The 67,938-nt window shown below is 53.6% G+C and overlaps 3 protein-coding genes and 1 long non-coding RNA gene across 10 annotated transcripts; 2 read left to right on the top strand and 2 right to left on the bottom strand.

Annotated features, from left to right (window-relative positions):
- Positions 1-8,497: 8,497 nt before the first annotated feature.
- On the bottom strand, positions 8,498-19,750 carry LOC103785921 (uncharacterized). 5 transcript variants are annotated; one of them, XR_010110562.1, is made up of 7 exons: positions 16,943-18,643; positions 14,899-14,969; positions 13,540-13,685; positions 10,393-10,472; positions 9,532-9,697; positions 9,325-9,387; positions 8,498-9,196 (listed from the first exon to the last, which is right to left on the bottom strand). It is a non-coding gene; the product is annotated as an uncharacterized LOC103785921 (long non-coding RNA). The 5 variants fall into 5 exon arrangements; XR_010110564.1 differs by lacking the exon at positions 16,943-18,643 and adding an exon at positions 19,694-19,750 and having other exon boundaries at positions 9,532-10,472; XR_010110563.1 differs by having other exon boundaries at positions 9,532-10,472; positions 16,943-18,647.
- Positions 19,751-22,569: 2,819 nt separating this feature from the next.
- Positions 22,570-39,058, top strand: COL1A1 (collagen type I alpha 1 chain). Of its 2 annotated transcripts, XM_003817459.5 has the most exons (51): positions 22,570-22,888; positions 24,351-24,545; positions 24,694-24,728; positions 24,831-24,866; positions 24,957-25,058; positions 25,781-25,852; positions 26,080-26,124; positions 26,283-26,336; positions 26,500-26,553; positions 27,052-27,105; positions 27,222-27,275; positions 27,615-27,668; positions 27,757-27,801; positions 27,918-27,971; positions 28,086-28,130; positions 28,309-28,362; positions 28,620-28,718; positions 28,807-28,851; positions 28,955-29,053; positions 29,185-29,238; positions 29,457-29,564; positions 29,659-29,712; positions 29,835-29,933; positions 30,099-30,152; positions 30,241-30,339; positions 31,248-31,301; positions 31,445-31,498; positions 31,602-31,655; positions 31,767-31,820; positions 32,271-32,315; positions 32,409-32,507; positions 32,805-32,912; positions 33,368-33,475; positions 33,696-33,749; positions 33,912-33,965; positions 34,184-34,291; positions 34,379-34,432; positions 34,559-34,612; positions 34,753-34,914; positions 35,016-35,123; positions 35,281-35,388; positions 35,496-35,549; positions 35,654-35,761; positions 36,141-36,194; positions 36,307-36,414; positions 36,752-36,805; positions 37,167-37,274; positions 37,367-37,649; positions 37,782-37,972; positions 38,269-38,511; positions 38,641-39,058. In XM_003817459.5, exons 1-51 carry the CDS (start codon positions 22,786-22,788, stop codon positions 38,785-38,787), a joined length of 4,395 nt encoding a protein of 1,464 aa, XP_003817507.2. In that variant the 5' UTR covers positions 22,570-22,785; the 3' UTR covers positions 38,788-39,058. The 2 variants fall into 2 exon arrangements, with proteins under 2 accessions (XP_003817507.2, XP_063455318.1); XM_063599248.1 differs by having other exon boundaries at positions 22,642-22,888; positions 38,269-39,058.
- A 1,132-nt stretch (positions 39,059-40,190) lies between these two features.
- On the top strand, positions 40,191-65,969 carry LOC100991963 (putative histone H1.9). The gene is given in 6 exon segments (XM_055101030.3): positions 40,191-43,582; positions 52,109-52,586; positions 52,588-53,110; positions 54,534-54,639; positions 55,044-55,174; positions 55,697-65,969. Coding segments are annotated over 3 exon segments (684 nt in total). The 5' UTR covers positions 40,191-43,562; the 3' UTR covers positions 52,774-53,110; positions 54,534-54,639; positions 55,044-55,174; positions 55,697-65,969.
- On the bottom strand, positions 48,354-58,503 carry SGCA (sarcoglycan alpha). 2 transcript variants are annotated; one of them, XM_063599249.1, is made up of 10 exons: positions 58,203-58,503; positions 56,808-56,927; positions 56,559-56,713; positions 56,276-56,348; positions 55,723-55,921; positions 55,041-55,203; positions 53,935-54,143; positions 53,620-53,646; positions 48,911-49,029; positions 48,354-48,574 (listed from the first exon to the last, which is right to left on the bottom strand). In XM_063599249.1, exons 1-10 carry the CDS (start codon positions 58,501-58,503, stop codon positions 48,435-48,437), a joined length of 1,506 nt encoding a protein of 501 aa, XP_063455319.1. In that variant the 3' UTR covers positions 48,354-48,434. The 2 variants fall into 2 exon arrangements, with proteins under 2 accessions (XP_063455319.1, XP_003817508.4); XM_003817460.7 differs by lacking the exon at positions 48,354-48,574 and having other exon boundaries at positions 48,842-49,029.
- Positions 65,970-67,938: the final 1,969 nt, after the last annotated feature.

Here is a 67,938-nt window from a genome sequence, read left to right as displayed (position 1 = left end):
GTTGCAGCAGTTCAAACTAAGACAGCAACAAATATAATTTAAAAAAATATTTCAGGCAAAAGCCCTCAATGGATTCTAAGATTAATGGGTGCAGGCTGGGTGTGGTGGCTCATGCCTGTAATCCCAGCACTTTAGGAGGCCAAGGTGGGCAGATCACTTGAAGTCAGGAGTTTGAGACCAGCCTGGCCAACATGGTGAAACCTCATCTCTACTAAAAATACAAAAATTAGCTGGGCGTGGTGGCATGTGCCTGTAATCTCAGCTACTTTACTTGGGAGGCTGAGGCAGGAGAATCACTTGGACCCCGGAGGTGGAGATTGTAGTGAGCCAAGATCATGCCACTGCACTTCAGCCTGGGCAACAGAGTGAGACTCTGTCTTAAAAAAAAAATTAAATTAAACTAATGGGTACAGATTGGATAAGGAATGGGACTTGATATAGTTTGAGATCCTCCCCACAGAAAACAATGGGAAAAGAGTAACTTTACAGTGGATAGACCTTGTAGATGCCACCTTAATCAAGCAATCGAAGTTAACATCATCAGTAATGGGGCAAATTGAAATCATGCACCACCCGATAAGATGCAGTGAGAAGAACATGGCATCACTTCTGTGATATTCCTACCTCAAGTTCATAACTTGAATCTAATCATTAGGAAACATCAGACAAACCCAAACCAAGAGACACTCTACAAAATCATGACCTGTGATCCTCAAAATTTACAAGGTCATGAACAGCAAGGAAAGACTGAAGATAAATGCACTGTATGATACTGGATTGGGTCTTTTTGTGACAAAGGATATTTGGGACAAATGGCACAACATAAATAAATTGTAGTAAAGTGTTTATATTTTTATGGTTGCATTGTGGTTGTTTAGGTGAACATTATTGTAGGATTTACACATAAGAATATTCATGGGTGATGGAATATCGTGTCGGCAATTTACCATCAAATGCTTCAGGAAACAAAACTGCTTCGCACTATTCTTGGAACCTTTCTATAAACTTGAAATTATTTCCAAATAAAAAGAAAAAAATGGTAACAAAAAGCTTATAAAAATTATGTGTATGGGAAAAGTACGTGTGTGTATATATGCTAGCAGCCAAGGGGGAATGTTTTGGACATTGAGTGTTTCTACCTGCCTTAGCATTTGTTTCTCCTTCTTCCAGAAACAGCATCCAGATTTTATTTTGGGGAACTGCCCTTCCCCCACTCTTGGTCAATGCCTTGCTGGTGTAGGCACATGCCCAAGTCAACCAGCATATTTCATCCGCCAGCCATGGTCACTGGTTTAGAGACGGGCACATGACTTAAGTCCATCCAATACGGGCAAATCTTGAGGTTTTTTTTTTTTTTTTTTTGACAGACTCTGTGTCACCCAGGCTGGAATGCAGTGGTGCAGTCTCGGCTCACTGCAACTTCCATGTCCCGGGTTCAAGCAATTCTCCTGCCTTAGCCTCCCGAGTAGCTGGGATTACAGGCACCTGCCACCACCCCCGGCTAATTTTTGTATATTTAGTAGAGACAGGGTTTCGCCATGTTGGCCAGGCTGATTTCGAACTCCTGACGTAAGGTGATCTGCCCACCTTAGCCTCCCAAAGTGCTGGGATTACAGGCATGAGCCACCGTGCCTGGCAAATCTTGGGATTTTTTTTTCCCCTCTTGAAACTATTGTGAAAGAGTTTCTGTTTTTCTCCTGGGGTTGCTTAGCTTTTAGAAAATAAGCCTGAGGCAGCTGCGTGAGACCACCGCACAGAGCCAAGCTGTCCAAGAAGAAAAGCTATTTCACAGAAAAGCAAAAGAAGAGGTAGAGAAACTGAGTCTTCTTGATCTTATTTTAGCCGATAGATCCAATTGTACCTACCTTTTTGGTTAGATAAGCCAAATAGCTTTAATTTTCGGTTTAAGCCACTTTGAATTAGGCTGTTGGCACTTGCAACTGAAAAAATCATGACTAATATTAGGAAATTCCTAATTCAGCTGGGCTGGAGTTGAGAGTGGGAAAGGGGTGGGGAGAGCTGTGGCTGACAGTCAGACTTGGCAGGGCCTCTGGGCATCAGGATCCAGTGGGCGTTCTGCGGGCCTGAGAAGCACTTGAAAGTGCTTTTGAAGAAGTGGCAAGAGCGGGTGGCAGGGAGACAGTGACCAAGCAGAAGTCTTTGAGTGACTTTGGACAAAGCTTGGGCCCAGGCTTATTCCCAATCGGCGCCACCTAACAGTTTGCTACCCAGCCCGGAGCCTAGTGGCCACACCCTTGGCACATCCCTGACCAGAGACGCCTGCAGGCTTGGCCCTGGTCTTCCCTTCCAACCCTGTGGTTACTAGGCCCTGCATTTCTTCACCCTGCCTTGGTTGACAAAATACCCTGTCTCCAGATTATGCAATCAAGCATTGGGACAACCCTATGGGGGAGGTGAGGCTGGGATTATTCCCATTTCACAAGAGTAAAAATTAAGGCTCAGAGACGTAAAGCAACCTGTCCAAAGTCACACAGCTATGTGGCGGGCAGAACCAGGACCAGGAGATAGGGCTTTTCTCTCCAAGTCCACAGCTCTTTCCAGAACTCTCTTGAGTTTTAGAATTTCTGAGCTAGAGCTAGGAGATGGCACAGCTTCTCTGGTATGGGGGATGTGGTGGAAGACAGAATCCACCCCTTGGGTTTTGAAACCTCCCTTGAGTGAGCGGGGAGAGGTGGAGCCAGACTTTCAGAGGCTCATGAGGCCCTCAGGAGAGGGAAGTGGGCTGAAAAGGAAAGTAAACTAACAACTTTACTCGAGGAATGATAATTGATCTAATACATGCTACATGCTTACTTCCACCAGGCACTGTTCTAGCTACTTTGGGTTCTCACAATCTTATGAACAAGATCTATGATCCCCATTTTAGAGATGAGGAAACTCAGGCACGGAAAAGGGAAGTAACTTGTCCACAGTCACACCGCTGGGAAAAGGAGCGGCTGGGATTTGAACTGGAAGTCTGAGCCCGCAGGCCAAGCTCTCATTGCGCGACTGCACTGCTCCTTCTGTGCTCCAGGCACTGTGCTAGGAGCCAGGATGAACCTGACAGTTGTACCCCAGTCCTCCCAGAGAGGATCCTCAGGAGGGTGGGATGGGAGTGGGCAGCCAGGCAGAGCGGGGCGCTGGGAGAGACCCTGCAGCAGAGCGGGACGGCCAGGGACCCAAGGGAGTTTTTGAAGAGAAGTGTAGACAGAAACGCCTAGGGGAGAGCGGGGGGTGGGATGGTAGGTGGAGAGGGGCCTGTTCCAAGCAGAGCAGGGCAGGGTCTGCGCTGGGCAGGATGCCCGGGGCCTCGGGGCTCAGGAGGGGAGCGCTGGGGGACGGAGGTGGCTGGAAGGCCGGAAGGCAGTGAGAGCATCAGCCGCGATGCCCGGCCCGCACGTTAGCTAGTCCTGAGCGGCAGGGCCTGGGGGTGACTGGGGAGCTCGGGTCCTCCCCAGTGGGAGGGGACCACGGCGCAGGAGGCAGAGCGGGGAGGAAGGATGAGGCACCTGGTGGCAAGACCACTCTGGCTGCTGCCTTTCGGAGAAAGACTTGGGCTCTAGGAGGGAGGGGCAGGGAGAGGAGCTGGGAGGCTGCGGCAGGAGTTTGCAGAGACTGCAAGGCAGGAGGAAGGAGACAGCGCTCGGGGAGAATCCACAGGTGGAGAGATATTAAGGGAGAACCCCATTTGATGGCCATTTTGCAGCGGAGAGTTAAAAGCCCACACTTAGCTGCCAGACCTCAGTTTGAAGCAGAAGTCGCCACTCATTTGCAATGCGACCAAGGGCAAGTGACTTAACCTCTCTGAACCTCGGTTTCCTCATCTGTAAAGCAGAGCTAATGACCCATGTATCTCATTGTGAAGACCGTTGTAAAGATTGAGACAATGTAAGCAGGCGTCTGGACCTGAGTCCTAAGTAAACCCGAGCATTCTGGACACTGTCCTTTGGGTCGTTTTGCAGACATCCAAGTCTAGGGGAAAGAGTCTTTGGGGCAAGGAGCATAAAAAGTTTCTGGGTCCTCTCCTAGCCTCTCCCCTCCAAGCTGGGTGGCTTTGGGGAGAAGCTCTCTGAGCTTCTGGGTTCTCGTCTATAAAATGGGGATACTAGCATTTTCCTCACTGGACTTTGAGCAGAACAGCTGGGACAGAGCTGTTGGACATGGAGCAGAGCATTGCTTTTGTTTGAGCAAGAGCTAGTGACCCACCAGAAGGCTGTGACAAGGGTCAGCTCAGCTAACACAAGGGCTGTGCTGGACAAGCAGGGCTCACAGGATCCTAGGGGCCTCCCTGGATTCCCTATGGGATTTCTTTATCTGCCATGGAATGCAGCCTCGGCAGCAACGGGAGTGTTCTCACACTCAACATCAGCAGCCCTTACTGGGCATTGAGCTCATACATCAACCACCCACTTTAAACAAGTTTTAAAACAACAGTGTATTTCTAAAATCATTTTTGAAATGCAACTGTGTAAAAGTAACATGAAGGATAATTGTTACATATCAGGGAGGGTGATGATACCTTCTGAAAATTTCCGCCAGTACGTCTGCGCCCTGTGTGACAGTAGGAGCCATAAGGAGTTTTCATATCCTGTCAGTTTCTTTTCTTATTCCTTATTCGTACCAAATTAGAAAAATCCTAAACCACAATTGTAGGTCATTAGAAACGGCAGCAAATGTTTGGTGGCTCTGACAGATGGTTCTGGATTCAGACCAAACAAGAATTCAGAAATCACAGACCTCTTTCTTCCTAAAGACTGCTCTCCCCTCTCTCGGACATTAGGTCAACAGGTACAAAGCTTTCAAAAGCCAGAAGACTAAGTATTTCACCCAGGGAGAGGGGGGCGGCGGTGGTGGGGAGCAAGCAGAGTCATAATCCTTTCTTTGGTTGAATTTGACTCCGGAAAGAATTCTTTAAGTTCTGATGTAATGTTTGGATGTGGTTTTTAAATAGTCTTAATAATATGTCACCGATTCCTTTCTCCTGCTCAGAAACAAAATCACCAAGTGCTGAAAAAGAATCAAAATAAAAATGGAGCAGTCATACTGCTGTTTGGTTTTAAGAAATTCTGCTAACTTGCTCCTCAACAGTAAATATTGTAATTGGTGATGTCTGGACAATACAGATATTGAATGTATTGCCATTTGAGCAAGTCACTCAGGATCTCAGAAGTGGCCTTGAGTGGAGAAATGGGGGGGGGTTTTGGTTTTGTTTTGTTTTTTTTGAGAAAGAGTCTCACTCTGTTGCCCAGGCTGGAGAGCAGTGGCATGATCTCAGCTCACTGCAGCCTCTGCCTCCCAGGCTCAAGTGATCCTCCCACCTCAGCTCCCCACCACCCCACCCCAGTAGCTGGAACCACAGGCATGCACCACCATGTCTGGATAATTTTGTTTGTACTTTTTGTGAGACAAGGTTTTGCCATGTTGCCCTGACTGGTCTTGAACTCCTGGACTCAAACAATTTACCCGCTTTGGCCTCCCAAATGCTGGAATTTCAGGCATGAGTCACCAGACCCAGCAGCACATCATTGATTTTTAGCCAGCTTCACATGGGGCCACAAGAATGTTTGAAAAAGATGAAATGAAACCATTTCCTTAAGTCATTGACTAGGCCACTGAAGATCAGTTCTAAGATCTTAAACAGCTTGCTCAGATGACAATATATGTAATAACTGACAGTTCAAACCTCACCTTAGAGGAATAAAATGTCATTATCTTTTTTAAAATTTTGGTATTACACAAACTATCACTGGGCAAAAACTTACATTTTTCAATGAGGAGTATAAGATAGCCGGATTTATTAAAATCAAACTATTTTCTCATAATATTTGCAATTGACACCACGTGATATCCAACACTGTCATTTGATAAAGGAAATTTGCCAAAAGTTGGTTTTTCATTCTCTGTGAGAGAAATGTGTATCATTAATAACACGGCTGTGTTACAATCTTCTCAGATAGTATTACTTCGTAGCTGTGTTTTACTAAGAGGAGTGCACTTTTAAATGCTGCCTCTGTCATTTTGTTTTTCTTCCTGCCTTTACTGGGGGAAAATCCATTAATTTTGTCCTGGAAAGCTTATTTTGCTCTTGTTCTGGAAAAAAAAGAAAAGTCTCTGATGGTTTACCAGAAAGGTCACTGTGCTGTGTTTGAAAATGATGTGAAAATCTTGATGGCTTTATGCCACTATTTGACAAAGTTTCATAACACACAACTCACTGGGGATTAAAATGGAATAGATCACCAGTCCAGTAAAGTTAATTTCAGATCTTCAACATCATACTCACTATTTACACTTTTTCAGCTACTTGTGTGAAATTGTCAGACGTGTCCCAGTTCTCAGAGATTTACATATTTTTGAACTAGATGCTTGTTCACTATGTATTTACTTTTCTTCTTTCTTCCTTTTTTTTTTTTTTAGCCCAGCCATATGCTTGGACACTACGTATTTACTTTTATAACACTATTCTCAGTTGTAGTATTTGGGTTACTATTTTTCTCACTCTTCTTAGGCTTTAATTAACCACTTTTGAATCACTGGCTTATTATTTGGGTTGAGGATATTACACATCACAAAAATAATAACCAAAAACCCATAAGTGACATGAAAATATGTCTCTGGAGATGATCTGCCCAAGCTGGATCAGCCAAATTCAAATTAGAGGATGCACAATGTTGGAGAATGTGACAGTTATTAAGAACAAAATGGGGCTGGGTGCAGTGGCTCACGCCTGGAATCTCAGTGCTCTGGGAAGCTGAGGCAGGAGGATTACTTGAGCCCAAGAGTTCAAGACCAGCCTGGGCAACAATGTGAGAGCTTATCTCTAAAAAAAATTTAAGGATTAGCTGTACATGGTGGCGTGCGCCTGTAGTCCCAGCTACTCAGGAGGTTGAGGCAGGAGGGTAATTTGAGCCCAGTTCAAGACTGCAGTGAGCTATGATCACACCACTGCACTCCAGCCTGAGGGACAGAGTGAGAACTTGTCTCTGAAATAAATAGATAGATAGATAGATAGATAAATAAATGTACAAGATGGGATTGTTGCAAGAATCTTAATCAATTAATCAAATTTGCATTTCAGATTTATGAGTAGAGCAATTCCATCCTTTTTTTCCTTAGAGGTTTCCTATGGACCACTTGTATACCTTTAGGGACCCCCCCAGTGGTCCATGAACCACACTTTAGGAAAATTCTGTAGCCATTAAGTCTGTCGTCTGAACCATGAAATGTAGTTGGGTGGGGGGAATTGTCCTGTTACCCTGGTCTCTGGCCACCTAGAGCTGGAAGAGTGCATCCTTGGCCGAGTGACATGTTAAGTGGGAGGGACCTTGATAGACACATAAGGGGCATCAAGAGAGACCCAGGACATGTAATGAGCAGAAACCTGGACAGCTCAGTCTGGAGGATATTCATGGGATGATGTAGGATCTGTCAGGACTCAGCTCATGATGGGCGGCTGTGGTCCCCTGATGTCCCTTGGTTAGGTGTTCTGTTTCTACCAGGGTCCTGTAGCATATAGGGTCTGTGGGTCTTAAGGGCCAAGTGGCAGGACCATTTGCACCACACCTGGAACTGTTGAACAGCTCTTTCTTGCTCTGTGTCTCATTCAAATTTGACAGCCTTTAATGTCACCTGTAAAACATATTCCCAAAGGTAGAATATGTTTTCTCCAGAGTCTGAGGAGGCCTACCAGATGAGCTTTCTTATCTGCTGGGCAAGAATTTCTCCTTTTCTTTGGAGGGGATGTCTAGTCATGCTTCTGACTACCAAACCACTAAAGATCTCACTGATGTTAGTAAGACACTAAATCTTTGTAGGGGTTTTTTTCTTCCCATCCCCTGGAATGCATGCACTTACCAAGGCTCCTTGGCACTTTTCTGGTCCAATTAACATGATGTCACCTGAAGAGTAGACCAATGCAGCCAGGCGCCATGGCTCATGCCTGTAATCCCAGCACTTTGGGAGGCCGACTTGGGTGGATCACCTGAGGTCAGGAGTTCGAGATCAGCCTGGCCAACATGGTGAAACCCCATCTCTACTAAAAATACAAAAATTAGCTGGGTATGGTGGCACACACCTCTAATCCCAGCTACTCAGGAGGCTGAGACAGGAGAATCGCTTGAGCCTGGGAGGCGGAGTTTGCAGTGAGCTGAGATTGTGCCACCGCACTCCAGCCTGGGCAACAGAGTTAGACTCTGCCTCAAAAAACAAAACAAAACAAAAAACAAAAAAACTGTGGTGGCCCTGTCACCAGAAGTATGTAAGATCTAAGATCTAGTTTATAATTCCCTGTCTAGGGTTTTATAGCTCAAAACCAAGTACTGAACCGAGCTTGGCCTAAATTAATGGTTTTCAAACTTGGTTCCATGGTATCCTGGGGGTTTCTTATAATTCTCGGGGGGTTTCATGGAGATTCATATTCAGGGGATCATTTCTCATCACTGCTGTGACCATGGCAACTCCATTCTTGTCTGCTCACAGATTAGGACTCTGCAGAAGGTTTTGTTTGTGGAAAGGCTTTTACTGCTGAAAGCTAACAGTAGGACATTCTATGGAATACCTGACCAGTACTCCTTGAAACTTCAGTCATGAAAAACAAGGAGAGACTGAGAAACTCTCAAGAACCAGAGGAGACCAAGGAGACACAAACACCAAATGCAATGTGATATCCTGGATGGAATGCCGGAAAGGAAAAGGGACCTTAGGAGAAAAATTCATGAAATCTGAATAAAGTCTGGAGTTTAGTTCACAGCAAAGCACCAGTGTTGACATCTTCATTTTGGCAAATGTTCCATGATGATGTAGGAGGTTAACATTAAGGGAACTGGATAAGGGATATATGGGAACTTTCTGTACTTTCTTTTCAACTTTTCTATAAATCTAGAATTATTAAACCCAAATTGTAAAAGTTTATTTTTAAAAGATAGCATTCAAAAACCGTCAGACAAATGAGCTCCAAATACATCCAGAGATGAGAAGAAAGACGGTGACCTGATTCTGGAAGTTCAGATGTCCATGTTGGTGACCTGATTCAGGAAGTCTTTCAGGAGGATATCAAGCTTGGATCTTGGATAGAACTGGGATGCGAGGCACTGGTGATTGGGCAATATCCCTGCCTGTAGGATTCTTTGTGGAATGCTGGATATTCATATTCCGGTCTTTTCTTATCTCTGGTTGCCTCAGGGAAGTAAGAACCCATCTGGGAAAGAGAGGACAGGACTGAAGAGGGACTCAAGGGAGTTGAGCTTACTGGATTGGGGGTGAATGTTAAAGTTCCAGTTTGAACAGGTTTGGAGGGAGAGATGGATGGTGGGGAGGGCATCATACCTTCACCCTTGCTACATACTTCGTCTTCTTTCCAGCAGAGCCCAAGCTGGAGACCAGGAGAATCTAGAGGAAGGAGGTGACACAGGCCTGCTCCTAGTCTGATGGGAAAACCTACGTTATACCCTCAAAGAACCCCAATCTGGTATGGGAGACCCACTCCCTGACTTCAGAGAGCTCTCTGTCTGAACGAGTGGATGCAATGCCTACCTTTAAGGAGACCGTCTGCCTGATGGGAGGGACACAGCTTCTTCCTCCAATCCGAAGGGGAGATGGGACACATCACATGCACACTGGTGGTAGCTGGGCTGACCTTTAGACATTAGTATTCAGGGACAAGGATAGCCTGGGGAAGGCTTGAGGATGACCTGTGGTCCTTTGTGAAGAGAAGGCCAGTGTAAAGGGTGCTGGGATGGAGCTGATGCGCCCCCGGGGAGTGGGCCCTGCTCAGACCTAGATGTCCATATTGGTGACCAAGCTCTGATCTGTTGTCCCCACAGGGGTCTACCAGCTGAACAGCAGTGAGGAGACAGGGAAGGACAGGAGACACACAGAGCCATATATGGAAGAAGATCTGAAATGGAGTGATAAAGATAGATATGAGGCTGGGCGCGGTGGCTCATGCCTGTAATCCCAGCACTTTGGGAGGGTGAAGCCGGTGGGTCACCTGAGGTCAGGAGTTCGAGACCAGCTTGACCAACATGGTGAAGGCCTGTCTCTCCTAAAAATACAAAAAATTAGTAGGGCATGGTGGCATGCGCCTGTAGTCCCAGCTACTCTGGAGGCTGAGACAGGTGAATTGCTTAAACCTGGGAGGCAGAGGTTGCAGTGAGCTGAGATCTAGCCACTTCACTCCAACCTGGGCGACAGAGCGAGACTCCGTCTAAAAAAAAAAAAAAAAAAGGAAAAAGAATAGATACTGGTACATGATTAAAATGCAGGCAGAAGCGAAGAGAGATTCCTGCTCCCAGACCTCCCCTCACCCCCTACCCTATCCTCCACCCCTACCCTGGCCCCAGCTGGCACCCCATTTGCATCTCCCTGTGTCCATGCTCCCCAGTCAGGCGTTACCTCAGTATTTTCTTTCACTAGGGGTCAAAGGCAAACAGAGCCAATATCCACACGTGCCAGCTTGTGGGGGAGGAGGAACTCTGGAAAAGAAGGAGAGTGAGAGCAGGTACAGCCCCCATCTACCATGTGGTACACACCAGGCTGGGTCAGGAGGAGGGGGCAGGGAAGAGCAGTCCCGGGGGCCTGTGCAGAGTTGGGCACAACACAGCAGTCAGTAATAGTTGATGACTGACTGAATGAGTAGCATGCAATCAATATTAGAGAATGGGCCATAGCACAGTGGTTAAAGCCTGCGTTCAAATCTCAGCTCTGCAACTTCCTAGCTGTGTGACCTTGGGCAAATTACTTAACCTCTCTGAGCCTCAGTTTCCTCATTTGTAAAATGAGGATAAGAATATTGAAAGGAACCTACATCCTAGGATTGTTGTGGCCTTGCATCTAGCTCATGCCTACACGGAACTTACAACAGGGCCTGGCACACGGGAAACACCAAAAAGCCCTTAGCCTGTGTCGTGCAGGTACTACATGAGTGTGATTTTCCTGTCTGTGACATGCATGTGTGCTCACTGGGGATATGGTGTGTGCAGGGGGTGCTTCTGGGCTGGTGACAGTGAGGGTGGCAGGTGGTATTGGAGAGTGGGAGGAGCACTAGCTTTGTGGCCAGGCCAGGCAGACATGGGATCTAGTCACAGCTTTACCACTTCCCAGCCAGGGGGGGAGCCCCAGCAAGGGGCTTCCCCTCACAACAGAATGAGCATAAGCCCTTCCTGGGGCATTGTCAATGAGGAGGTGCAAAGTGCTTCTTCAAACACTACCGAGAGCTGTAATTTTTTTTTTTTTTAGATGGAGTTTTGCTCTTGTTGCCCAGATTGGAGTGCAGTGGTACGATCTCAGCTCACTGCAACCTCTGCCTCCTGGTTTCAAGCGATTCTTCTGCCGCAGCCTCCTGGGTAGCTGGGATTACAGGTATCTGCCATCACGCCCAGCTAATTTTTTTGTATTTTTAGTAGAGACGGGGTTTCATCATGTTGGTCAGGCTGGTCTTGAACTCCTGACCTCAGGTGATCCACCCACCTCGACCTCCCAAAGTGCAGGGATTACAGGCGTGAGCCACCGCGCCTGGCCAAGAGCTGTAATTCTTTCCAACGTTCTGCGTGGTCTGTTGTATGTGGCTGTGTGTGTCTAGAAGCCATGTAGATTTGGAAATAGGGGACGTGTGGATCAATGAGAGAAGCCTGATCTGGCTGTCAGGACACCTGGGTTCTTTCTGAGCTTGAGAAAGGGGATCTTGCACAACGCCTCGGCCCTTCTGACTCTACAGCTATAAAATAGAGATATTAAGGCTGACGTCCCAGAGCTGTTGTGAGGATTAAAGGAGATGTCGTGAGTGTTGTGGTCAGCTCACAATAGTTCTCCAGCAAAAGGGAGGGAGGCAGCTCTGTTCTGATCTTTCCAACTACTGGTGGTGCCTGTGGTCAGTTTCCAGCCACGTCATCCTGTGATCCTTTCCATGCATGCACACAGATGGAAGCCTGTTTATGCAAATAGCCACTTCTTTAGATGAAGGGGGAGGGCATCCCTTGGACCATCCCGGGTCCCTTGGACCAGCTGGGAGTAACAGATAAGCCAGGCTGCCTGGGTTTGAATTCCAGCTCAGCCACTTGCTAGCTTTGTGACTTCAGGCAACTGACTTGACTTCTCTGTGCCTCTCTTTCCTCCTTTGAAATTGGAGACAATTGGAGCACCCATCTCAGAGGGCTTTTGGAGGAGTACAAAGGTGTAAAGTGCTTACGGCAGAGCCTGGCACAATCATTTGTTGTTACTCTGAAGTTGGGCCAGGTCTGGAGGGTGTGCTCCGCTGCCCAGTTCCCATGCCTTTCCTGGCCAGCAGATATCTCATCCCCTGGAACAGTCCCTCCTGAGCTCTGACCAGTCTCCCTCAGGCGGAAGTTCCTAGAAGGGTGCAACCTGGGGCAACAGCCAGGGCAAGCTGCTAAAATGATCACACTTCAGAGGAGGCCTCCGGATGTCAGTGGGACAGATTTTGTTGGAAAGCGAATGTTCATAATGTTCAGGAAAGACAAGTGAAGGGCACCCTTTTGCAGGTCCCCAGCTGGGTAGGAAAGAACTAGCCTTTCTCAGCTCTATTCTCTCTCCTCACTCAGACTCCCTCCCACCCAAAACTCAGAAAGAGCCTTAGGGGATAGTCAGAGTGGTCTTTGGCAAGGTCAGAGGTCTGATACTCTGAAGTTCAAATCTCACTGCCCTGCCAGTGACCTCAAGAGGAGGAGAACCAGGAGTAGAAAAATGTAAAGAGGGTGGCTAAAGGGGGTGGGGTGGGGGCTGGGGGAGGTATGATTGGAATGAGAGAAGAAATGGTGGGCTGTCAGAAAGAGGGAAACAGAAATTGTGGGGATCTGCTGTACCCAAAATAGGCAGAGGGCCACATGTGCGTGTAGATGTGTGTGTAAGTGTGCATCGGTGAATGTGTGAATGAATGAACGTGTGTGAGAGCACAGGTGGGTTTGAGTGGGTATGAGTGCCTGAGTCTATCTGACCGTGCAGAGACAGGATCATAGACTCACCCATGGGTAGAGACTTTTTCTGTTCATCCCCCTTATTTTCCAGTTGAGGAAACTGAGGCTCATTGGTGGGGAGTGAAATGCCCAGACATGCTGGGAGGGGGTGGAGAGGAGCTTTTCCTAGCTTGGTCTTCCCTTCAGTGTCCCCTCCCCCGACCCCCCAGCTATTTCTTGAGATCAGAGGGAGGGGGCAGGCCAGGGCTGCTGGGGAGAGGAGGGAGAGAAGGAGGGGGGTGGCAGGCAGCCTTGCAGGGCACAGGGGCTCTGCGGGAAGGGTCCAGACACGTGGCCTCCCCCTTTTCTGCGGACGTGGACTCCCCACCCAGCAGAGACGTGTCATCCCTGGAGCGGGCAGCAGAGCCTCTCCAGCTTTTCTGCCAGATCCAGCCTCGAATGCGGGGAGGGCCCTTCAGAAGGACACTTGGGCAGGTTCCCAGTCTGACAAAGCTGAGCCCTAAAAGGGAGTGGGTGAACCTGGGCCCACCCAAGTTCAGGCCCTCCCCTCCCCGCCTCTCCTCAGTGTCCCCACCTGGGAAATGGGAGAAAGTCAGGGAATTCTATCTACCTTGGGAAGGTAGAATCTGGGTGAGGGGCGTGCAAGTCTTCGAAGCCTCCTTCCGATGGCAATCGGGGAGCAAGACCTCATCCCAGGCCTGCCTGTGGCTTCCTCCCCCACTTCAGAGCCCCCTGCCTGGGAGGGGCACCCTCTCCCTGAGTGTGGGGGAGGAGGAGTAAGAGGGTCCATGTCAGGAGAGGGAAGCCACAGTCAGAACAGACATTCCCGATGACTCACAGCCCCGGAACGCCTTGAGAGCCGCAGGGACAGCCCCCTGTTCAACAGGGGCAGCTGGAGACCCAGGACCCTGGGGGGCAGGGAGGCAAAGCGAAGGGGAGGCAGGGGTCAGAGGCAGAGCCTGGAGACAGGATTGAAGCGAAGGTCCCTGAGAGCAGCTGAGAGACGGAAGACAGTGTACCGCCCACCTCGTCCTAGCCACATACTGTGGTCCTCACACAGCAGAAGGAGGAAGACTAGATCTTACAAAGGACCCCCTCCTAGACCACCATGGAACTCTGCTTCTTGTGAATGCTTGAAAAGAGGAGGAATGTCCTGCCCCTGTCCCTTTCTGGGTCTGATCCTAGCACCCTCCTGCCCTGAGGAGGCAGGGGGATGGCTACAATGACCTGAGAGCCCCCACCTGATTCTCACCCACTCCAACCCACTTCATTGTCATGCTTCTCCCATGACCTCTGTCCCCTCCACCTTCTGGGCCTCAGGTTTGAGGAGGTTTGAGGAGGGCAAACTGAGGCCCAGCCTGGTCATGGGGGGCGCTGGAGGAACACAGCTGCTCTCCCCAGGCCAGTCTGACCCAGCAGAGCTCTGGGCTCAGGGCCTCTGTGTTCTGCTCTTCCTCCCTCCAGCGAAGATGCAGCTAAGCCTCCAGTCTACGTGGCAGGCAAGGGGGGAGCTTGCGAGAGAGGGGAGCTGGGAATGAGGTCAGCGGGTTGGATGGGCCAGGCCATGGCTGCGAAGGCATCTGGGCTGCAGCAGTCTGGAAGGTAGGGGCCTCTGGGTCAGGCCACTCCCAGCCCAAACCCGCCATCCACCCGCCCACCATGGCCTCCTTCCCGTCTCCTGCTCCTCCCCTCCCTGCAGCCCACATTCCGCCCGCCCAGGCCAGATGGTTCCCATCAAGGCTTTTCCATGTGGCAGTTCCTCCCTGCCCACCAGGTTCCCTTCCCCCTCTGGCCACATGGCTCAGCTGAGAGTTGGGGAGCCGCTCTCCTGGGCTGTCCTCCCAGGACCAACTGGGATTATGTGGGATCCCCGTGTCATGCTGTCGCCGCCATCCTCAGTGACCTCCCTGGCCCTGCGAGCTCCCCAGCCCTAACTGCCTGGGCTCTTGAAGTGTCACAGGGTTCTTACCTCTGATCCCTCAATCCTAGCTGTGTGACCTCTGGCAGCTACTTTCCTTCTCTGGGCCTCAGTTTTCTAATCTGTACAAGGAGGGAAGAAAGGAATAAACTCGAAATTTCCTTCTAGCAGAACGTCTCTTATTCTGTGATATTTCCACCTAGAGACTCTAAAGCTCCGAGATCCAGCAGAGGTCAAACCGCAACTCTGGAGGGGTTATCTGGTCTACCTCTTTACCTGCTCCCGGCCCCATTTGTTTGTTCATCTCCATATCCATGAATTCCTCCCAACTCACCTATACTTTCCTCGAATCTTCCCCTCCCTTTAAGGGCCCTGGCCTTCTAACTTGAGTCCTTCTGCTGTCACCAAGGTATAAGTCCTCTGGGTGAGTTCTCGGCAAAAGGATCACAACCATTCTCTCAAAGGCAGTCACCAACTCTCTATGGCCACCACTGAGTATAACTCCTTCCCCCAGAATCCCAGGCCTCCAGAAGTTGGCCCCAGCCTACTTTTCCAGCCTTATCTTCCTCTGCCCATGGCCTTATCTCTCTTTCTGTCTGTCTGTCTCTCACTCAATCTATGTCAAGCTTCCCAGGCTGGGCGGTGCCTTTCCTCCCACTTAAACCCTGCATTTGAACCCTGTCACCCACCCTCCCAAGCCTGGCTGGAAAGCTGCCTCCTCAGTGAAGCCTTCCTTATCTCTCATTGGCACTCTCATCATCCTTTGTGTCCAGAGGCTTCCATTTACTGAGCAAGACATAGACCAGCAAGATGGTCTCACTACTACCCCAGTTCACAGACTGGGGAAATGAAGTTCCGAGATGGAGCATTTACTCAAAATCACACAGCCAGTGCTGCCTCAAGGGAGGGGCATTTTTGTGTGTGTTTTATTCCTCTTCCTGGCTCCCCACTCTTCCAGAATAGGAGCTGTTGTCCCCAGAGCTCTCCCCAGCACACGGCTGGCCCCAGAAGGCCTGAAGTAACCACTCAGTGAAAAGGATCAACTACAGGGCCGGCAACAGGCACCAAACTCAGCATATTGTCCCCCAAGCAGGGTCCTTGCCCAGCCAGAAGCCCGGGATCATCCCTGTTCCTCACCACCCCCACCCCACATCCAATCCAACCCCAGCACCTGTAAATTTTGCTTCCCAAAGGGCTCTCAAGCCCATCCTCTTCTCTCTGTCTCCATTCCCACCTACCAGATCCAAGCCCCTCACCTGGGCAAGTATAGCAGCCTCTCAGCTGCTCCTCCACCTTTGACCACAGCCCTCCTCCCGCAGGTACCTACTCCGTGGAGTGCCCATGGCTTTCTTTTACAAATGCAGACCTGATTGTGACCCTCCCCTGCGTCAGGCCCTCTGCTGGGGCCCATAGCTGAAAGGAGGCAAACTACACCTGTGATGGGGCTTCTCTGGCCTGCCCAGTCTTTGCCTGTGGTGCTCCAGCCACACTGGCCTTCCCTGAATTCCTTGGGCATCCAGCACTCGCCATGCCCCCTCCTGCCTTTGCATATGTGGTCCCATCACTATCCACCCTGCCTCCTATCCTTTTCCCATCAGCATACCCAGGGAAGCCTTCCTAGGGCTCCAGGACTAGAGCAGACCCTCTGCCATGTCTGCCCATTCAAAGCTCTGCATTCTTCTTCTTAGTAACCTTAATGGTTGCACCTCCACGTTTATTCATGTGATTTCATTGCTGTCCGTGTCTTTACCAGACACAAACTCCATCAGGCAGACACAGGGTCTGTGCTGCTCACCATTGAATGCCCAGTACCCAGCAAAGTGCCTGGCACGTGACTATTGTTGCATGAATTTATCAGCAAATGAATGTAGCTCCTTAGCAAAATGGGGTGGGGGTGGCTTTTGGGAAGAAGGCAAGGTCATGTTATCCATACAGGATCCTTTCTGTGTCCAAGCCAGACTGTCCAAAGGGGCCCCTGCCAGGACCCCTGCCCAACACCCCGCCCTGAAACTCCAGAATCTCAAGTTTGCCAGGAGGAAGAACTCGTGGCTGGGGCAGAAGCAGAAGACAGAAGACATCGGTGGCCAAAACTTACCTGGGGTGGGGGTTGTGGGGGGTGGGTATCAAGGAAGGAGATCAAGATCTGGAAGGTACCTCTGCCCAACAGAGGCTTCTCCTCAGCACCCCCCTTCTTTTATTTAAATTCAGGATTCAAAGGAACTCTGGCGTTTATCTCCCAAACACAACACGGCAACCAGACATCTGGCTGTGATGCAAGCCCTGCACCACCCGCCCCCCTGGCCACGCCCCCTATGGCTGCTGCCCTTTCTTCCCTGGAGCAGCTCACGAAGGCTGCACGCCTGCCTACAGCATGAGGAGACCCGGCAGAGCGCCATACCCCAGGATGGGCACCAGAGAACCGGGGACTGGGGAAGAGGAGATACCGGAAGAGAATAAGAGAGGAAAAGAGGGAGGGGGAAAAAAGTATGTGGGTGGAGAAGTGGGACAACGGGTCAGAGACCGAGGAAAGAAAAGGAAAGGAAAAAAAAAACGAAGAAAAGGAAGAAAAACGCATGAAGAGAAAAATTTGAAGGGAGAGAGGTTGGGGGTGGGGGAGAGAAAAGGTAAATGAATAGAAAAAAGAAAGGAAGAAAGGAATGGAGAAAAGCAAATGGGATAAAATAGGCACAGAATTGAACCAACCCAGAAAGGTGTAAATATTCAATCAATTCATGGGGCCAACTTTCTCTTTTTTTTTCTTTTTTCTTTCTTTCTTTCTTTTTTTTTTTTTTTTTGAGAGAGAGTTTCGCTTTTTTGCCCAGGGTGGAGTGCAATGGTGTGATCTCGGTTCACTGCAACCCCCGCCTCCTGGGTTCAAGTGATTCTCCTGCCTCAGCCTCCCAAGTAGCTGGTACTACAGGCCCATGCCACCATGCCGGGCTAATTTTTGTATTTTTAGTAGAGATGGAGTTTCACCATGTTGGCTAGGCTAGGGTCTCAAACTCTCGACCTCAGGTGATCCGACTGCCTCAGCCTCCCAAAATGTTGGGATTACAGGTGTGAGCCACCGCGCCCTGCCAAGCCAACTTTTAAGAAGAACTACACTGCCTCCAGACATCAGGAGCAGGGAGGGATATGACAGAAAAGCTGCCAGCTACCCAGCTGGGAGCTCACTCCAGCAGGAAAGATGGGGCTGACCCCTCACTTCTGACTACCAGAGAGCAGCAGTGAGAACTGGGGTCCCCTAACTCAACAACATCCCCCGTCCAGTGCATTATTCTCAGCTGGGGCCTGGCTGGGACCTGGTGGGGTGGCTGGAGAGGGCCTGGGAGCTGGGGCCATGACAGACCTCGTGTCACCTGGGTCCATACCCCCAGCCCTTCTCTCTCCAGCTCCCAAGTTCTCCTCCTAGGACTGGGGTGGGGGTGGTGGAGGCAGCGGGCAGAGAATGGGGTGGGATCCGTCCAGGACTAGAAAACAAGGTTCATCTTCAAGAGCCTGGAATGAGGGCTTGTTCTAGGGGAGAATGAGGGGAGGCTGGGCCTGGCTGTGGACATTTGAGGGCTCGGGTCACCTGGAAAGAAAAGGAAAGGGGGAAGGAGAGCGAAAGAGGCAAATGAGATCCAGAAAAGGAGCTCTGGAGACAGAGGGGGATGGAGAAAGCAGCGAAGAAACTTGGAAGACAGAGGAGGGATGCAGGGGCCTGAAAGGAACGCAGGATCCGGGCTGGGAAGAAAGAGAAAGAGCAGGGGACAGATGCCTCTCTAGACTCCTGCCACAGCCAGACTCCTCCTCCCAGTCGCTGCCCTCTGACCTTGCTTCCTGGCCTCCCACACACTCCTTAGCCCACTCCAGTCCGGCTTCCTTGTCCATCTCTCCACCACAGCAGCTCACGCTACGGGGATCAGTCACCACCATTCTGCTAAGTCCAGGGAACATTTTACTCCTTACCATACTAGTTCTCTCTGCAGCATATAACTCTCCTTCCTTCTAGTACCATCTCTTTCCTCTGCACTCATGACCCCCCAATCCCTCTCACCCAGCCCTCCTTCTCTGGCCACTCTTGCCCTATCTCCTCCTCCTCCACCCAGCCCTTACACCCTGAGGGTCCCCGAGGCTCAGTGCCAGCCCCTCCACACTCCCTCCCTCCATGCTTTCTCTGAGACAACACCATCCACAACCCCAGCTTCAGTTACCATCATCCTGGGACCCACATTTGTCTCTCCTCTGAACTCCTGACCCAGGTGCCCAAGGGTTTCCTCCGTATTTCTAATTGGATGTCTCACAGGCTTCAAGCACTCAGCATGGACAAAACCTACTTCATCATCTTCCCCCTAACCCTGGAAAGGAAGGAAGGAGGGAGGAAGGGAGAGAGGGAAATCCTAGGAGGCTGGAGGACTTGGGTTTGGGCTAAGGCATAGAAGAGCAGAGCTGTACCTGGAAGCTGAGGAACCTAGCAAAGGGCTCCGACTGTGCAATGCTAAAGCGAGGGAAGAAGAAGGGCCTGCACACACCCGGGGTCTATCCCCAGACTCTGCTCCAGGCTCCCTCAACAGGAACTGTGCAGGGCTCCATGATAGAGACTCATGGAGAGCTTCATCCTGGGGTCTTCACTGCACCCCCACTCTTAGACCCCGCCCTTCTCTCTCCTCAGACCCTCTCCTAGGAACCCCCTCTTTATCATCAGTCTAGGGCTAGAGGTGGGAGCAGAGAAGCGTTCTGGAGAATTGGAGTTGGGGGAAGAGCAACAGAACCTCAACTGGGGGCTGCAGCAGCTGGAAAGGGTGACCCCGATGTGCAGGGCAGGGGTGCATGCCCCCCACCAGGTGCACAACACCTGGGCTACCTCTTCCAGGTGTGTTCTCCTCCTTTGTCCCATACCATGGAGTCCAGATGGGGCGCCTGAGGAGCTCTGAGGGTGGGGGCCTTTTCCCTCCTTCTTTGGTGTTGGAGGGGGGCACTTGGGGAAATTTGGAGAAGGAGAGAACTCAAGCTCAGCACTTTCCTCTTTCTGTTTTTCTTCTTAAGGAATTTTTTTTCCCTAACTGCTGATGACTTTACCATTTCTTGGGGGTGTGGGGAGGAGATTTTGGCTTTTGCTCCCCCCCACTTTAAGTGCCGGACAAAGTCTTACATTCCACAAGAAGCCAGAGCTTCAGAGTTTCCTAAAGATGAGGTGGCGTCTCCTCCTCTCACAGGCACAAGCTCCCTCCTCCTCCCACCCCCCATCCCCCCAGTCTGCAGCCCTCAATCCTGGCCAGGAAGGCCCAGCCAGGCTGGGAGGAGACCCCAAGCACATTCTTCCTCTCACTGTCATACTGCAGAAATTAAAGACACATCTTCAGCCTGGGCACCCGCCAAGCGTTTTAAGTCGAAGAGTGGCAGGGGAGGCCTTGAGCCTCAGCTCCATGCCACGTGTAAAGGATGCTTGGAAACTGTCTGCCTCGGCCCCTGGGAGGAAGGCCTGGAACTGGACATTGGGGTGGTGGCTGTCACACGCCAGGCACACAAAACCCCAAAGCCAGGGATCCCCAAATATCCTTCAGAACCCCCGCCCATGATGTAGCAACCCCCAATTCACACCTTGGAGGTTTCAACTCTTCTTTAAGATGGGCGTGGGAAAGCCTGGATGGGAAACATATGGGGAGGGGCGGGGAGCTGCAGGCAGGAGCCCTTCTCACTACGAAAACCCAAGAAGCAAGGAAGTGGACAGGTCACTAACCCTCATACTACCAAGCCCTGCGGCACCCTGCCCTAGACCACCACTCTAAATGTCTGTTCCCTCCAAAAACAGGACCCCTGTCCCCTATTAGGGAGGGGGGGTCTCTTGGAACTGACCCACAGTAGAGGGCAGGACTTTGGTGGGTTCAAGAACTGCCATCTCAGCACCTCAGCCCCCTAGTCCTGCCCTGCAGTCGCTGGCACTAGGCGGGGGCAGACCCTGGGCCACAAGTTGCTGCCACATGGTCGGGATAATTGATGAAGGTCCATCCCTCCATTGCTGTCTCCAGCCCTGCCTCTCTGGAAACTCTATATTTTCCCTTTAATTATAGCCCCTGCAGTCTCCCTCTGCTGCCCCACCCGCACCGCTCATCCTGGCTGCCCACGGCCAGCCGGCCAGCCGACGTGGCTCCCTCCCCTTCTGTTCCTTTTTTTCCCCCTTTGCCTTCGTTGCACAAAACCAGCTGGGGGAGGGCGTGGAGAGGGGCGGGGGGAGGCAATGGAATCTTGGATGGTTTGGGGGAGGCGGGACTCCCCGCTTCCACGTTTGCAGCTCTGGAGCACCGGGGGTGGGGAGCTGCACAGGAGGGAGAGAAATGAACAGGGCACTGCAAGGAGACCCCCAGGCCTTCTCTCAGCCCTACAGAGTTTCTCAGGACGAGGTAGATTGGGGTTGAGGCAGAGCCTTGTTGGGGGATTGGGACATGGAGGAAGAAAGGACGTGGAGTTCTAGAGGCATCTTCCTTAGATATAGCCTGCTGTCCTTCGGGTCCCCAGACCCTTTCAGAGTGTACAGATGATTCTCTCTGGTTCCTAAGGCAGAGAGCAATGACCGGGATTTTCAGGAAAGAGATGAGGCAGTGGGAAGTAGCCCCTAAAATAAAGTCAATCATCCTCTGCAGCCCATCCCACACCCCCAAAGGAAAGTTTCACCCAGACACCCAAAATATCCCATACATCCCCAACACTGAGTCCAGGTACAACTGGAGAAGGGGCTTTATGCAGCTCCCAGAAAGACACCCCTTTAGCTAAGTGCCCTCCCTCCACCCAGGTTCTCTCTGGTTTGACTGTGCTGGGAAGGAGGGTCTCTAAGCAGCCCCTGGCCACAGCCATGGCAAACAAAACTCTTCTCTAAGTCACCAATGATCACAGGCCTCCCACTAAAAATACTTCCCAACTCTGGGGTGGAAGAGTTTGGGGGATGAATTTTTAGGGGATTGCAAGCCCCAATCCCCACCTCTGTGTCCCTAGAATCCCCCACCCCTACCTTGGCTGCTCCATCACCCAACCACCAAAGCTTTCTTCTGCAGAGGCCACCTAGTCATGTTTCTCACCCTGCACCTCAGCCTCCCCACTCCATCTCTCAATCATGCCTAGGGTTTGGAGGAAGGCATTTGATTCTGTCCTGGAGCACAGCAGAAGAATTGACATCCTCAAAATTAAAACTCCCTTGCCTGCACCCCTCCCTCAGATATCTGATTCTTAATGTCTAGAAAGGAATCTGTAAATTGTTCCCCAAATATTCCTAAGCTCCATCCCCTAGCCACACCAGAAGACACCCCCAAACAGGCACATCTTTTTAATTCCCGGCTTCCCCTGTTTTGGAGAGGTCCTCAGGATGCCTCTTTATGCCCCTCCCTTAGCTCTTGCCAGGATACCAGAGGGTGACTGGGGCACAGCCAGGAGGACCCCCTCCCCAACACCCCCAACCCTTCCACCTTTGGAAGTCTCCCCACCCAGCTCCCCAGTTCCCCAGTTCCACTTCTTCTAGATTGGAGGTCCCAGGAAGAGAGCAGAGGGGCACCCCTACCCACTGGTTAGCCCACGCCATTCTGAGGACCCAGCTGCACCCCTACCACAGCACCTCTGGCCCAGGCTGGGCTGGGGGGCTGGGGAGGCAGAGCTGCGAAGGGGGGAGATGTGGGGTGGACTCCCTTCCCTCCTCCTCCCCCTCTCCATTCCAACTCCCAAATTGGGGGCCGGGCCAGGCAGCTCTGATTGGCTGGGGCACGGGCGGCCGGCTCCCCCTCTCCGAGGGGCAGGGTTCCTCCCTGCTCTCCATCAGGACAGTATAAAAGGGGCCCGGGCCAGTCGTCGGAGCAGACGGGAGTTTCTCCTCGGGGTCGGAGCAGGAGGCACGCGGAGTGTGAGGCCACGCATGAGCGGACGCTAACCCCCTCCCCAGCCGCAAAGAGTCTACATGTCTAGGGTCTAGACATGTTCAGCTTTGTGGACCTCCGGCTCCTGCTCCTCTTAGCGGCCACCGCCCTCCTGACGCACGGCCAAGAGGAAGGCCAAGTCGAGGGCCAAGACGAAGACAGTAAGTCTCAAACTTTTGGGAGTGCAAGTATACTCTATATCGCGCCTTGCGCTTGGTCCCGTGGGCCGCGGCTTAAAACGAGACGTGGATGATCCGGAGACTCGGGAATGGAAGGGAGATGATGAGGGCTCTTCCTCGGCGCCCTGAGACAGGAGGGAGCTCACCCTGGGGCGAGGTTGGAGTTGAACGCGCCCCGGGAGCGGGAGGTGAGGGTGGAGCGCGGCGTGAGTTGGTGCAAGAGAGAATCCCGAGCGCGCAACCGGGAAAGTGGGGATCTGGGTGCAGAGTGAGGAAAGCACGTCGAAGATGGGATGGGGGCGCCGAGCGGGGCATTTGAAGCCCAAGATGTAGAAGCAATCAGGAAGGCCGTGGGATGATTCATAAGGAAAGATTGCCCTCTCTGCGGGCTAGACTGTTGCTGGGGCCGTGGGGGTGCTGGGCCGCCGGGGAGGGGGTGCGGAGCGTGGGCGGGTGGAGGATGAGAAACTTTGGCGCGGACTCGGCGGGGCGGGGTCCTTGCGCCCCCTGCTGACCGATGCTGAGCACTGCGTCTCCCGGTCCAACGCTTACTGGGGCAGGAGCCGGAGCGGGAAGACCCGGGTTATTGCTGGGTGCGGACCCCCACCTCTAGATCTGGAAAGTAAAGCCGGGGATGGGGCAGCCCAAGCCTCTTAAAGAGGTAGTCGGGCCGGTGAGGTCGGCCCCGCCCCGGCCCCATTGCTTAGCGTTGCCCGACACCTAGTGGCCGTCTGGGGAGCCGCTAGCGCGGTGGGAGTGGTTAGCTAACTTCTGGACTATTTGCGGACTTTTTGATTCTTTGGCTAAAAGTGACCTGGAGGCATTGGCTGGCTTTGGGGGACTGGGGATGGCCCCGAGAGCGGGCTTTTAAGATGTCTAGGTGCTGGAGGTTAGGGTGTCTCCTAATTTTGAGGTACATTTCAAGTCTTGGGGGGGCCTCCCTTCCAATCAGCCGCTCCCATTCTCCTAGCCCCGCCCCCGCCATCCCACCTGCCCAGGGAATGGGGGCGGGATGAGGGCTGGACCTCCCTTCTCTCCTCCCTCGCCCTCCTGCTGTCTCTTCCACGCAAGCCACTCCCCACGAGCCTGCCCTCCCGATGGGGCCCCTCCTATTCTCCCCCCGCCCTCCCCCTCTCACCCTGTGGTTTTTATTTCACTTGGCTTCAGCGCCAATGGGCTGAGGTTGGAGTTGGAAGCCACCGCGGACTAAAGCTTTGTTTAAATTCCTGAGAACTGGAAAGAGTTACAGCCTCCCTGGCCAGGCGCCTCGGCGCTGTCACCCGCGCTGATGAGGAGCAGGCGAGCTTTTAAGGATTTGAGGAAAGAGGAACGGGGGGAGGGGCGGGAAGTGAAAAATCCAAGTGTGCCTCTTAGACCCGGGGGAAAGGTGGTAAGCTGGGGGTTGCAGTCACTACTGACAACGCCCCTCTTCCGCCTGTCCCAGTCCCACCAATCACCTGCGTACAGAACGGCCTCAGGTACCATGACCGAGACGTGTGGAAACCCGAGCCCTGCCGGATCTGCGTCTGCGACAACGGCAAGGTGTTGTGCGATGACGTGATCTGTGACGAGACCAAGAACTGCCCCGGCGCCGAAGTCCCCGAGGGCGAGTGCTGTCCCGTCTGCCCCGACGGCTCAGGTGCGGCTGCGCTCGGGGCCTGGGGCCTGGGGCCTGGGGCTGGGGCTGGGGGTGGTCGGCGCTCGCTGGCCCTCCGTGCTGGAGGCCTCTGCCGACGGGAGCAGCATTAGCAAACCTTGGCTCTAACGCGCGTCTCTTCGTCCGCTAGAGTCACCCACCGACCAAGAAACCACCGGCGTCGAGGTAATCTCCTGCCCTCGAATTTTGCCCCTGCGCGGCCCGTGACTCCTCACAGTCCTCCCTTCTCTAACCTGGCCTCTTGTTTCTTCTCCCCCAATCCCACAGGGACCCAAGGGAGACACTGGCCCCCGAGGCCCAAGGGTAAGCGTTGCACTCTGGGCTGTGGGGGGCTGCAGGTGGGCATGGCTCTCGGCCCCACGCTCACCCTGGCCCCGCCCTCTCCCCCTGCAGGGACCCGCAGGCCCCCCTGGCCGAGATGGCATCCCTGGACAGCCTGGACTTCCCGGACCCCCCGGACCCCCCGGACCCCCCGGACCCCCTGGCCTCGGAGGAGTAAGTGGAGAGGCCTTGTGTGTCCACTCTCCCCTGTTTTGTTTTTGTTTTTTGGCAGATGACATAATTTTATACTTTGAAATAATTTCAAACTTACAGAAAAGTTGCAAGAATCCTACAGGAAACTCTCACATACCCTTCACAGTTTGTGACATGTGCTTTATTAGTCTCTGTTTATGTATATGTATCTTTTTTTTTCTGAACTGTTTGAGCAAGTTGCTAACATCAGGCTCTTTTGCGCCTAAATACTTAGGTGTGTTTTTCCTAAAAACAAGAGCATTCTCTTAACTGACCTACACAATGATTAAATTCACTCTCTAATGTGCAGCCCGTATTCAAAGTTCACCGATGTCCCGATAATGTCCTTTATAGATTCCACCCCCCACCACCCCAATCTGGGATCCAGTCCAGGATTATGTATTGCGTTTAATCATCATGTCTCTAGTTTCCACAAATGTAGAACGTTCCTCAGACTTTCTTTGTCTTTAGTGGCACTGGGAGTTTTGATGAGTCCAGTTGTTTTGCAGACTGTCCCTCAATTTGGGATTGTCTGATTAGATTAGATGCAGGGATGCATTTTTGGCAGGAATGTCTTAAAAGCAATGTTATTCTTCTCAGCACATCACACCAGGAAGTGCATGATGTCAGTTTCTTCCATCCTCAGTGCCGTCTTCTGCCTTTCAATTCACTGTCCTCACTCTGACTTCTCTTGTTTGTTCTAGAACTTTGCTCCCCAGCTGTCTTATGGCTATGATGAGAAATCAACCGGAGGAATTTCCGTGCCTGGCCCCATGGTGAGCCAGCAGGGGGAGCATGGATGACAGAAGAGAGAATGGGTATCCAGAGGAGGTGGGCATAGGCGGCTGGTATAGACAGCTTGGGAGGTCAAGATCACCTTTGGGACCTCAGAGTCCAGAAAGGATGCAGGACGACTGGGTGGTCCCAACAGGCATGAATGACTACATCCACATGCTTTCCTACAGAGGGATCACCATGACCCCCCTTTCTTCTCCTTCTATAGGGTCCCTCTGGTCCTCGTGGTCTCCCTGGCCCCCCTGGTGCACCTGTGAGTATCCAGGACGTCTTCATATGCCTCCTTGGGCTTTGGTCTTTTGGAGGGAAGACTGGGATGAGGGCAGGAGAGATGCTCAGAGATCTCTTGGTAAGATTGGAGAAGGTTGACAGGGACTTGTCTTCTAACCCATCTTTTTCCTTCTTCTCAAGGGTCCCCAAGGCTTCCAAGGTCCCCCTGGTGAGCCTGGCGAGCCTGGAGCTTCAGTAAGCACTCTCTATACAGATTCATACTCCTTCTACAAACACACAGACTCTCCTATAGAAGAACTCCCAGGCCTGGGGTCTTCCTTACCTCTTCCCTTCAATCCCAGCCTTCCCCTTCTTTTTTTCTTATCCATAGTCTAACCACCTCTTCTATCTTTTCTAGGGTCCCATGGGTCCCCGAGGTCCCCCTGGTCCCCCTGGAAAGAACGGAGATGATGTAAGTATCCCCAGCAAGAAGATACCATCTGACCCCATGGCCTCCATGGGTTGGGTCCTGCAATTTCCACTCCACCACATTTGGGAACGATACTCAGAGGAAGGAGGGCAAGTCCTCTCTGATGCACGCACTGCCCTGGAACAATGATCTTTTCACTTAGTGAGATGATTCCATGTCCCCAACAAAGTGACTGTTCTCCTCACCCCAGCCACCTTAGAGCAATCCCCAACCCCATCCCTTTGGGGAAATTGGTGTGCAGATGGTGAAATTAAAATGCTGGTGACAGAAGTAGACAGAAATTCCTTTAGAGGCACTCAGATTTCACCAAACGAAGGTTTCACTGTAGATTTAAACTGAGCTCTAGATTCAAAGATAAGATTCTGGGCCCCCAAACCTGACCTGCAACAATCCAAAGAAGACTGAGACCTTCTCCACTTTTCCAGCCCCTAGGCGGTGGTGGGGAGGCAGGGGCATGATGGTCTTTTCTCTCCCTCTCAGGGGGAAGCTGGAAAACCTGGTCGTCCTGGTGAGCGTGGGCCTCCTGGGCCTCAGGTGAGCAGGGGGCTGTGGCTGAACCTGGGCTTCACTGCACTTGGGCTTCATTTAGGAGCTGGGTCCACAGTGATGTGTTCTAATGGCCCTTCCTTGTCTTCTTCATCTCTCTCCAGGGTGCTCGAGGATTGCCCGGAACAGCTGGCCTCCCTGGAATGAAGGGACACCGAGTGAGTCACCTTTGAGTCATTTAAGCTCCCCAAGTCCCTAGCATACCCCCATCCAGTCCCAGCCTCTTCCCCAAAAGATCCTGAGTTGCATCATGGTGGGTGGCAGCTACAGAAGTCCCAAGGGACAGAGAGTGGACATCCAAAAGCACCTCCCTCCATGGGAAAGCAGTCCCGATTAAACGATTGGGTGAGATCTAGAGCCAGTTGGGGTTTAGTCTAGCTCAGAAACAAAGGGATGGCGGTGATGACCTCCCAAGGCTCTTTCTCAGATCTAGGTGGATGTCAAGGCTGTTCCACCCCCTCCACAGGTTCTTACCTTCTACATCTTTCCTGCTTTAGGGTTTCAGTGGTTTGGATGGTGCCAAGGGAGATGCTGGTCCTGCTGGTCCTAAGGTAAGAGGCTGTCTGAACATCATGGTCCTCCACATCCCCAGAGTCCCACCATGAATGAATTTCTCACTCATTATTCTCTGATCTACAGGGTGAACCTGGCAGCCCTGGTGAAAATGGAGCTCCTGGTCAGATGGTGAGTGTGCCCAGTTCCAGAGGGCAGGGATGGGGCAGGAGGCAGGGGCAAGATGGAGGCCTGGGGGAACAAGGCTGTCTCCCATCTCATCTGACTTCTCTTGGTTTGGTTGTCAGGGCCCCCGTGGTCTGCCTGGTGAGAGAGGTCGCCCTGGAGCCCCTGGCCCTGCTGTAAGTACTCCTGGCCCCTTGGGGGATCCCTGACCTCTGGAAGGGGCTCCCCAGGAACTCTAGGGACTGGCCAGTGCTCAGTGGACTTAACGGGGCTTCCCCTCTCTCCTGCAGGGTGCTCGTGGAAATGATGGTGCTACTGGTGCTGCCGGGCCCCCTGTGAGTGTGGCCTGTAGGCCTCAGGGCCTGGGAGTGGGGAGGGGTCTCAGTGTCTGCTCTTGGGGCTGACAATGGGGGCAGGTTATGTTGGTCTGAACCCCAGGACTTCCTCTGTCCCAGGGTGTGACTTGCAGCTGCCATCTCTTCCTTCTCGCTAACATCTCCATTTCATTCACAGGGTCCCACCGGCCCCGCTGGTCCTCCTGGCTTCCCTGGTGCTGTTGGTGCTAAGGTGAGACCCCCCACTCTCCTCTAAGCATGACCCTCATGGGCCAAGGGGTTCATGTCTCCCTGTTCCCCAAACCAAAGGGACCCAGAGTGGCAAGAGAGCAGCCCGTTCACTAACACCTTTGTCCTGGGGTCTCCGTCTCTGATCTTAGAGTCCTGATCATTGCTCTCCTGTCCCTGTCTCCCCTTCCTCCTGCCATCCTGAGAGGCAAGGTTGGGTTTCCCAGGGTGGCTTCTGATATGTCCTTTCTTCTGATTCAGGGTGAAGCTGGTCCCCAAGGGCCCCGAGGCTCTGAAGGTCCCCAGGGTGTGCGTGGTGAGCCTGGCCCCCCTGGCCCTGCTGGTGCTGCTGGCCCTGCTGTAAGTGTCCCCGACTCAGTGTCCCCTTTGCCACTTTCTAACCTCAGAGTCCTTGCCTGTTGCTGACACTCCTTTCTCTGTGCCACAGGGAAACCCTGGTGCTGATGGACAGCCTGGTGCTAAAGGTGCCAATGTAAGTATCCTGCCAGGCTTCAGTCCCACTCCTGCTGCCTGCAGCCTGCCTGCCCCTTTCCCTCTGCTCCTAGGCTCACGCCCTGGCTGTCTGCCTCCCACAGGGTGCTCCTGGTATTGCTGGTGCTCCTGGCTTCCCTGGTGCCCGAGGCCCCTCTGGACCCCAGGGCCCCGGCGGCCCTCCTGGTCCCAAGGGTAACAGCGTGAGTACCAAACTCTCCCTTCTGCCCACCCCATGCACTGGCTCCAGTGCGGCTCTCATCTGGGGAGCAGGAAGACGCAGGCCAACTGAGCGCCCCCAACTCTCAGCTCATCCTCTTCTCCCCCCTTGCAGGGTGAACCTGGTGCTCCTGGCAGCAAAGGAGACACTGGTGCTAAGGGAGAGCCTGTAAGTCTCCCTGCCATCCTTCTTGCAGCCCCGCCCACCCTGCCCTAGGAGCCCCCTGAGGGAAATCCAGAAAGGAAGAGGAGCCCCTAGTCTTCTGGGGGAGTCCCTGCCACACCCCCAGGAACCCCTGACACTGGAGGCCCAGCCTCAGCCGGCTCTGAGGCTGGCACAGGATGGCCCCTCACCACAGGCCGCCTCCTCCTCTCGGCCCTCTCCAGGGCCCTGTTGGTGTTCAAGGACCCCCTGGCCCTGCTGGAGAGGAAGGAAAGCGAGGAGCTCGAGGTGAACCCGGACCCACTGGCCTGCCCGGACCCCCTGGTGAGCGTGTAAGTGTCCCTGCCCGCCCCCTCCCGCTCCACCCTCATTGCCTGGCTGGTGCCCGTGTGTCTCGGAGTTCACTGGCCTCCTCTCCTCCTGCAGGGTGGACCTGGTAGCCGTGGTTTCCCTGGCGCAGATGGTGTTGCTGGTCCCAAGGTAACCTCTCCTTGAGGCCGGGGGGCTGACCCTGCCGCTCCCTGGGCATCTTCCTCTTTTGGCCCGTGGCAAAGAGCCACAAACTTGAGACCCTAACTGTTCCTGTGACTTCCCCCAACCAGGGTCCCGCTGGTGAACGTGGTTCTCCTGGCCCTGCTGGCCCCAAAGGATCTCCTGGTGAAGCTGGTCGTCCCGGTGAAGCTGGTCTGCCTGGTGCCAAGGTGAGGCCCCAGGCTTTCAGCCTGGCTTGGCCAGGCCCTGACCATCCCGTGTAGGGTCTGGGATGAGGCGTTCTGGATCAGGCCCAAGGGTCTGCCCTCCGGAGTCCTCCCCTACCTCCATCATGCTTCTCCCCAAATCCCACTCATACCTTTCTGCCTCCCCAGGGTCTGACTGGAAGCCCTGGCAGCCCTGGTCCTGATGGCAAAACTGGCCCCCCTGTAAGTATCACTCCCCCTGAACCCCCTGCCATTGTCCTGTCTGCTTCCCTGCTGTCCTCACTGCTGCTTTCGTGCCTCCCATCCTTAGGGTCCTGCCGGTCAAGATGGTCGCCCCGGACCCCCAGGCCCACCTGGTGCCCGTGGTCAGGCTGGTGTGATGGGATTCCCTGGACCTAAAGGTGCTGCTGTGAGTATTCAGTGAGGATCCATGAAGAGCCAGGGACAAACACACCTGAGACTTGAAGGAGTCCTGGGCTCTGGGCTCAGCTGTGCTGCTGACCTGCCGTGTGGCCACTCACTCTCACTTTCTGGACCTCAGCCTCCCTATCTGTAAAATGAAAGACTTCTCGGCGGGGCACAGTGGCTCATGCCTGTAATCCCAGCACTTTGGGAGGCCAAGGCGGGCAGACCATGAGGTCAGGAGTTTGAGACCAGTCGGGCCAACATAGTGAAACCACGTCTCTACTAAAAATACAAAAGATTAGCTGGGTGTGGTGGTGTGCACCTGTAATCCCAGCTAGTCAGGAGGCTGAGGCAGGAGAATTGCATGAACCCGGGAGGTGGAGGTTGCAGTGAGCTGAGATCACGCCATTGCACTCCAGCCTGGGCAACAGTGCGAGATTCCGTCTCAAAAAAAAAAAAAAGAAGAAAGAAAGAAAGAAAAAATGAAACACTTCTCCAGGCTCCATGACCACTGCTCTGTCCTGGAAATAAGTGTTGTTGGTGGCCCTCCACCCCGACACGTGGGGATAGGACAGGCCTTTGATATGATAGGCACCCCCAGTCTTGGTGGATTCTTTGAGGTCCAAAAGGAGATAGCAGAGAAGATGAAAGCCCTTTGCAGTGCAGGCCACAGCGGGCATCTAACAGGGAAAAGGCAGGGGAGAGGGTGCAGGAGGAGGAGCCTGGAAGGGCATCTTGGGAGGAGTGGGCTCAGAAAGGGCCCAGCAAGAAGCACCTGCAGGGGCATTCCCCGGGGGCCAGTCTTTTGAAAAGAAAGTCCCTTAAAAAGTCCCACTCAGAGTAAATGAGAGGCCCCAGGAGGCCCTGGCTTCTCACTTCAGCCCCCTCAACCCTAACTCCCTTTCTCCACAGGGAGAGCCCGGCAAGGCTGGAGAGCGAGGTGTTCCCGGACCCCCTGGCGCTGTCGTAAGTATCTCCTTTCCATCCCTACCTCCTTCCCATTGCTGCCCCGGCACTTTCTCCTCCCTGCAGGAGGGGTGCTAGAGGCCACAGTCCTCAGCTGCTCGGGGCCTCCTAACCCTGAGTTCCCCTTTGCTCTCTCCCTGCAGGGTCCTGCTGGCAAAGATGGAGAGGCTGGAGCTCAGGGACCCCCTGGCCCTGCTGTGAGTGTCCCTGATGGGGAGATCTGGGGAGCAGAAAAGGGGAGACACCCTCAGCCCCTCGTCTCCTTGGCCTCCCCGTGACTGTAGTGTTCTCTCTGTGCAGGGTCCCGCTGGCGAGAGAGGTGAACAAGGCCCTGCTGGCTCCCCCGGATTCCAGGTGAGGCCTCATGGCTGTCAGGATGCTGGGAGGTAGGGGTAGGAAACACCTCTTTGGTCTCTTCCAGATTCTAAACCTTCCCTCCCTTCTTCCCCCATTTCCCACCTACAGGGTCTCCCTGGTCCTGCTGGTCCTCCAGGTGAAGCAGGCAAACCTGGTGAACAGGTAAGAGGGAGCAGCCGGCCAGAGGGGTGGGAGATGCAGGGAATCCAGAGGGACAGGCCCCTGCTCCTAGCTAATCAGACAGCCATCAACTAGAGGGATTGAGGTTAGACGCCGGAAAGAACTTCCTCCCATGAAGGGAGCAGCACAGAGGGAAGTGGGGGCTGCATGACTGCTAGTCTGGGTGACTTCTTTTAAGAGTTGCTGGAATATGCTGTGACTTTCCCTCAACCCTTCTATTGATAAATCTTGGTCCATAGTTTGGGGAGGGGGGAAGCCTTTGACACATCCCTAGGAGGAAGAGAGGGGCTGTTTGGGATAATCTCAATTCAGTGCTGAGAAGGGGTTCCTCTCTAATCACGGCCAGACCCCAGGAGGAAGGACCGTGCTTTCCAGCAGAGTGGCCCCAGGTAGGTTTTGCTCACTGTCTGTTCCTCTCTCCCTCCCCCTCAGGGTGTTCCTGGAGACCTTGGTGCCCCTGGCCCCTCTGGAGCAAGAGTAAGTAGGCCTCTCTCGCTGCATCCATCAAGGTGCGTTGTACTTGGCCCTATCTCCAGAGCAGCCTTCACATGCCCTGTCCTTCCCTTCTAGGGCGAGAGAGGTTTCCCTGGTGAGCGTGGTGTGCAAGGTCCCCCTGGTCCTGCTGGTCCCCGAGGGGCCAACGGTGCTCCCGGCAACGATGGTGCTAAGGTGAGGGCAGTGTGGAAGGGGCTCTGGCAAGTAGCCCAGGGACCAGGTCTCACCCCTCCTGCAGCAGGGGATGGTGGGCCATGACCAAAGCCATGGAGATAGGGTGTGGGGTGGGGGGAAAAGACCAGGGTAGGGGCCCACACACAGCCTGGAGTCTGGGCTGTGAGTCTTTTCATCTTTTCTCAAGGCTTGTCGTTGGCCTTGGAAACAAGCCTGGGAGATACCAAGCGGGGCTTAGGGCTGTGACCCACTCTTGGGGCCCCAGGCCTCACTCCAGTCTTCTTGGTTGTCACATAGGGTGATGCTGGTGCCCCTGGAGCTCCCGGTAGCCAGGGCGCCCCTGGCCTTCAGGGAATGCCTGGTGAACGTGGTGCAGCTGGTCTTCCAGGGCCTAAGGGTGACAGAGTAAGTTCAACCTTCCCCCTCCCCTGAGCCCTACATGGCTCCCATCTCTGCCTGCTTTGAATCTCTCAGCATCTCTCCTTCTCTCTGGGATCTGTCCCTCTTCTCACTAATCCTCCCCTCTTCCCCTTTCCCCTCTGGCCTTTTTGCTGATGAATCCTCTCCTTGTGGTCCAGGCCCATCTCTCCCCATGAGTTACCATGGTGATGAGAGGTGGGGGCATCTCCTTGGTGGAGGCTCCCTTATTCATCCCGCTACACAAGTCAGGGGCCTCTTAACCTCAGTTCCACCTGAGTCTCCAGGCAGGCACCCTTTTTCCTGAAAGAATCTTTGAGTCCTTGGCCCAGGTGGAGGCAGGGCAGAGCTGCAGAGGGCCTCTCAGGAAACCCAGACACAAGCAGAACACTATAGGTCACCTTGCCCCACACTGGAAATCTCAAGCTTATCCATGTCTTTAGGGTGATGCTGGTCCCAAAGGTGCTGATGGCTCTCCTGGCAAAGATGGCGTCCGTGGTCTGACCGGCCCCATTGGTCCTCCTGGCCCTGCTGGTGCCCCTGGTGACAAGGTGAGGTGGCCGCCTCCCCACCTTCTGCCCTAACACATAGCCTCCTCAGCAGGCCTGGGCACGGTTCCGTGGGGTTGCGTTGGGAGAGCAGGTCCTGCCAAACTGAGCTGTCAACCTGGGAACCTGGAGGGACCAGAAGGAGGGGAGGCTCTCCTGGGGTCATCTACTAGGAGTATTCAGGGGAGGCCCTGACCCTGATCCTCTTGTCCCTTGCTCTCAGGGTGAAAGTGGTCCCAGCGGCCCTGCTGGTCCCACTGGAGCTCGTGGTGCCCCCGTAAGTACAGAAGACCTGTTAAGACCCCATACTTGGCCCTTCCCTCCCTTCACACAGCACCCCTGGCCCTGTCTGTGCCTTCACCCCTTGCCTCTCCCCTCACCGCATCCCCGCCTTCCCTCCTGTCAGCACATCTCTCCAATCTGACTCCTTTTCTTCTAGGGAGACCGTGGTGAGCCTGGTCCCCCCGGCCCTGCTGGCTTCGCTGGCCCCCCTGTGAGTACCAAGACCCCCATCATTTTTCATCACCGACTGGGACCTGGGACCTCGAGGGACGGAATGAGGACAAAGGCGTCAGCCATCCTCAGGGGAGAAGGGTGGAGACGGGATTGTTTCCCACCCAAGCATCTTCCTGCCTCCATTACTGCTCCTCCCCCAGCCAGTGGAAACTCCTGCCTCCTTCCCTCCATTCACCGCCCTGCTTCCTCCCCCAGGGTGCTGACGGCCAACCTGGTGCTAAAGGCGAACCTGGTGATGCTGGTGCTAAAGGCGATGCTGGTCCCCCTGGCCCTGCCGGACCCGCTGGACCCCCTGGCCCCATTGTGAGTGGCTTGCCCTCTGTGCCCACGAGGCTGGTGGGCTGGGACCCAGGACGGGTCCAGGCTTGATGCCTCTGTGCTCTCCTACAGGGTAATGTTGGTGCTCCTGGAGCCAAAGGTGCTCGCGGCAGCGCTGGTCCCCCTGTGAGTATCACCCGCCTCTCTGCTGAGCCTCTCCCCTCTCCCCAGGCAGCGGTGGCAGGTGAGGGCAGCTGGGTCGGATGAGTTGGCTGTTCTCCCTCTGACTGTTCCTATGTTCTCTCCTTCCAGGGTGCTACTGGTTTCCCTGGTGCTGCTGGCCGAGTCGGTCCCCCTGGCCCCTCTGTAAGTCTCTGCAGCAGAGTCCACTGCTATAGGTTGGGGGTGCTGGGTGGGGGCTGCCAGAAGGATGGTGGGGCTGACTGAGGACCCAATGATGCACCAGAGCCCCCTGGAGTCTGACAGCCCCTCCTATCCCCATCCAGGGAAATGCTGGACCCCCTGGCCCTCCTGGTCCTGCTGGCAAAGAAGGTGGCAAAGGTCCCCGTGGTGAGACTGGCCCTGCTGGACGTCCTGGTGAAGTTGGTCCCCCTGGTCCCCCTGGCCCTGCTGGCGAGAAAGGATCCCCTGGTGCTGATGGTCCTGCTGTAAGTGCCAGCTCAGATCTCTGCAGCTCCGGAGGTGTCCAGAGCTGGGGAGGGGTCCCTGTGCTGCTGTCTGGCACCTCACCCCTGTTTGCCTCCCAAAGGGTGCTCCTGGTACTCCCGGGCCTCAAGGTATTGCTGGACAGCGTGGTGTGGTCGGCCTGCCTGGTCAGAGAGGAGAAAGAGGCTTCCCTGGTCTTCCTGGCCCCTCTGTAAGTGCCCCCCTCACCCTGGGGGGCCCTGAGAAAAACCATCACAGGACTTGGAGTGGGGCGGAGCCAAGGAGAACAGATTTGGTAGAGATGACCCCAGCGGACTCAAGGGTCCTCCCAGACCCTATCTCTGGCCTGACTCTTTCTTCTCCCTTAGGGTGAACCTGGCAAACAAGGTCCCTCAGGAGCAAGTGGTGAACGTGGTCCCCCTGGTCCCATGGGCCCCCCTGGATTGGCTGGACCCCCTGGTGAATCTGGACGTGAGGTGAGCAGTCCCCAGCCCCCATGCCAGTACCCTCAGCGTGGCCATTGTGGCCTTGCCTAAGCCCTCTTCCCCGGCTGACTCTCACTTCTCTCTCTCTCTCTCTGCAGGGAGCTCCTGGTGCCGAAGGTTCCCCTGGACGAGACGGTTCTCCTGGCGCCAAGGTAAGATGGCAACACTCCATGACCACAGCCTTGTCTGCTGCTTCCCTGCCCCATCCTGGCCCTTCACCCGGGGCTGACCCATATTCCCGTGCTCTCCCCGCCAGGGTGACCGTGGTGAGACCGGCCCCGCTGGACCCCCTGGTGCTCCTGGTGCTCCTGGTGCCCCTGGCCCCGTTGGCCCTGCTGGCAAGAGTGGTGATCGTGGTGAGACTGTAAGTAGCTGGGCTCCAGTTCCCTGTACCTGGTCAGGCCAGGGACTCTCCAGGCCTCCTTGGAGGCCTGGGGATGGGTGTCGGACTTCACCCAGGCAGGGGGAGGAAAGGAGATCCTGCAAGATGTCAGGGCCTTAATCCAAAAAACTGAGTTAAAGCTCAGCCCCAAGTCCCCTCTCCCAGACAGGACCGCCTCTCCCATGAATTGCCCCAGCTCCCGTGAAGATTGCAGTGGGGAGGTTTCCCTGGGAGTTGGGAGAGATGGCCACAGTGGGAAGCAGCTGAGGAGAGAGAGATCCAGCAGAGGGGAGGCCTCATCCTGCAGCCCCAGCCTCAGCCTTCCCTGGCCAAGAGCTCATGCTTTCCTTGCTCTCCCCAGGGTCCTGCTGGTCCCGCCGGTCCTGTCGGCCCTGTTGGCGCCCGTGGCCCCGCCGTAAGTACCCTGCTGTGTCCCCCATGCCTTCAGAACTCTACAGATGCAGACAGTGCCCCACTCGATGCCAATGGAACTTCCGCCTGACAGTTTGTCCCTTTCTCTCTTCTAGGGACCCCAAGGCCCCCGTGGTGACAAGGGTGAGACAGGCGAACAGGGCGACAGAGGCATAAAGGGTCACCGTGGCTTCTCTGGCCTCCAGGGTCCCCCTGGCCCTCCTGTGAGTATGCTCAGCCCCTCCCCAGTCCCCATGCTGTGCTGTGTGATAGGAGGGAGAGCTTTGCCTCAGTTTCCCCCTCTGGATAGTCATTCTTTCCCCTCCCTAGTGGGGACTGGGGTCTGAAGATTTGTGGGCATGTCCAAGTAGCTTCTGAGAGGGTGAGGGGTACACAGAGAGGGATTATGGGAGAGGTCTCTGCCTATGGACACCCTCGGGCTAGATTTCCAGAATAATGAAGGGGCATGGGTTGCCCACACTGCCCTTGTCTCTCCAGCCAGGCCCTCAGGCTACATTTGACCCTCACTGGGCCTGAATTGCCTTTTTATCTGTGCTTCAGGGCTCTCCTGGTGAACAAGGTCCCTCTGGAGCCTCTGGTCCTGCTGGTCCCCGAGTAAGTCATGCCTTCTCTCTCCTCTTCCTGAGCCCCAAGCCCAGGCTCACCTCGGGGACCCTTGCCAGGGACCCAGGCACCCTTTGCCTCTCTGGAGAAGGGTTCAGGGACAGGGAGTGGGCAAAGAAAGGAAGAATCCTGAACAAACAATCTGATCTAGCTTTGGCCTCTCTGCTCCCCAATCCGTCCTCCCCTGGCTCAGCGGCTGGGAGGAGCTATGGCATGTCCTATGGAAAGAGGCTGAGGCTGGCTCTATGAGCCGTGGGGCCAGAGCCAGCAGGGAGGGTGGTGGGCCTCTCCTCCAGAGCTGGGGTTGTTCAGGCTTCTGGCAGCCTTTCTCAAACCATTTCCCCCACTCCAGGGTCCCCCTGGCTCTGCTGGTGCTCCTGGCAAAGATGGACTCAACGGTCTCCCTGGCCCCATTGGGCCCCCTGGTCCTCGCGGTCGCACTGGTGATGCTGGTCCTGTTGTAAGTAGCCCCTCATCCCCTCTGCTCATGGCCCTCCAGCCCCCAAAGCACTTGGATGCCGGTAATCCCCACTCTCCTCCCTCTCTGTGCAGGGTCCCCCCGGCCCTCCTGGACCTCCTGGTCCCCCTGGTCCTCCCAGCGCTGGTTTCGACTTCAGCTTCCTGCCCCAGCCACCTCAAGAGAAGGCTCATGATGGTGGCCGCTACTACCGGGCTGATGATGCCAATGTGGTTCGTGACCGTGACCTCGAGGTGGACACCACCCTCAAGAGCCTGAGCCAGCAGATCGAGAACATCCGGAGCCCCGAGGGCAGCCGCAAGAACCCCGCCCGCACCTGCCGCGACCTCAAGATGTGCCACTCTGACTGGAAGAGCGGTGAGGGCCTGCCCTAGCCTCTCCCTCCCTCCTACTCCTGCCATGCCAGGGTCCCCATGCCCATATGTGCCCCTACCATATGGTGCTGGCTGCTCCCTTTCCCTGACTCCATCTTGCCCTGCCCTACCACAGGAGAGTACTGGATTGACCCCAACCAAGGCTGCAACCTGGATGCCATCAAAGTCTTCTGCAACATGGAGACTGGTGAGACCTGCGTGTACCCCACTCAGCCCAGTGTGGCCCAGAAGAACTGGTACATCAGCAAGAACCCCAAGGACAAGAGGCATGTCTGGTTCGGCGAGAGCATGACCGATGGATTCCAGGTGCGTGAGCTGGACCTCAGAGCCAGTGTTAGGAGATGGGCTAGCCCAGTGCTCAGAAGGGACATGAAGTCCTGGAGTAGGTCTCTGCTAAGGGTGATGGACAGAGCTGGGCCGGGAGGCAGGGGTCTCAGGTCCCTGATAGTGGTTCAGACACAGGCTGCCGATGGGCAGGTGGTGCCTCCTCTCGATATAACGGTGCATTGGACAGCTCTCTGAGGACCCTGGACAGGGAGGCCAGGCAGGACTAGAGGTTCCCGCATAGCGGCTCACTCTTCCCTCTCTCCCCTCCCCTGCAGTTCGAGTATGGCGGCCAGGGCTCCGACCCTGCCGATGTGGCCATCCAGCTGACCTTCCTGCGCCTGATGTCCACCGAGGCCTCCCAGAACATCACCTACCACTGCAAGAACAGCGTGGCCTACATGGACCAGCAGACTGGCAACCTCAAGAAGGCCCTGCTCCTCCAGGGCTCCAACGAGATCGAGATCCGCGCCGAGGGCAACAGCCGCTTCACCTACAGCGTCACTGTCGATGGCTGCACGGTGAGTGCCCAGAATCCCCAGGCAGGGCCCCACCTCTCCGGCCTTGGGCTTTTTGGCCAGGCCATAGTGCCCTCTCTCCATCACTCCCACGTGGTAATGCCCCCTCCCGTTGTCTCCGCCCCACCCCAGAGTCACACCGGAGCCTGGGGCAAGACAGTGATTGAATACAAAACCACCAAGACCTCCCGCCTGCCCATCATCGATGTGGCCCCCTTGGACGTTGGTGCCCCAGACCAGGAATTCGGCTTCGACGTTGGCCCTGTCTGCTTCCTGTAAACTCCCTCCATCCCAACCTGGCTCCCTCCCACCCAACCAACTTTCCCCCCAACCCGGAAACAGACAAGCAACCCAAACTGAACCCCCCCAAAAGCCAAAAAATGGGAGACAATTTCACATGGACTTTGGAAAATATTTTTTTCCTTTGCATTCATCTCTCAAACTTAGTTTTTATCTTTGACCAACCGAACATGACCAAAAACCAAAAGTGCATTCAACCTTACCAAAAAAAAAAAAAAAAAAAAGAATAAATAAATAACTTTTTAAAAAAGGAAGCTTGGTCCACTTGCTTGAAGACCCATGCGGGGGTAAGTCCCTTTCTGCCCGTTGGGCTTATGAAACCCCAATGCTGCCCTTTCTGCTCCTTTCTCCACACCCCCCTTGGGGCCTCCCCTCCACTCCTTCCCAAATCTGTCTCCCCAGAAGACACAGGAAACAATGTATTGTCTGCCCAGCAATCAAAGGCAATGCTCAAACACCCAAGTGGCCCCCACCCTCAGCCCGCTCCTGCCCGCCCAGCACCCCCAGGCCCTGGGGGACCTGGGGTTCTCAGACTGCCAAAGAAGCCTTGCCATCTGGCGCTCCCATGGCTCTTGCAACATCTCCCCTTCGTTTTTGAGGGGGTCATGCCAGGGGAGCCACCAGCCCCTCACTGGGTTTGGAGGAGAGTCAGGAAGGGCCACGACAAAGCAGAAACATCGGATTTGAGGAACGCGTGTCAATCCCTTGTGCCACAGGGCTGGGCGGGAGAGACTGTTCTGTTCCTTGTGTAACTGTGTTGCTGAAAGACTACCTCGTTCTTGTCTTGATGTGTCACCGGGGCAACTGCCTGGGGGCGGGGATGGGGGCAGGGTGGAAGCGGCTCCCCATTTTATACCAAAGGTGCTACATCTATGTGATGGGTGGGGTGGGGAGGGAATCACTGGTGCTATAGAAATTGAGATGCTCCCCCAGGCCAGCAAATGTTCCTTTTTGTTCAAAGTCTATTTTTATTCCTTGATATTTTTCTTTTTTTTTTTTTTTTTTGTGGATGGGGACTTGTGAATTTTTCTAAAGGTGCTATTTAACATGGGAGAGAGCGTGTGCGGCTCCAGCCCAGCCCGCTGCTCACTTTCCACCCTCTCTCCACCTGCCTCTGGCTTCTCAGGCCTCTGCTCTCCGACCTCTCTCCTCTGAAACCCTCCTCCACAGCTGCAGCCCATCCTCCCGGCTCTCTCCTAGTCTGTCCTGCGTCCTCTGTTCCCGGGTTTCAGAGACAACTTCCCAAAGCACAAAGCAGTTTTTCCCCCTAGGGGTGGGAGGAAGCAAAAGACTCTGTACCTATTTTGTATGTGTATAATAATTTGAGATGTTTTTAATTATTTTGATTGCTGGAATAAAGCATGTGGAAATGACCCAAACATAATCCGCAGTGGCCTCCTAATTTCCTTCTTTGGAGTTGGGGGAGGGGGAGACATGGGGAAGGGGCTTTGGGGTGGTGGGCTTGCCTTCCATTCCTGCCCTTTCCCTCCCCACTATTCTCTTCTAGATCCCTCCATAACCCCACTCCCCTTTCTCTCACCCTTCTTATACCGCAAACCTTTCTACTTCCTCTTTCATTTTCTATTCTTGCAATTTCCTTGCACCTTTTCCAAATCCTCTTCTCCCCTGCAATACCATACAGGCAATCCACGTGCACAACACACACACACACACTCTTCACATCTGGGGTTGTCCAAACCTCATACCCACTCCCCTTCAAGCCCATCCACTCTCCACCCCCTGGATGCCCTGCACTTGGTGGCGGTGGGATGCTCATGGATACTGGGAGGGTGAGGGGAGTGGAACCCATGAGGAGGACCTGGGGGCCTCTCCTTGAACTGACATGAAGGGTCATCTGGCCTCTGCTCCCTTCTCACCCATGCTGACCTCCTGCCGAAGGAGCAACGCAACAGGAGAGGGGTCTGCTGAGCCTGGTGAGGGTCTGGGAGGGACCGGGAGGAAGGCGTGCTCCCTGCTCGCTGTCCTGGCCCTGGGGGAGTGAGGGAGACAGACACCTGGGAGAGCTGTGGGGAAGGCACTCGCGCCGTGCTCTTGGGAAGGAAGGAGACCTGGCCCTGCTCACCACGGACTGGGTGCCTCGACCTCCTGAATCCCCAGAACACAAACCCCTGGGCTGGGGTGGTCTGGGGAACCATCGTGCCCCCGCCTCCCGCCTACTCCTTTTTAAGCTTTTTCTTTCTTTCTTTCTTTCTTTTCTTAAATTCTTGCTTCCTCTTCCCCCCTCTTCTCCATCCCTTCTCTTTCCCTTCACCTTCTGCCTGCTCCTTCCCAGAGGCCCTGAGAAGGCGAGGCCCGGAGGGAAGGTGACTGTTCGGCTCCCCCATCTCAGGTAAGGGGGACAGCGAGTGTGGTCAGCGGGGGACAGAGAATCCAGGGCGTCAGAAGTCCAGAGAGAACCAGGCACCCGGAGCCAGGGAGACAGCGAGACGACAGCTGGTCACCTCTCTCACCTCGTCTCAGGTCTAAACCCAAAAAGAACAAAAAGGCCGCACTCCTCCCTAAGGTCTCCAGAGAGATGGACAAGTCTGTAGATACCATCCATCAGCAATACTAATATCGTGGTGTCATTAAGTATTCATGGCCGTTCATTATGGCCTTCAATAATTCATCATTAGCACTTCTACCACACTTAGGACAGTATAGAAAGGGAATCAGTGTAGAGAGGATAAGAATGATGGCATATAAATGAAGGCTTATTCATATGCAAATTACCCAAAGTTGTGTGATGCCTATCCATCTCTCTTTCTCTCTTTTTTTTGAGACAGAGTCTCACTCTGTCACCCAGGCTGGAGTGCGGTGGCGCAGTCTCAGCTCACTGCAACCTCCGCCTCCCAGGTTCAAGCGATTCTCGTGCCTCAGCCTCCCAAGTAACTGGGATGACAGCCATGCACTACCACGCCCAGCTAATTTTTATATTTTTAGTAGAGTCAGGGTTTTACCATGTTAGCCAGGCTGGTCTCGAACTCCTGGCCTCAAGTGATCCACCTGCCTCAGCCTCTCAAAGTGCTGGGATTGCGGACATGAGCCACAGCACCAGGCTCCATCTCTTGATCAATGTGTTGATTGCTTGGTGATGCCTGCCATGCTGCCCAGGAAACCGTGTCCACTTGGACCTCTGGGACTTTAGGACCCTGGCAGTCCAGGCCACATCCCCATCTGCCCTCGTGGGGGACCCAGGGACATCCTGAGCCTGGCATCCAAGGCTCTACCTGGGCACTACCCACCTGCCCAGGCTCACTGTCCCCTCCCCTGCCCACATCTGTCACACCAACCAAAAAGGGTGGCCAACAGTTCTCACAAATGCACTGCATTTCCCCACTTCCAGGCCTTCTAGATGTCCTTTCTCTCTGCATGCTCAACACCCTACTGTCCGGGCCATGCTCAAATGTCTCATTCTCTTCCCATTCCCTTGCCCAACCCAGCCTGAGCTCAGCCCCTCTGAGTTTCCAAAACTCTCCAGATCCACATAGCTCCCCTCGGTCCTTCATCCTAGGATTGTGGATGTGGTCATGTTTCCATCCTGTTATTCCCTCCAGACTAGAGGCCAGGTGTTGCAATGCAGGGCTAGGCAGAGTCTGTGCTTAGGTACTGGGGAGACTAAAGAGAGAGAGACTGAGCTAGAGAGGCCACCGATTAGGTGAGAGCATGGCGCTGTGTGCTTGGTGCACAGGAGTGAGTGAGTGTGAGAGGAAGAGCAAGTGGAAGGCCCATGGGGGAGCAGACAGCAACGGAGGGCGCAGGGCAGGGCTTTCTGCAGCAACAGACATGTCCTAGAGCTGCACCGCCCAGTGCGGTAGCCGCTAACCACATGCAGCTGTTGAGCATGTGAGATGCAGTTAGTGTGACTGAGGAATGCAGTTTCCACTTTTACTGAATTGCAATTAGTTTTACTAACTATATGTGGGATAAGGGTTACCATATGGGGCAGCAGAGCTGTAGGCAAAGGAGTGAATATGCCTCTTGTCACCTCTGTACAAATCTACATGTGGGTATGTGGGTGTGTGTGCACACGCGTGGGCATGTATGTGGACACATGCACTGTGGGTCAGGGCTGCAGCGGGGGCAGCCTTGTGTGGCAGTGCCCCATGGGCAGCTCTCAGCCTGCATCACGTGGTGTGGGGCCGGTGTGTGGTTTCAGTGTGTACAGGACAGGAGAGGAGGGGGACAAAGGGGCCATTGTGCCACATTCCCAACTCAAACCCTCCTTTCCGCTGACATCACAGCCGCCCTAAATACAGCCACCCAGACCCGCTCCCCGAGACCCTCACTATCTCCTGCAGGGTGTCACAGAGCCTGCCGCTCTGTCAGACTCACCTTTGTCTTCTCTGTGAGAAGGACCAGGCTCCTGATTTTTGGCTGATTTTTCAGTCAAGCCCAGATGGAAAATTCTAGAAAGGGAGGAGGTTTCATTTGGATTTTTAATTTCTGCTGCAATCTCAGAATCCTGGGTCCCTTTTGGGACCTAAGCCCCATCTCCTGGCAGGATTTTCTATCACCGGAATACGGTAGATTTTTCCCTCCTTTTTTTTTTTTTTTTTTTCCCAGCACCTTAACTCTCAGCTTCCCAGACTTTCTCCAATGACAGAGCTGGGTGGGTGGAGGAGGAGAGGGGTTGCAAGAAAGCTTGCCGGCTGGGGTGAGGAGACTGTGTGTGGAGCAGGCGTGAGCGTGGGCCGCGTGGGGGAGAATGCGAGGCTGCCGTCAAGCCCAGCGTCCACACGAGGAGGCCTGCGATGGCGTCTGAGGGAGCAAGGTGAGTGCCACCAAGGGGTCTCTGTCTCCTGGGGGTGCCTGGTGATGAGAATGTGTCTCACTGTCTGTGCCCACCTACCTGTGCACAAATAAATGTATCTGTGTTCACAGGGGCCTATACACATGTACGTGTGTGGGTTGGGGTGGGCGGGCATCTGTGCATGATGAGGGCAGCTTCCCCACACGTTTGGCAGTGAAAGCAACCCTGTGTGAACTGTGAGAACGCATGGACTGTGGCATTTGGGACATATGTGTACATGGGCATGACAGAGGGCATAGGAGGGTCTGTCTGTGTGATATGGATGAATGGGGCGGGGGAGCAGAGAGGAGTGTGGGAAAAATTAGTGGGGGCTCGGTGTGGGAGGAGACCACTCTCCTGAAGTCCCCCAGCCAGTGGGAGCCCTGGTGCTGGGAAGGCTGAGTCTCCCTGTCCCCTTCCCCTATGTGCGCTCCAGAGGGTATCAAGTCAGGCCGTGGGCATGTCCACAGTCAGGGAGGCAAGATCCTGGAAGCAGGAGGGGTCTTGTCCAGGAGGGTGGCAGGCCCTCCCCATGCAGAGATTTCAACCCTTTGCAGAGGATGTGCAAGGCAAGGCCAGGAGGGAGGTGAGTTTGGCACATGCTAATGCTGGAGAAAGTGGGATTTTCTCTGCAAAAGACAGTGGGAGGAACTGGGAAGGGGGTACTGAATGAGAAGGGACAGAGAACCATGATGGGGACTAAAACATTTTAGAGAGGGAGGCCACATACATGTGCAAGTTCTGGATGAATTCACTGCTGTGGGGCAAACTCTGCCCGCATGCCAGGGCTTCGCTGCTGAGTTCACGGAGGCCTAGGAGAGCAGGTGTTCTGTAGAAAGCAGGGAAAGGGGCTGAGTTCTGGGTGTGAGTTAATCTGGGATGGAGATACAGGAAGAGCCATGAAACCAGCACAGCCCAATAAAGATACAACCCAAGGCGCGGATGTAATTTTTCATGATCTAGCAGCCATTTAAAAAAAGATAAAAAGGGCTGGGGGCGGTGGCTCACGCCTGTAATCCCAGCACTTTGGGAGGCCGAGGTGGGCGTATTGCCTGAGGTCAGGAGTTTGTGACCAGTCTGGCCAACATGGTGAAATCCTGTCTCTACTAAAAATACAAAAAAAAAAATTAGCTGGGCCTGGTGGTGTGCGCCTGTAGTCCCAGCTACTCGGGAGGCTGAGGCAGGGAAATTGCTTGAACCAGGGAGGTGGAGGTTGCAGTGAGCCAGGATAGCGCCACTGCACTCCAGCCTGGGCAATGGAGCAAGACTCCATCTGAAAAAAAAAAAAAGATAAAAAGGCTGGTGCTGTAGTGCATGTCCTAGCTACTCGGGAGGCTGATGCAGGAGGATCCCTTGAGGCCAGGAGTTTGAGACCAGCCTGGGCAACACAGCGAGACCCTATCTCTACAAAAAAAATTGTAAAAATTAGCCAGATATGGTGGTGAGTGCCTGTAATCCTAGCTACTTGGTGGCTGAGGCAGGAAGATCACTTGAGTTTGAGGTAACAGTAAGCTATGATCATGCCACTGCACTCCAGCCTGGGCAACATAATGAGACCTCATCTCAAAAGAATAAATAAGTATCTACAGGTAAAACTAATTTTAGCAATGTCTTTTATTTAACCTAATGTATCCCCAAATCCGATCGTTTCACCATTACACTGAGGTACATCTCAGTTTGGACTAGCCACATCTTAAGTGCTCACTAGCCACATGGCCTGAGGCTGCTGTACTCAATGGTGCAGCTCTAGGCAGCAGTTCCGTACCAAAGATCATACAAATTTAGGCTTCCACTCCCAATTCACAGGGAGAGATTGAACTTTTTACAAGGTGCAGGTGGAAATGGAGTTCATTTAGCCTGAATCTTAGGGGCCAGGGAGACCCCAGGGACCTCTGGCCTTGGGGGATTGTGTGTGCTTGCATGCAATAATGTGTCCATCCTTGGGAGCTGCCAGAGTGTCCAGTTCCCACAAATTCTCACAACAGCCCCAAGGCGGTTATGATGATCATCTTATAAGTAAACTAACCCTCAGCTGGCTGAGCCAGCTGTTGTGTGGCAGGATCATGATTCCAGTCCTGCTCCGGGGCAGCGTGCAGCAGGGGGCTGAGGCCGGCCCTAGGTGGCGCCTTGAGTCACCAGGTCTGGCTGATAGAGAGGTGGTGAGGGAATGTCTGAGCGTCAGGCCACGTGTGGGTGCTGTGTTTAGAAGGAAGGTGGAGGCCACCCACTGGGTAACAGGGGCAATGCCATCATGGGACTGGAGGAGGCAGGGGTGGAGCAGAGTGTGCAGCTGGGCCAAGTCTCCCGGTGGAGGTGGCGGTGGGGGCGGCTGCCCTTCTTTGTCCTGGGCTGTGGGGGGTGGAGCTTGACTGCTGGCTGGAATCTTGCACGCCAGGGAGGAGCTGTTGCCCAGTGGGGAGGCGCTAAGTATGTCTGTGCCCTCCCGGCATGCTGCCGGGGGCCTCTGGACGTGTGTGCCCAGGCAGGGCTCAGCGTCTTCTGCAGGCACGCCATCCTCCCAGCTACTTGTCTGGGCCGCTTCCTCTCAGGCCGGCAGCCAGGCTCCCGTGTGCTCTTTGGAGCTGAGCAGAGAGAAAGGCGCTGCCAAGACCCCAAGGCAAAGCCGGGAAGTGAGGAGCTGGCCTTGCACTCTCCCAGCCCTGGCCAGCACAGGAAGAGCACAGGAGGCCCAAGAGCTGCCTGGCTGCAGGGGGCGAGCCCAGAGATGAGGGGTGGGCAGCCTCCTCCTCAAGGGAGCAGGGATCAAGGAGCCACCCCAGACAGCAGGCTGGCTGCTGGAGCCTCCGGTCTGCGCAACTCCTGGTTTCCTTCAGGAGAAAGAAAGAAATAGCCAAGGAGAAGCCAGAGGCACCCGCTAGTCAAAGAACCCGTTTGGTTATGGCGTGGGCACCTAAAGAGCTAGTCATTCAACAGGCAATTATTAAGCACGTACACTACACCTCAGCCTGCCTCAGCAGATGCTCACGAAACCAGTGTTTGATGAGTTGATTGACTAACTAATGGGTACAGGGAGGCTCAGGAGATAATGGAAGAAGCTTTAGCCATGGCCTTGCTCAACCCCTGTGCCCTGAGAAGGGGAGCAACCTCCTTAAGAACACTGAGCACAGGAACGGTAGCTCACAGCGGTCATCCCAGCTACTCAGGAGGCTGAGGCAAGAGGACCACTTGAGGCCAGGAGTTCGGGACCAGCGTGGGCAATGTAGTGAGACCCTGGCTCTAAAAGAAAGAACGCTGAGCAAACCCAGACACATGGTGTCCTTTCATGCCTTCCTTCAGAACATCCTTCCTGAGCACTCACTGTGTGCAGGCACTGCACCTGCTGCAGGCTGAAAGAATCGTATGTTCTAGTGCGGAAGAGGACTCGGAATATGTGAGCTGAGACAGCGCAAATCCTCTCAGAGAGCAGGAAGGCCTGGCAGGGCAGGCAGTGGGACCGCAGTGGGACCACAGCGGGGACAGGGAAAGCCTCTCTGAGGAGGTGCCCTTTGGGCAAAGACAGAACCTGCAGTGAGGGGCTAGTTGTGTGGATGTGGGAGCCAGGGCCTCCCAGCAGAGGAAAAGGAGAAGGAGGCTGGAGTGGTGATGCCAGCCCTTGTCTGTGTTCTCTCGGAGTTGCCACTAGGGGAGGGCCTTGCCAGCTGTCCCTCTTTTAGCCGGGCCCCTCTCAGGCTGAGTCCCTGGCCTGTCCTCACGTGGGAGTGGGAGTATATGAGCCTGGATATGGCCAGATGGCAGTGATCGGGGCAGAATCGGCCCCATTTGGTTGTGTCCACCTGGGAAAAACAGGCTCAGGCCTTCTCATGGCCAGCTGAGCTCTTCCGAGCTCATGTGGGGTCAAGCTGTGCTAGCACCACTCAGCCCAACAAGGGTCCCAGGCTGTGCTGTGTCCTCTGCACCCCTGCCCATCTCTGGAGGAGCTCAGCAAGGCGGGGGGTAGTCCTTGAGCCTAGAGCATTCCGGGACCCGCATTCCAACCTCCCTCTTTCCATATCTTTTTTTTTTTTTTTTTTTTTGAGACAGAGTTTTGCTCTGTCACCCAGGCTGGAATGCAGTGGTGTGATCTCGGCTCACTGCAACTCCACCTCCTGGGTTCAAGTGATTCTCCTGCCTCAGCCTCCCGAGTAGCAGGGATTACAGGTATGTGCCACCATGCCTGGCTAATTTTTGTATTTTTAGTAGAGATGGGGTTTCACTATGTTGGCCAGACTGGTCTCGAACTACTGACCTCACGTGATCTGCCTGTTTTGGCCTCCCAAAGTGCTGGGATTACAGGCGTAAGCCACCACGCCCGGCCTCGCTCTCCATATCTAGATTGGCTTCTCTCCAAACACAACAGACAGAGGGACTCTCCCTCCAGGGAATCTTGAGGTGCCAAAGAAATCTACAGGTAAGGGTCTGGATTTCCTGCTTCCAGAACCCCTCAACCCTGTAGAAGGCAGGGTGGAGGCAGAAGTGCCAGGGTCAAATTCAAGCTTTGCCACTTGCTTGTTCTGTAACCTTGGGTAAGTCACTGACTCTCCCTTGGTCTCTGTTTCCTTGTCTGTGAAATGGGGATAGTGATCCAGGCATACCTCACTACCAGGTTCGTGGGAGGGCTACAGATAGCAGGTCCTTCCCTCTTTCTTCCAGAGAATTTGAGAAAACAGCAAAATGCCAAGAGTCCAAAGGGCAGGCTGGCAGGCACTGGCTGCCTATGGGGCCTCCCAGAAAGCACAAAGGGAAACAGAGCCAGTGAGGATGGGAGAGGCTGCCAGCAGCAATTGGTGAGCAGAGCAGCAGATATTTATTCTGAATGTCCTTACCCCACACACTCTCACCCCACCCCACCCCCTCTCCCTGCTTGTTTACAGCCTGGGTTCCAGGCGGGCCAGGAGCTGGAATCAGCAGGTGGGATGTGCCACTCGTGGTGTGGACAGAGAAGGGAGGATGAAATCAGGGCTGGACCTGGAACCCCTGTGGGAAGAGAGAGTGGAGGGCTGAGAGGGCCGGACGCTGGTTCTCCTGACTTCCCCACCCTGACACTCCAACTGCGAGTGCTCGGCATTGGGGTCATAGCCCTGGCACTGGTGAGGACCCCCAGCAGCGGCCTCAGAGGGGCAGACAAGTCTATGTGCCTCTTCCCCTGACCTCTCCCAGACCCCACCATTTGCCCCAGCCTTGAGATAAAGGCCATCTTGTTCCCAGAAATAAGGCTGGCATCACCCACCAGACCTACCTGGCTGGGCTGTCAGTGCTGGTCCAGAATGAGGGGCACCTGGGCGCTGTCCACGCGGGGAGGCAGCCGCTCACCTGTGCGCACATTGAACATGGGCAGGGTGGAGAGTGGCCGGGGCACCTCGCGGCTGGCCGCCATCTGCCGCAGCTCCTCTGTGTTCCCGTGGATGGTGCAGTGGTGGACCATCTGGATGCTGGAGGCACAGGTGGGGAGTCATCAGCTCTGGGAGTCAGCTGCCCTGGAGTACAGCCTGGAACTGCCTCTGAGCCACCCTGCAGTCCTCCCCACCACTTATGTGGGGAGAGACTCAAACACATGATGCAGGGGCAGAAAACAAACAGAAAGCTCTATGGGGCTGGGCATGGTGGCTCACGCCTGTAATCCCAGCACTTTGGGAGGCCAAGGCAGGCAGATCACTTGAGGTCAGGAGTTCGAGGCCAGCCTGGCCAACACGGTGAAACCCTGTTTCTACAAAAAATAAAAATAAAAATTAGCCAGGTGTGGTGGTGGGCACCTGTAATCCCAGCTACTCAGGAGGCTGAGGCAGGAGATTCACTTGAACCTGGGAGGCGGAGGTTGCAGTGAGCTGAGATCGCAAGAGACTCCATCTCAAAGTAAAAAAAAGAAGAAAAAAAAAAAAAAAGAAAGCTCTATGGTGCCTGCTCAGTGCCCAGTGGTCAAGACATGGGCTGTGGGTGTAGACAGCCTGGGTTCAAGGCTGTGTGTCTTGGGCAAGTTGCTTAACCACTCCATGCCTTAGTTTGCTCAACTGCCAAATGGAGATAATAACACCTACCACCAGGCTGGGCACAGTGGCTCACACCTGTAATCCCAGCACTTCGGGAGGCCGAAGCGGGTGGATCACTTGAGGCCAAGAGTTCAAGGCCAGCCTGACCAACATGGTGAAACCCCATCTCTATTTAAAAAAAAAAACAAAACCTACCTCCTAGGACTGCTGTGAAGATTGAAAGAGAAAATGCGGCTGAGTGTTTACAACAGTGCCCACCACGTGATAAGCGCTCACAAGATATGGAGACATGAATAGACATCCACAGGGGCAATATTCTTCCAGAAGCCGGTGTTTGCTGAGCTTTATATTATGTTTTTATATTATTTATTTACTTTTAAGAGATGGGGTCTCACTTTGTCGCCAACTTCAGTGCAGTGGCACAATCGTAGCTCACTGCAGCCTCTACCTCCTGGGCTCAAGCGATACTCCTGCCTCAGCCTCCTGAGTAACTGGGACTATAAGTGCAAGCCACCATGCTCGGCTAATTTAAAACTTTTTTTTTTGTAGAGACAGGCGTCTTACTATGTTGTTCAGGCTGGTCTTGAACTCCTGGCCTCAAGGGACCCTCCTGCCGCTGCCTCCCAAAGTGCTGGGATTACAGGCATGAGCCACTGCACCCAGCCAAGAATTGGTTTTCTTAGAGGAGCTGGGGCCCCAGGCAGGGCTGAAGCAACCCCACTTGCCACTTGGTTACTGATGAGATGAGGGAGGAGAAGTGATCCCCACCCATGTTCAGGTCCCAATTAGTGGACACAGACTCCGGTTAGAGCCTGACAGTTTAGACTGCAGAAAAGACCTAGCTTCACGCTGAATGGGCCATGCTCCTCCTGTGGGGAGGACAGCAGGAAGAGGTGGAGTCACCATCTAAGGCCAGGGGAGGGTCAAGATGAGCTCTTGAGTCTGGAATTCGGTGAGCTGAGTTGTCCGAAACCCAATTTTCTATTCCCAGGCAAGGGGAGACTGAGGGGAAAGAAAGCAACCAGTGTGTGGATGCTGAGATAGAGACAGCTGGGCAGGTGAGGCCCTGGCAGAGGAAGGCCTCAGTCAGTGGGCCCCCTCCTTATTCCCAGCCCCACATCTGGACCTCATTACTCTGGCAACACACAGGTGGAAAAATGTGCTGGGGATGTTTTTCTAGAACGAGAGCAGAGGCCAGACCCCGCAGTGGCTTCCCCACGGTCCTTCCACATCAGCACTTGGGCAGACAGACAAACGGCAGGCATTCCTACACACTCAGGCACACGCACAGACACACACACACGTGGCCTAGGTCTCACCCACACCCACTCCACCACCAACACACAGTCCCGAAAGCACTGCCTCTGGCACAGAAATCCCCAGGAGAGGGTCGTGGGGCCTGGAGGACTCTGTGACCGCTGAAATCTGATCTAGGTGAAAAGCAGGCAGCAGAATCATAACTTGTGGATAATCTGAAAAGTGGCAGACATTGAACAAGTGAAAAATTGGATTTTGTAGAAATACATCAACGCGAAATCCAAACCAGCCAAGGCTAACGTTGCACGTGGTAAAACGGTTATTGATTTCACATTGACTGAGGCAGCAGATTTTTCTGACAACATCAGAGCTACAGAGTTGACCCGGGGAAGGCTGGATGTGGAGGAAATACTGGTCACGAGAGAATATCCCCAGTGCCAGTAGATGTTAGTGATTAAATTTGGTTCAGTCCAAAAAAACTGAGGAATAAAATCTTCCTAGTGAAATGTACATGAAAAATCACTGATCCCCATGGGGAAAAATTCTATAAAATTGAAAACAGAAAATAAAAGCAGAGCCTTTTAACTGCTTTGTATAGAAAGTTGCTTGAGGAATTAAGTCAACTTAGCATAAGTCAACTTAGCGTACATCTCTGTTCACTTTGGAAAATATATTCCCCATAAAAATTCATAAATGTTGGTATAACCCTGATGCCTGCAAAGCTTGTATTCTTCAACCCAGTGGCTCAAAAACCCAGTGGGTCAAGATGGTGGCATCAAAATGGTGAGTTTAAAACTGGGGGCCAGGCCGGGTGCAGTAGCTTTAGTCCCAGCTACTCAGGAAGCTGAGATGGGAGGATCGCTTGAGCCCAGGGAGTCTGAGGTTGCAGTGAGCTATGATTATGCCACTGTGCTCCAGCTTGGGTGACAAAGTGAGACCCTCTCTCTAAAAATTTTTTAAAAAATAAAATCCGCCCAGGCATGTGCACACACACATGCATATGTGCACGCACCGTGCAGGCCCGCTGTCTGGCCCACAAGCGCAGCCCTCCTCCCCAGGACACCTGGCATGTTACATGCCTCCACCATCTGGCATCTCCGGTCCACCCCTCCCTGGAGGAAACAATGGGGCCACTGTGACCCACACAGAATTCTGGCAGCCTCTGAGGTCACCACAGAGATAACCTCACCACCCCCTGCACCAAGAGCACAAGTCTGTGGAGGCCAGCCGTGGGTGACCGTCCTTGATCCTCTCTCTGGCCACACAGGGAAAGGCGAGGGCCGGAGCCCAAGAGGAAGCCTCAGAGAGGACCAGGAACCAGGACACACCTCAGCCATCCTGTGAGGGGCAGCCCAGTGGAGACTTCCAGCCGCCCTGGAGGTCCTTGCACCCAAGACACTTCACCTACCCCAGGGAGAGAAGCAGAAAGGCACTTCGCCACTGTCTCCATCAGTGCTGTTGAACTCAAATACTGCCATGGGTGGAGGCCAGCAGGGCAGCGTGTCCCTAGCAAGACAGCGACTGGGCAACGCACCTGTGCCAAACCCTGCCAGAAGCCCAGCACGTCCAAGGTGATCCTGAGGGCTGTGGCGGACAAGGGGACCTGCAAGTATGTGTCCCTGGCCACCCTGAAGAAGGCTGTTTCCACCACGGGCTACGACATGGCCCGAAATGCCTATCACTTCAAGCGTGTGTTCAAGGGGCTGGTGGACAAGGGCTCAGCAGGTGACCAGCAGGGGGGCCTCAGGCTCCTTCACCCTGGGCAAGAAGCAGGCCTCCAAGTCCAAGCTCAAGGTCAAGAGGCAACGACAGCAGAGGTGGCGCTCTGGGCAGCGCCCCTTTGGACAGCACAGGTCACTACTGGGCTCCAAACAGGGGCACAAGCGGCTTATCAAGGGGGTTCGAAGGGTGGCCAAGTGCCACTGCAATTAATGAGGCAGGCCAGGCAAGCAGTCAGGGGTGCCAAGACCGCCATTGGCTCAGTGCAGTGGGAATAAAAGGAACCTAACTTATTTCACATCTGCCTCCTGGAATCTAGGGTTCAGGGTATTGGGAGAAGAAGAGGGCTGGGGGCACATAGGAGGGGTAAGGCCATGAGTAGGGGAAACCAGGCCAAAATAAGAGAGGAAGGATTTGGAAAGGGCTGGCAGAATTGGAAGCACTCATAGACACCAGCTAGTCCAACCTCGTGATCTTGCAGGTGGAGCATCTGAAGCCAGAAAGAAGGGTGACAGAGTAATTGTGTGGCAGAGCCCGGCCTGGACCGCAGGTGTCTGACTCATACTGATACTGGGAGTCTCTTAAGTTGCTTCTCAAGCCCTTTCCCCCAGAGTGGCAGCAGGTCCCATTCCCCTGTGTCACAACAGGCTCTTCTTTTTTGGGGGAAAGAGTTTCACTCTGTCGCCCAGGCTGGAGTGCCGTGGCACGATTATGGCTCACTGCAGCCTCAATCTCCCAGGCTCAAGCGATTCTCCTATCTCAGCCTCCCAAGTAGCTGGGACCACAGGCATGCTCCACCACGCCTGGCTAGTTAAAAAAATTTTTTTTTGTTGAGATGGGGTCTCACTGTGTTGCCCAGGCTGGCCTCAAACTTCCAGGCTCAACCAATCCTCCCACCTCAGCCTCCCAAAGTGCTGGGATTACAGAGGTCAAGGGAAGGGGTGAGCATCACCCTGGAGTTATTTATTTTGTCTCTGCTGTTCATGGCATAGTTTGGTGGGGGGGTCCAACAACTGTCTAGGTGGGCTCCCACCCCACCCCCAGCTTTCCTTTACTCACTCGGAGGTAGCCAGGTCTCTCTTCAGCCTGTGGAAAAGTGAAGGAGAGGGTTAGCCCAGCTCTGGGCTTCACCCCAAGGTGCCCCAGGGCTCCAATGTGTGTGGAGGTCTGTGTGCAGTTATCCACAATGCCCTCCTGGTGCCAGGCCAGGCAGGTCTCAAGCCCCAAGTTGCCTAGAAAGGGGCCCCACACTCCTTTTGTGCCTGAGAACCCCATTCCCACGGTGTCTGGGTCCCATACAGCACAAGTGCCACTGTGAGTCCCATGGGTGTGAGTTCCAGCAGGTGCTCCCCCGCCCTTCATGCCCACACTCACCTTCCCTCCCGCCGGCAGCACATGACATAGGCCAGCAGCAAGGTGAGAAGCAGGGCCACCAGCAGGGGCACCAGGAGGGTGACCAGAGCATCCACCAAGAAGTCATGGTCTGGGGCCTCAGTGGGTGGGCAGAAGAACGGGTCATGCTCCAGGATCCCATCACCTTGGGTGGGCACCTCATCTGCAGGCTCCGGCACTGACTTATCCACCTGCACAGAGAGCTCAGGGCTGACGCAGGAAGTGGCTGGCTGGACACAGAGGTCCCCAGGAACATGGCAGGGGCCAGGACTAGGAGGCAGGAGACACAAAGTCCAGCAGAGGCGGGACAGTGCACTGGTTAGCGCACAGCTCTAGGGTCTGACCTCCTGGTTTGAATCCAGACTCAGACAAGTGCTTAGCTAGGATGATTATGTGCCTCTGTTTCATCACCTGTAACGTCAGAAGGATAATAGTAGCACCTGTCTCCTGGAGTGGTGGTGAGCATAAAATATGTTGATGGGACAGTGCCAAGCACATAGCAAGTGCTCAAAAATGTTGTCAATTACCAGTCGCTGGCTGTGGACCCTGAATGAGTCCCTGCTCTGTTGGTCAATTCACAGGAACAGTGTACACCAGCCGTGGGATCCTGTGAACCTCAGCTCAGTATCCAAAGAGCTGTTGTGAGCATCTTTGGTTTATAGTGTGAAGAGCTATCAGATCCTTGTTGTAAGTGGGTTTGCTAGGTGGCACCTTACAGAAAAGCAGACAGAGCTGTCACGCAGAGGCCCTTGGTAGGGAAAGGGTTTGGGAACTGGACTGTGATATAGCTGTTGACCTGGGCAGATCTGGGGTGCGGGAGTTGGAGACCCCACATGCGGATTGCGGACTCTGTCGCCCTCTTGTGGGGGAAAGGTAGAACTTCAGGGTGTGTGTGTGTGTGTGTGTGTGTGTGTGTGTGTGTGTGTGTATCCTCAAACTAAGCCTGTGGGCAATACTGAGAGCATCAGGGAAAGAAATGGGGACTGGAGCAATCAGAGAGATGGAGATAGGAAGCAGCATGGGAGGGAAGGGGGACTGGGATGGGGGCCATGCCCCACCCCACCCCCGGACCCAGGGTCCCTCCTCACCAGGGTCACATTGCACCAGTCAACGCGGAAGTGGGGTGCCAAGGTGTCGTAGCAAGACAGAAGTGGAGGCTGGCCCTGGGCACAGCGGGCGTGGCTATCGGGGGATGCCACCATCTTCAGGCAAGTAGAGAAAGGTGAGGCAGAACCCACCTTAATGTACACCCTGGAACCAGATAGAAGTCACTGTCAGCAGAGTGGGGGCAGGGGGCACGAGGCACCACTCTGCCAGGGGTTGTTGAAACTTTCCTAATTGTAGGCTATGACCTGGGGATGGGATGAGGGAGACGCCTAAGAGGGAGGATTAAGGGAGGAACATGGCACAGCTGGGGTCTGGCAGGAGTCACAGTCCTCCCAGAGATCTGAGATCATGGTGAGAGTACACAGAGCACCCCATTCTTCTAGGGGGTCTTACCCTCCCTACTAAGGAATGTCTTTTAATGGATGTATCTGGTATGTCCTCATGAGGCACCAGGAAGTACAGAGTTCAGGGTAACTAGGGTCTAGGCTCTGGAAGGACAAGGAGATGCGGGTATAGCCAGAGGAGAGTGGTGAGGGGTGTGAAGCTGGGAGGTGGAGATGTGCGTGGTAAAGCCCCACCTGGAAATTAGGGAGACCCTTGTTCTATGCCCGCCACAAGCTGCATCCTCCTCTTTCAGGAAGTCCTCTAGGGTTGCACACCTACCCTTCTTTTCGGCCCTCAATGGGAAGGGGGACACGGCCCCCACGGTCCAAGGCAGAAGTGATGTTGAGCAGCTGAAGCTCTCCGGGCTCCCACAGTCCCCCCAAGGCTGAGAGGAAGCGGCTGGCAGGTGTTGAGGGCAGCACCTCCTCCACATCGTGGCTGCGCACCAGGAACTCGGCTTGGTATGGCAGCAGGGGGCCTGGGAAGGCCAGGTGGACACCTCAGGCTGCACCCAGCCCCAGCTCTGCCCCGCAAAGCCTCCCCGAAGCTCCTCCCCACATCCCTGCACACCCCTTCAGGCCGCTCAATGCCCCATCCATCACAGACCCCAACAAGCCAAGGCCCAATAGTCTCTGCAACGCAGCGGGTAACAGAACTCCAGAGCCTGGAATCCCAGCCCAGCACCCATTCCCTGAGAGCCTTGTCCCCACTTTCCAAGATGCCCTGCTCCACTCCTCTCCAAGCCTCTCCTGTCCACAGCCCCCTCCCCCTCCGGGAGAGATTCCCCAAGACTGGCATTGGTGGGGAAGGGATGGGGCACAGCTAGAGGTACCTTCTGGGTCCCCAATCTCCAGCACCAGCCTCTGCGGAGTGGTATCAAAGCTGTCCCGATTGTAGGCTGTGACCTGGGGGATGGGAAAGACATCTGAGAAGTGGGTTAGGGGAGAAAGGTGGCACAGCGGGGGCCTGGCAGGAGAGGACTCAGATACCAAATTAGAGGTATGTAAATTATATGTAAATGACTGTGAATGAACACCCAATCCCAATTCATAGGGCTGCTCCTAGGAGGCCACTCTGGCCCACCCCTGTGATTTTCTCAGGGTCCCTGACGGCACCTCAATGACCTGGCGCCCACGATCTTCTGGGGTGGCAGAGCCGTAGAGGAAGCCAGGGTGGTGGGGGCTGCGCTGGGTGTAGCGGAGCCACCGGGGCAGGTCTGGGTGTCCCTGGAGGTGGGCGTGGTAGGTGATGTGGACAGCGGGTGGGACAGCTGGTGGAAGTGAGGAGAGGGGATTCGAGTCACAGCAGGAGCCCTGCGGGGTACACCCCAGCCCGCCCGCCTGGGTGCCTGTCAGGCCGCTCACCGACATGCTCAGGAAGGCTCAGAAACGTCTCATGGTCCAAGGTGTGCACAAAGACACGGCCCACAAGTGGGTGTAGCGTGGTCTGCTGGGCCTCGGTGTCCCCCAGCCCTGCCAGGAGAACTGTGGGGACCCCACAAGTCCCAAACACACAGGCCAGCCTCAGTCCTGGGCAGGGGATAAGCTCCCTTCCCCACCAAGTCCTTGGAGCCCCTAAGGGACCGAGAGAAGCGCTTCCTTTGCTGCCTCCCAGGAAGGGATTGGGGTGGGGATCGGGGAGCAAGCCCTGCTGGGCTAGACATTTTAATCGTCTGGGTTTCGGGATTCGAGGGAGAACCTCTCCCACAACCTTTCCATTCCTCGTTTTAGGCCCCTATTAATGGTGCAGTGGGCAGGGACTGATGTTTGACTGGGAAGTGTGTGTGTGAGGGTGTGTGTGTGTGAGGGGATGTGGGGGTGTGTGTGTGTGTGAGGGTATGTGTGAGGGTCTGTGAGGATGTGTGTGAGTGTGTGTGCAAGTGAGTGTGTGTGAGAGGGTGTGTGTGAGGGTGTGTGTGTGTGAAGGTGTGTGTGTGGGGTGTGTGTTTGCGGGTGTGTGTGGGGGTATGTGGGGGTATGTGGGGGTGCGTGGGGGGTGTGTGTGACGGTGTGTGGGGTGTGTGTGTGACGGTGTGTGTGGGGGGTGTGTGTGACGGTGTGTGTGAGGGTGTGTGTGTGAGGGTGTGTGTGATGGTGTGTGAGGGTGTGTGAGGTGTGTATGTGAGGGTGCCGTGAGGGTGTGTGAGGGTGTGTGTGGGTGGGTGTGTGTGTGTGAGGGTGTGTATGTGTGAAAGGCACTGGGAAAAGAATCCCATGCTAAATGCCCAAGAGCCCAGAGGAGAGGAAGAGGGGGCCAGGAGCCTACAGAGGAGGAAGGGTAGCCATTCTGGGCCTGGAGACCCCCACCTTCCTCCCCTAAAATACAGGGAAGAAGAAGGCCTGCCCTAGAGGCCAGTAGGAGCTGAGCAAAAGGAATCCTAAGTCCAAGAGAGGAGCAGAGGACCTGGCCGCCAGCTCCACCCTCCCTCCCAGGGCCAAATTTAGCCTGGGCTTAGAAGCTGCGGCCCAGCCAGCTCATTAAAGGGCCCACGACCCTTTGGGCCTGTGCTGTCAGACCCACCAGGGCCCTAGGACACCTCCAGCCCTCAGAGCTCCCAGCCCCTTCATCCCAGAGCCCAGCTCCCAGCCCCATTCCCTGGATCCCCAGCTGGCCATGGCATTAACACCCCAAAGCCCTTCTGGCCCCTGCCTCACCCAACCCAGATCCCTCTTCTGTGGGCCCTCCACACCTCCATCTTACCACCCCTAAATCCTGCCCCCTCATCCTGGGCCTCCCCGCTGAACAAGGCCCCAACTTGCCCACGAGGAGAGGAGTCCAGAAGAGTGTCTCAGCCATGTCTGCCCGGCCTGGCCCGCCCGGTGAGTGACAGAGACAGGGGGCAGGGAGGAGAGGAGGGAAGGAGGGAAGGAGGGAGGTGGCTCGGGGCAGCTGGGTCCCAGCGTCAGCCTCCCCTCCCCGCCTGGAGCATGCACCAAATCTGGGATAGACACCCTCCTCGCACTCATTGTCCCTCCAACCGTCCCCTCCAGTGGCCACAGTGTTTTTTAAACCACCAACCAGGCCACCTCCATCCTCCCTTAAAACTCTAATGGTTCTCATGGCCCCTGAGTTCCCAGCTCATCCCCAGTTGGTGGCTTTCTGGCCTGTTCTGAACCTGGTCAGCTGGTCTAGAATCCCATCCTCTGCCCCTACCCTTCCAACCCCAGGCCCCTGCTCAGCCTCACTCCATTCCTGCCTAGCTTGGCAGACTCTCTCAAGTCTCCATGCCGTCGCCCAGGCTATTGCCTCTGCCTGCAGTTCCCTTCCCACCTTCATTCAAGCAGCAACCTTCCAGTCACCTTTCCAGACTCTGCACAGATGTCCTCTCCTCTCTGAAGCCTTTCTGACCTCCCTTCTTCTGCTAGGCCAAGCTGGGTGTCCCCTTAGCCCCTGCGTGCTTTCCTGGGCACAACACAATCACACAGACTGCTCCAAGCTCCTCGAAGACTAGGATCTTGTCATGTTTGTATCCTTGGGCCTGGCACAGGGCCTGGTAGCTAGTAGGTGTAGCTGGCTGGTGGCAGCTTTCTTAACAGCAAACGTAGGTGCCATCCACCCAGCCTTTATCCCCAGTCCAAGCACTTCAGCGTGGAGGTCTAGCAAGCCCTGGACAGGACCAGCCAGCTAGAGACAGGTGAGCGGAGGAGGCACCCTCTCTGGCCCATGGAGTCAGGGTTCGTTCGGCGCATAGACTTGGAGGCCTGGAGGTGGGCCACCTTGGCCACTTGCTGGGGATGAGGCCTTGAGTGCACCATTTGCCCTCTAGCCCATTTCCACAACTATAAACTGGCAAGAATAGTGCTTGCCTCTTGGCATCATTGTGAGGACTCCACAAAGTAATGAATGCAGCGCATATTTATGAAACACCTGCTATGTATCAGACATTGAAATTGCAAAGATAAGCAAACCTCTGCCTACATGGAGGTCACCTGCCAGTGGGTAATACCAGCTAGCGCTGCCAGCTACTGTGCTGAGAATCTTACATATATCTACCTATATTACCTCATTCCATCTCCTCAGCAGTTCCATGAGGCAGGTATTATTACTGTGCCCATTTAACAGTTGATAAAACTGAGGCACAGGGGTGTATACCTTCCCCAAGGCCACATTGCTGATGAGTAGAATGCATGTGGACGGCTTAGCCCAGTGCCTGGCTCAGTCGATGACTGTGCTGCTGATGTACTTGCCCGGCCCTGCTTCCCCTTCCTTCTTGCCTCTGCCAAAGGATCTCAGTCCAGGGGCGATGGGGCGCGGTGTCCTCTCCCCAGGTCTCTCACTTAGGGCAGGCACAGGGGCACTCTCCCCAGGTGCCCTGAGAAGGGGTCGGGGACCTATGGCTGCCAGGGTTCCCAAATCCTTGGTGCCTGTGTGACCTCTCCTCCAGGGCCTCAAAAGGACAACAAAATACCCCAGGCAAGGATCACTTGGGTCCAGCCTAAGGGCACAGGTGTTGGCCTGCAGATGGGGTGACTGGTAGGCAGGTTACTCAGTCCTTGTCCCTTCCTCTCTCTCTCTCCACCTGACTGACCCGCTCATCCCTGGAGAGCCACCAAATTCCAGAGTCAGCGTCCCCTCGGGCAAGGCAGTATTTGTCCCAGCATCACCTGGCCATCTCTCTGTCTTCTCAGAGACAGAGGGAGGGAGGAAGAAAGGTTCTGGAGGCAGAGGAAGAGCCCGAGGGTTCTGGGGGAGCAGGCAGAAGCGCCAACCCCCTGGGCACCTGCCCAGCCTCACCCCTGAGCTTCTCCATGTGACTCCCCGCCCCCTGCTGTCCCCCTGGCTATTTTTGGAGCCACCCACTCAGCTGTCTTAAGGTAGCAGTGCCTGGCCCCAGTGTCACCAGGCCCACGGAGGCCAGCCTTCCTTAATGAAAAGCTGCAGCTACTTACCCATCGGATCCTCCCTGCCCAATTCAAGGGAGCCAGGGACTGTCCCACAAGCCAGAAAGTCCCCAGAAACCCTTCTCAGGCCCCTCAGCCATCAGAGGACCTTCCCACTCAGAGCTGTCTGGATTGCAACCTGCTGCTTGTAACACACAGCACCTTCTGTCTGTTGGGCCTAGGGGTGGGAATGGAGGTCACAGGGTCTTTAAACTTCTTAGTTTGAAAAATTTGCAGCATACTATAATAAGCCCCCGTGTATCTGTCACCTGGCTTCAACAATTATCAACTCATGGCCAGTCTAGTTTCATCTATACCCCTCCTGATTAATTTCATCCATCAATATTTCAGTGTGTATCTTTAAATGATAATGACTCTTTTTAACATAATCACATAACATGTTCAGCTATTAACATCATCAATAAAATTCCTTAATATCAAACTTCTAGTGTTCAAATTACCAATTTCTCATAAACATACATATTTTTACAGTGTATTTGTTTGACTCAAGATACAAAGAAGATACACACATTGCAATTGACTGATGATTTATAGGGCTTTTTTTTTTTTTTTGAGACAGAGTCTCGCTCTGTCACCCGGGTTGGAGTGCAGTGCCATGATCTCGGCTCACTGCCACCTCCGCCTCCCAGATTCAAGCAATTCTCCTGCCTCAGCCTACAGGCACGTGCCACCATGCCCAGTTAATTTTTTTTTATTTTTAGTAGAGACGGGGTTTCACCATGTTGGCCAGGCTGGTCTCAAACTCCTGACCTCAAGTGATCCACCCACCTTGGCCTCACAAAGTGCTGAGATTACGGGCGTGAGCCACTGTGCCTGGCCAAGGCTCTTTTAAATTTCTTCAAATCTATAGGTTCCCATACATCCTTTCTCTCTCTTTTTTCCTTCCTCCCTTCCTTCCTTCCTTCATATTTTCCTTCCTTTCCTCCCTCCTTCCTTCCTTCCCTCCCTCCCTCCTTCTTCTTCCTTCTCTCCCTCCCTCCTTCTTCTTCCTTCTCTCCCTCCCTCCTTTCTTCCTTCCTTCCCTCCCTCCCTCCTTTCTTCCTTCCTTCCCTCCCTCCCTCTCCTTCCTTCCTTCCTTCCTTCCCTCCCTTCTCTTTCTCGTTCCTTGAAGGAGCCAGAAAATTTCTTCTGTAGTTTTTTGCCCTCTGGATTTTGCTGATTGCATCTCTATGGTGATCTTTAACATGTTCCTCCCACCTCCATACTTCCTGTACGTTGTATTTCCTGTACATTGTTACTGTAATTTGTAGTTGGATCTAGAGGCCTTATAAGGTTTATGTTCAATTTCCTTCGTTGAGACCACTTCATAGGTGGTGACAGTGTTCTTCCATTTGAAGGCACATCATGCGTTTCTGTGGTCTTAGTAGTGTCTTGCCTCCGCCATTAGCGTTTTATTTTTTGTGTGTGTGCAGAATAGTGATATTCAGATTTGATCACTCTGATCACCCCTTCCTTTATTAGCTGGAATAATTATAGACAGAAACTGCCCCTTGCGATTTGGTTACTGAGTGGGAAAGTTCGTAAAAGGAAGACGGGAGAAACGCTGGACTCTTCCTGTATTAAACAGTTTCTGAATAAAGAGCTGTTTCCCTAGCATCCTCCAAACTCTGGCCAGTCCGAGCTTCTTTGGTAGTAATAGAATGATGATACATGGTTTACACCTATCTGACTGCTTCGGTCCATTGCAACTAGGGTCCCTTCTGGTGCTCACATTGCCTATCTTTAGCTCTCCGTTTTGTCATCCCCAGTTGGGGCGTCGGTCAGGAGAGCTGGAGGGGTCGGGGCTCGCACCCCGCCTCGCACAGCTGGTGCCCTTGCCGTGCGGTAGGCTCCGCCGGGACTTCCCCGGCCTCCGCCTCACTCCTGCGGCCCAGCCCTGCCCTGAGCTAGTCGCTTCTCTGTCCTGGCCTTTTTGACATCCGCATCCGTCTCTCCAGCTTTCTGCCCCGTCTCTGCCCACCAGTGCCTAAATGTAAGCCCTCTGGTCCTTTGTCCCTGTATCTCCCCATCCCAGTGAATGTTTGCTGAATGAACGAATGACTGCTGTCCAGTGTGTCTCATTCAGCTTCAGTTTCTGTGCACCTGTCTCTAAGTCTCTTGAGGTCTGAGGCCGTGTTTTCTTTATCTGCATCTATACGTTGCCGTGAGGGACAAAGGAAAGGGCTTCTCGTCATTGTGATCTGATTCTCGCATCTGCCTCCCAGACTCCACCCACATCTTTCTCCGCTGTCCCGTACGCCGCCTCCAGCGCAACAACAAAGACTGCGACCTGGCCAGTCCGCCACGAGAGGGCGCGTTCGCTGGCGCCAGCCGGGTCTTGCGCCTGCGCGATGTTGGGACGGAGCGGGAGTCGGGGGCGGGATGCCTGCGGAGCGCACCGCCCCGGGCTGGGGATGCGCGTCAGCAGCGCGTGCTGGGGGACGCAGTTACAGGGGGCGACGCAGGAGGGAACCCAAGGCCACGAGCTCCATCTCGTCCTCCCCTTCCCGACCCAGAAAACGCTCTAATCTACAGGGGGAGGAGAACCCGCACGGAGGCAGGGGGCTGGACATAATGATCTCTTCCCCATCCCACCTCCACCCATCCCACCATCTGTATCAAGCCTCCGACTTCCAAGGACATTTCCATATCCCCCCAGACATTTTGGGATACCAGCCTGGAGACCTAAATGTACCCAGAATCCCCCGCCTTTTTATCGGTGGATTTCAGCCCTCAAAGCGTTCCGTGAGCCTCTGACCGCCCAAATCCATCACACATGAGTTGGAATGCCAGGGACCATTCCCGGCCAAACGTTAGCTTACAGGAGAAAGAGAGAAGAGGAGGGACTGTCCGAGGTGCCTCGGCACTATGCCTGCACAGCTGGATCTCTGGACACGGAGCCCTGGACCGTTTCCATCCAGACACTCCCATTCCATCAAGTGGGGGTAAGAAGGATCAATGAGATAATGGAAGCGAAAGCGCTTTGCAAACTGTAAAGCTCTGGAGAAAGTAAGGGTGTTTTATTTATTTATAACTGACAGTGCAAGGTAATAGCTGCCCAGGGCCAGCCCACAGGCACAGCCCAAGAGCTGGAAGAGGTCAGATTTAGAAGCCACCATTCACTGATAGAAGGATTAGGAAAATAAGACCAGGCACGGGGGCTCACACCTGTAATCCCAGCACTTTGGGAGGCTGAGGTGGGTAGATCACGAGATCAGGAGTTCCAGACCAGCCTGGCCAACATGGTGAAACCCCATCTCTACTAAAAATAATTAGCCGGGCGTCGTGGTGGGCACCTGTAATCCCAGCTAATCAGGAGGCTGAGGCAGGAGAATCTCTTGAACCCGGGAGGCAGAGGTTGCAGTGAGTTGAGATCATGCCATTGCACTCCAGCCTGGGTGACAGAGCGAGACTCCGTCTCAAAAAAAAATTTTAAAAAAGAAGGGTTAGGAAGATAAGAGGCAAAAGTCTCTGACATCTGTAGACAGCATGATTATGTATATGGAAAATCAAGAGATTCTACGGGCATATTATTAGAGTGATTAAGTGAAGTCATGCTGGACAAATGTCAACATCCAAATACAAAAAACCATATAAAATTCAGCAGTGTTTCTACGCACTAGCAGTAGTTTATTAGAAATTATAGTATCTTTCAAAAAGAAATCATTCACAATAAAATTAAAATTGTACAAAACCCAGAAAAAAATTACAAAACACATTGCAAGATATTTAGGAAGTAAAGCATAGGCTACAATAGTAATAAATGGAGAGCCATAGAGAAGTATTAGGTTAAGTATGAGATGCCTCCATGTTATGAAGACGAGTCTCTCCACGTTAATCTGTTGATTCATTGCCGGTCCAATAAATATTCCAACAGGATTTTTCACAGAGCTAGGCAAACTGATTCTAAAATTCATAAAGAAGAGCAAAGACCCAAGAAAAAAGTAGACAGTTCTGAAAAAGAATAAGGAAAGAGACCTGGCCCTAACAAATACCAAGACTTTTTTGAAAGCGATAGTAATTAAAACAATGTGGTATCGGTGCCGGGCTAGACAAAGGAATCAATAGAATAGAGTGCCCAGAAACAGATCCAAGTATATGTGGGAATGTGATTTATGATAGTGGCGGCACTGCAACTCAGTGAGAGAGAATAGACTTCAGTAAAATGTGTTGTGACAATTGGCTTTTCTTATGAAAAATCTTCACACCATCCATAAATATGAATTCCAGATGGATTAAAGACCTAAAAGTGAAAAACAAAACTTTAAAATAATTAGGAGAAAATGTAGGAGACCTAAAGGTAGGAAAGCATTTCTTAGACAAGAGACACACTCAAAAAAGATCAGCCAATTTTTATTACATTACCCCCCAAAAGCCCTCTGCTATGAAAATGATATTACGAACAAAGTTAAGAGACAAGGAGCAGCCTAGGTGGCAATGGTGACAGCATACACAACAGATAAAGGGTTAGCATTCAGAATATACAGACCTCCTAGGAATCTACAAAATTAGCTGGGCATGGTGGTGCGCACCTGTAATCCCAGCTACTTGGGAGGCTGAGGCAGGAGAATTGCTTGAACCTGGGAGGCAGACGTTGCAGTGAGCCAAGATTGCACCATCCCACTCTAGCCTGGGCAACAAGAGCGAAACTCCATCTAAAAAAAAAAAAAAAAACCTCCTAGGAATCAATATGGAAAAGACAGAACTTTTATTTTATTTTTATTTCTTCTTCTTTTTTTTTTTTTTTTGAAACAGGGTCTCGCTCTGTCGCTCAGGCTGGAATGCAGTGACACAACCTCGGCTCACTGCAACCTCTGCCCCTCCAGGCTCAAGTGATCTTTCCACATCAGCCTCCCAAGTAGCTGTGACTACAGGCACATGCCACTATGCCCGGCTAATATATATATAAAACATATATATATGACATATATACATAACATATATATAACATATATATCTATATATATCACATATATATAACATATATCATATATATATCATATATATATATTTGGTAGAGATGGGGTCTCACCATGTTGCTCAGCCTTGTCTGAAACTCCTGGGCTCAAGCAGTCTTCCCACCTTGGCCTCCCAAAATGCCAAGATTATAGGTGTGAGCCACCAAACCTGGCCTATTTTTTTCTTTCAAGGTACTCATCAAGTAGTAAGGACAGGCATTTTTTGTGCCACTCCAAATAGCATCCCTTCCTTCTTCCTTGACATTCAGAACCCCATTCTGATTCAGGGGTTTGGGCTTTGTGGGAGGCTCGGCCTTCCTCAACCCCATCAGGTGAATGATGATTGGTCTAAATATAGCATGATAATTTAGTTCCTCTGGTCAATGATTGGTTTAGGTGTGGACGTTTATGCAATTCTGGAAGGTCTCCTGGTGGGGACCCCTGGGAAAGAGACTAATAAGAAAGCATCCAGTTTCTTCGGTCTCTGACGTTGTTGTCTGCACAAGAGAGTTAAGGCAGCCATCTTGGGACCATGAGGGAGCCAGTCTAAGAGGCAAATCAACACAATGAGAGGGTGTTGGAAAAAGACAAAAAGAACCTGGTCCTTGATGTCACAGCCAGGCCTCTGAATTAACCACCCCCAGGACTTCTTGTTACGTGAGCTAATAAACGTTCCTTTTTGCTTAAACCCCTTCTAGTTGGGCTTTCTGTTGTAACTTGCACCGAAAACTACAATAGGATAGCAAAGGATATGAACATAAGTGATTTGCCTAGAGGAAACCCACATGGTTAATGAGAATAAGATGCTCAGCCTCATAGGCAGGGAATGCAGCTTCAAATGAGATGCCACTTCATGCCTATCAGATTGGCAAACATAAGTCTAACAAGAGCAAAAGTTGGCAAGGATGTGGTAAAACAGGATGTCTTGTACAAACGCTGGTGGTGAGAGGATCAATTGGTTCAGACGCTGTAGAGAGCAGTTTGGCAGTACTAGTCAACTTCAAAGTGTGCCTGCCCGACAATCCTAGCTTTCTAAGTATATGCCCTAATAATGGGTTCAGAGAAAAGTCCAAGCATGTTCATTGAAGCCCTGTTTATATAACAGCAAAACAGGCCCGGTGCAATGGCTCATGCCTGTAATCCCAGCACTTTGGAAAGCTGAGGCAGGCAGATCACTTGAGCTCAGGAGTTTGAGACCAGTCTGGCCAACATGGTGAAACCCTGTCTCTGCTAAAAATACAAAAATTAGCCAGGCGCAGTGGCATGTGCCTGTAATCCCTGCTACTCGGGAGGCTGAGGTAGGAGAATCGCTTGAACCTGGGAGGCAGAGGTTGCAGTGAGCCAAGATTGTGCCATTGTACTCCAGCCTGAGTGACAGAGCGAGACTCCATCTCAAAAATAAATAAATAGCAATAATAACAAAACATAGAGACAACCTAAACACCCAATTGATAAATATATTGTGGCTTATTCTTCTGATAAAATAATAAACAGAAGTTAAAATGAACAAATCAAATGAACAAATGTGGCTACATTGTGAAAAAAAACATGTTGACTGGAAAAATGATACACATAGTATGATGGCCATTGCATAATTTTTTTTTTTTTTCAGGGTCTTGCTCTGTCACCCAGGCTGGAGTGCAGAAGCACAGTCATAGCTCACTACAGCCTGGAACTCCTGGGCTCAAGTGATTCTCCCACTTCAGTCTCCTGAGTAGTCAGGACTATAGGTGCACCACCACATCTGGCTAATTTTTTATTTTTTTGTACAGACAGGGTCTTGCCATGTTGCCCAGGCTGGGCTTGAAATCCTGGCCTCAAGTGATCCTCCTGCCTCAGCCTCCCAAAGTGCTGGGATTATAGGCATGAGCCACTGTACCTGCCTTTGTTACATACATTTTTAAAATACATAATTCTAGACCAGGCACAGTGGCTCACGCCTGTAATCCCAGCACTTTGGGAGGCTGAGGCGGGCAGATTACCTGAGGTCAGGAGTTCGAGACCAGCCTGGCCAACATGGTAAAACCCCCGCCTCTACTAAAAATACAAAAATTAGCCTGGCATGGTGGTGCGGGCCTGTAATACTAGCTACTCGGGAGGCTGAGGCAGAAGAATTGCTTGAACCTGGGAGGCAGAAGAGGGGAATGGGGACTTATATGGGTATGGAGTTTTAGCTCTGGAAGATGAAAGTAAGTTCTAGAGATAGATGGTGGTGATGGCTGCACAACAAGGTGATTGTACTTAATGCCAGTGACCTGTACATACTGAATGGTGAATTTTATTTTATTTATTTATTTGTTTATTTGTTTATTTTTGAGACAGAGTCTCGCTCTGTCGCCCAGACTGGAGTGCAGTGGCGCGATCTCAGCTCACTGCAAGCTCCACCTCCCAGGTTCAAGCCATTCTCCTGCCTCAGCCTCCCGAGTAGCTGGGACTACAGGCGCCCGCCACCACGCCCGGCTACTTTTTCTTGTATTTTTAGTAGAGATGGGGTTTCACCGTGTCAGCCAGGATGGTCTTGATCTCCTGACCTCGTGATCTGCCCGCCTCGGCCTCCCAAAGTGCTGGGATTACAGACGTGAGCCACTGCGCCCGGCCAAAATGGTGAATTTTATATCTCTAGTCTGCTACAATTAAAATATAGTAATGCAAAAATT

This window comes from Pan paniscus, chromosome 19 (assembly GCF_029289425.2).
Source record: "Pan paniscus chromosome 19, NHGRI_mPanPan1-v2.0_pri, whole genome shotgun sequence".
Taxonomy (NCBI): Eukaryota; Metazoa; Chordata; class Mammalia; order Primates; family Hominidae; genus Pan; species Pan paniscus.
This window is presented reverse-complemented; position numbering and strand designations above follow the sequence as displayed.

Coding starts and splice junctions, on each gene's coding strand:
- SGCA (XM_063599249.1), bottom strand. CDS start 58,503: ATGAGAACCATTAGAGTTTTAAGGGAGGATGGAGGTGGCCTGGTTGGT. Junction 56,714..56,807: donor GAGCCTTCCTGAGCATGTCG/GTGAGCGGCCTG, acceptor CACTTCCACCAG/CTGTCCCACCCGCTGTCCAC. Junction 55,204..55,722: donor ATTGAGGGCCGAAAAGAAGG/GTAGGTGTGCAA, acceptor ATCTGGTTCCAG/GGTGTACATTAAGGTGGGTT.
- COL1A1 (XM_063599248.1), top strand. CDS start 22,786: ATGTTCAGCTTTGTGGACCTCCGGCTCCTGCTCCTCTTAGCGGCCACC. Junction 22,889..24,350: donor CGAGGGCCAAGACGAAGACA/GTAAGTCTCAAA, acceptor CGCCTGTCCCAG/TCCCACCAATCACCTGCGTA. Junction 34,613..34,752: donor TCGGTCCCCCTGGCCCCTCT/GTAAGTCTCTGC, acceptor ATCCCCATCCAG/GGAAATGCTGGACCCCCTGG.